Source organism: Drosophila santomea, chromosome 2R (assembly GCF_016746245.2).
Source record: "Drosophila santomea strain STO CAGO 1482 chromosome 2R, Prin_Dsan_1.1, whole genome shotgun sequence".
Taxonomy (NCBI): Eukaryota; Metazoa; Arthropoda; class Insecta; order Diptera; family Drosophilidae; genus Drosophila; species Drosophila santomea.
In genome coordinates, this window is record NC_053017.2 from 2,661,258 (window position 1) to 2,717,692 (window position 56,435).

The following is a 56,435-nucleotide window of genomic DNA, read 5'->3' on the forward strand; positions in this document are numbered from 1 at the left end:
CGAGCAGTTGGCAGTGGATTGCGTGACAAGAAATCAACATGTGCCATTTTGGCACCAGGTCTATATTCTATGTCAAAGTCGAAGGACTGCATATATGCCCACCAACGGTGTACTCTCGGCGTTAGTTCAGTCTTGTTGCGAGTAGCTTTTAGGGAATTACAGTCTGTAAAAACAACAAATCGTCGCCCATGTAAATAGTGACGAAAGTGTCTCATGGAGTTATACACAGCTAAAGTTTCAAGCTCGTACGAATGATATCGAGATTCCGTCAAGGATGTTTGTTTGCTGTAATACTCAACTACACGACGTTTATTATCTATTTTGTGGAGTAGAATTGCTCCGTAGCCATCCATACTGGCATCTGTATGCAGTTCAATGGGGTGCCGAGGATCGAAGATAACAAGGACGGGCTCATTTGTAAGCAATTTAGTGACTTTTTGACGAATTTGTTCGTGTTCAAGTTTCCATTCAAATATTTTGTTTTTGCAGGTCAGTCTATATAAGGGTTTCATGATTTCTGAAAACTTTGGCACAAACTGCCTAAAATAAGAGGCTAGGCCAATAAATTGTCTTACTTGGGTAACAGACTGCGGAGGCGGTAAAGCGACTAATGCTTTTATCTTAGATGGATTTGGTCTTATTTCGCCCTCTTTTACCACAAACCCCAGATATTCAACGCAAGATTTCAGGAATGAACATTTTCCGATATTAAAAGAAAACCCAGCCTGCGATAATATTTTCAAAACTGTCCTTAACCTTACAAAAGCTTCTTCTTTTGTTTCTGCGATAATCATTATATCGTCCATATAAACGATAACGTAAGAATGGGCAAGCTCACCCAAAGCTTTCATAACTGCACGCTGGAACACGGATGGGGCATTCTTTAACCCGAAGGGCATAGTTAGAAATTCGAATTGGCCGTCAGGTGTCACAAAAGCCGTGCGTTCAATTGAATTTGCGTGAATAGGTATCTGATGAAACCCGCTGGCCATATCCAAGCAACTAAAGAAACTTGCTCCACGCAACCTAGATATTTGGTCACTAATTAGTGGTAAGGGATATTTTTCTGCAACTGTGTTTGTATTTAGTTCGCGGTAATCCACGCAAAGACGATCAGAACCATTTTTCTTTTTAACGAGTAAAACTGGACTGGCGAACGGTGAGCTGCTAGGACGGATGATGTTAGCTAACAGCAGCTCATTAACCTTGTTTCGGACAATTTGTTTTTCCTCTATACTAAGTCGGTACGGTCGTCTGTGTACAGTTTTTATTGGATCAATTAAGCGTACTTCTAATTCGCCAGTTGTAACACGATTTTTGGGAAAACCGTCTATAAATGAGTCACAGAATTCATTCAAAAGATTTACCAAGATTTTCCTATCCTCGCCACACAATTCGGTATTAACATTTTCAAGATTAAAACTACTACTCAAAGCAGATAGGGTTTGCACAGACCTTGTTTTACATAACTCTATTTTATCTATTGTTATAGTAGCACTAAATCCCTGACTTAAAATTTCGCGTCCAATTATAATATTATAATTAATGCAATCATTAAGAATTACGTGAAAAAGCACTTCGAGACAGTAACCACTTATTGTTACGTTTGACAAAATTTGTAATGTACTAGTAACAGTATTATTTCCGATACCCTTTAAAACTACAATGTTGTTAATTCGTGTGCCCGAGAGTTGGGTGGACACAGATTCTCTTACAAGTGAGCATTCGGCTCCAGAGTCGAAATAAAATGGATACGACTCACCCGATGATATCAATGTCCCAATTGGCTCGACTACGTGACACACGTTGACACGCTTCTCGTCGGCTTTAGTTTGGTTTGACAACGATTGTCTTGCAGGGCAAGCTGACGCTATATGCCCCTGGTTTCCACATCTATAGCAAGTAATTGACCCAGGTTTAGAGTCAGATAAGCGCCCAATACTCGAACTAGATCCTTGTTGATTCTTTAAGTTGTTTTTCACGGAGCGGCAGTCAGCTATCTTGTGGCCAATTTTTCCACAAAAGTGGCACTTAACATTTGGGTGTAGGCGAGCTCTTTTGCTGGTAGAATTTTCTGGAACGGGATGGTCCTTCCTCTTGCCATACGAAAACGCTCTTAGCTCGTTCTGCAACTCGTTGCGTGTTTTGACAGTAGTTGTGAACACAGTGCGTTGCAGCCTACCATCTATATTTGCAGCATGTGCCAGGGCAACAGACACTGCAATTTCTTCTGCGGTCATAGACTTCCATTTTGCCATAAGTGTTGTTATTAATCGGCTACCATACAGCGCAAGACATTCGCCGTCGTTTGGCCGCCCGTTTAATACATTAAAGACTGTTGCTGCTGGCGTCTCATTGCCTTCATACTGCTGAAGGAACATTTCTTGGAATTGGCTCCAAGTCATTCCGGCGAAACAAATTTGTGACAGCCAATTAGAAGCACTGCCCTCCAATGATTTGGTTAAGGCCATGAGCAAAGCACTGCCATCCAGAGGATTTTCTCCTACAATAAGGTCCACTGTAGAGCACCAAGTGGCTGCACTTGAACCGGCGGACTCAGGGTTGAACTTGGGTAGTACAACTACTTGTGTAGTCTGCGAGCCCCTCACGGCATTCACAATTTCCAATAGATTACGATGCTGCATTTCCAAAATTGTGGACAGGCGATCATCAGTGATGGCTTGGGGCTGAGGCGATCCCACTTCTGATGTCGGGAAGTTAACTGTTTCGGGGTCCTCTGTTGCCGCGTTCCGCCCGCGAGTCGTACACTTCCTCGGTTGCGACATATTCACGCGTCTGCTTTCTCAGAGTTTTCAAACATAAGTGCCTCGTGTACATTTCAACATCGCTCCATCTCGCTTGATACATGCTGGTCCGAACTCACCACAGGACAAGCATTTGTCTCACTCTAACGCATCGTCGAACCGAGGCTATGTAGAACAGAGCAAAATCCGTTAAACTCGCATAACGGAACTCAGCGAACCGCGATCAAAAAGAAACGAAGACAAGAACAGCTCGATACGAATTTTATTTATTAGAGGTGACATGTTTATTAGAGATGGAACATAGAAAATAAAAATAAGACTAATAATGATGCGACATATACATATACCTTCGTGCACCAATAATTGTAACCGAACAATAATAAGATATACACAAACAAACAAAAATACACTACGTGAAGGTCATTTTTCATTAGATATATATATATGAATAGATATATTATATGAATGCATTAATGAATTGTTTTTCTGCGGCACGCTTTGGCTGCTATTCGACTCTCAGGTTATTTGGAGTAAGCACTTGTTTGGAAAGTCCACTGTGGCTTTGTTTTTGCTGATATTAACATTAACGGAAATGCACCGGATCACTTGTTCTATGTTTATTTGTTTTGCCGTTTGTGTTTATAATTATGCACTTTGTGGGAAACCGGATGCAATTCTGTCCAGTGTATGGAGATGGTCCCTCCTCCGCTGTACTGATCTCTTGTACATTTTCACTACCGTTAAAGTGCCAAGCCATCAGTCGGGTGATGGACAAGGGGACTAACGTGTAGCTTCAAGCTTTGCTAGAAGAACGCGCCATAATTATCCATACACCCGGAAGTGCGACTATGCTCTCCACGCGAGGGCGGCTGGAAACCGGTCCCTTGGCAAGGTTATGTCCCTGCCAGAGGATGCTGGTAGTCGGGAGTCCCGGGCTAAGGTATCACTCGACCCGTGCCGAGAGTCAGCCTGGCTGAGGGCCCGGGTCACAAAAAAACACAGTCTCAAACAGAGAGCTCAGGGTACCTGCCGACCCCCTGTTTTAAGAAGCCTTACCCTAGCGTCTCGGATCCCCGCCCGGGTGGACGCTCCTTTCTCCGCAACTCCTGGGAATCACATGGAGTCGATAAATAAAAACAAAAAGGAGTCAGGATCTCCCAATAATTCTACCCAAAACGGCAGTGACGACTGAGTCTGGCCGAACAACTTTCACCAATGCCTTCACCAATGGTTCGGGTTCGGATGAACCCCGCCTCAAATCTGAGGCCACTAAGTGCAAGCCGCCCAAAGCCGTCGCCATGGGAACATCTCCCGACCCCAGTGCCATGATGCCTTCTTTAGGCGCAGCCAAGGAAGAGAAGCACTCAGTGGCAACCGGTAACGGCAACAAATTTATATATGCAGAAAAGCGATCTGCTGAGCAAATCCTACGCAGCCAGGAGAAAGAGAAAGCAGCGGCTGGGCGTGGTAGACAGAAACGACCCGAGTGGGTAGAGGCAGCCCTAGCCACAAAATGCTTCGAGATTTTAGCCAAAGAACCTGGTTCCAAGGCAGCGTCAAGGTGATCGCCTGTGACGACGAGCGCTCTGCGGAGCTTTATAAAACCACAGTAAAGGAGCTGGGGAAGGTGTATAAGAGCGCTGGACTTGTTGCGTTAAGCTGGTCCGACGTACCTTACCGACCCCATGCAAGGATCTGGATCCCGGCATCCATCAAGGCGCCGGACCGATGCAATCCACACCTTCCCACCTCGGACTGGCGAGTAGTGAAGGTCGACGAGATGGAAGGGCCAGCAAATCAGGCCATCCTCATCTTAAACAAGGAGTCCCTAGCTCCCATTGAGGCCGCTCATGGGGAGCTAAACTTCGGGTTCAGTTCGGTGACCGTAAAGGTTTACAAATCGGAATCCGCCAAGGAGGACTAGGAAGGCGGTGACGGAGAGATCGCAGAAATTTTCTTTGAGATCGAGGCAGCTTCCGCTGCTCTTCAACTCCATCTTGCTGAGGATGGAGTCGACATAGTCCTGAGTCGTATTCGTTCCGAGTCCTGTCATCGTACATGGCCAACGAAAGGCAAGAACCGCCGGATGAGCTGGTAAGAAGACTGGTACAAGACAGCGAAGAGCAGAACATAGGCCTCCTAGTAGGCTGCGACGCAAACGCCCATCACACACAATGGGAAAGTACAAACACAAACGACCGCGGTGAGTCTTTCTTCAACTTTATTATACCCGTTACTCGTAGAGTAAAAGGGTATACTAGATTCGTTAAAAAGTATGTAACAGGCAGAAGAAAGCGTTTCCGACCATATAAAGTATATATATTCTTGATCAGGACCAATAGCCGAGTCGATATGACCATGTCCGTCTGTCCGTCTGTCCGTCCGTCCGTCTGTCCGTCTGTCTGTCCGTCCGTATGAACGCTGTGATCTCAGGAACTACAACAGCTAGAAAGTTGAGATTAGGCATACAGACTCCAGAGACATAGACGCAGCGCAAGTTTGTCGATTCATGTTGCCACGCCCACTCTAACGCCCACAAACCGCCCAAAACTGCCACGCCCAAACTTTTGAGAAATGTTTTGATATTTTTTCATTTTTGTATTAGTCTAATAATTTTCTATGGATTTACCAAAAAACTTTTTGCCACGACCACTCTAACGCCCACAAACCGCCCAAAGCTGCTACGCCCAAACTTTTGAAAAATGTTTTGATATTTTTTTATTTTTGTATTAGTCTTGTAAATTTCTATCGATTAGCCAAAAAACTTTCTGCCACGCCCACTATAACGCCTACAAACCGCCAAAAACTGTGTTTAAGGCTCTCCTTCTCCCTTCCACTAGCTGAGTAACGGGTATCAGATAGTCGGGGAACTCGACTATAGCGTTCTCTCTTGTTTTTAGTTCAAATCTCTTCATATGTAATAAAGGTAATGACCTTTATCATTGAGAACCGGAAAGAGGTAACAGACCTAACGTTCGTCCCTAAACCACTATTAAAGACAGTAACTCACTGGAGTGTACTAGATAAGCACTCTTTCTCGAACCACAGGTATATAGAAACGACCCTCACCACCGTCCCCACAGAACCAGCAGTTTTCTCAAACCCAAGGAAAACAGACTGGCAAAAATACAAAAATATTTTAAGGGAAAAAATCCCACCGGATCCCCCTTCATACCCCCAAACAATTTCTAGTCTAAACCAACTAGTTTCCATTTTCACAGAAATCTGCAACTATGCACTAAAAAAGGCCTGCCCCAATAGCAAGCCCTAAAGAAAAAGAAAACCTCCTGGTGGTCAGCAGAACTGTCCCCGCTCCGAATAGACTGCAGAACCCTCTTTAACAGGGCCAAGGCAGGAAATGAGGAGGCCCTGTGGACCGCCTACAAGAGAGCCCTTGCGAACTACAAAAAAGCCATCAGGAAAGTAAAGCGATCCTCGTGGCATTCCTTCTGCTCAGAAATGGAAAATAGAACTGAAGCAGCCAGACTTAGAAAAAATCCTATCCAAATCGGCCACAACCCTAGGCTACCTGAAAAGAGCAGATGGCTCCTGGACCAGCACGAGTGAGGAATCTCTGGAGATACTTCTAGACACTCACTTCCCAGGAAACAGCCAACAAACAATCGCCACACTGGCAAGTATCGAACTGTGCATAGACCCAAAGATCCTCCATTGGGCCATACACAGTTTTAAACCATACAAATCTGCAGGTCCAGAAAAAATCATACACACATACAGCACAAATTCAACATGCGGGAAATACAGCCATAAACTGGATTATAGACATTTTTAGGATAATAGCCTACGCGGACGACGTTGCTATCATCTTCACAGGCAAATACCCCCAAACGCTATGCGATCTCATGAGCGAAAAACTCTGTGTTTTGTCCAAAAATAACGGACTAGGAATTAACCCCTGAAAGACCGAGCTGGCTCTCTTCACTAGGAAGTATAATGTACTAGACTTAGTCCCACCTATCCTCAACAACCAAAGACTTTCCTTCAGTAGCAGCGCAAGATACCAAGGCGTAATACTTGACAGAAAACTAAACTGGAACTTGAACCTCACAGACAGATACAAAAAAGCATAATTAGCACTCTTCACGTGAAAGGAAGCAATCGGGCTCAAATGGGGCATGACACCCTATATAGTAAACTGGATATATACGGCCATCGTCAGACCAATACTACTATGGGGTATGGGGTCGTACTATGGTGGCCGGCCCTAAATAAGAAATCCAGCATAAAAATGCTAGCAAAGATGCAAAGAGCCGCGGCACTCTGCATCAGCAGTGCTTTACGCACCACTCCAAACGAAGCCCTAAATGCCATACACAACATCTCAAGCCCAAAACTAGCTGGCATGGAACAGGCTACAGTAGCGGCAATCAGGCTTAGAGATAACAAACAGTAGAACCCACAAGAAGCGGGTCACTCGTGATTCCTAAATCACAATCAAATAGTCCCCTCCAGGACAGACTACTGCACTCCAATGGAGTGCATACAAACACCGTTCAACACAATTATCCCACAGAGGGATGAGTGGAACTCACAGACACCTGAGCCCCAGAATGCTATATGCTTCTATACGGACGGGTCAAAACAGACTAGGAGGAGGAGTTTACTCCGAACAGCTAGGCTTACGCATCTCTTCCCGATCATTGCAGCGTCTTCCAAGCTGAAGTAGCAGCAATAAGGGAGGCCCTAAAACATTTAAAAGCACTAAAACCGGAAAGCTCACACGTAAACATATTCAGTGATAGCCAAGCAGCTATCATCTATCAAGCAGCGATCATCTTTACATGAGATGACACAACAATTTGTAATCAGCCTTATATCGGTACCCGGACACAGGGACATAGAAGGCAATTCCATCGCAGATGAACTAGCTCGAGAAGGCACTACCGCGCCACTCATACCAGAGATGGAGTGCATGAGTATGCATTTAGCCACATGTAAATTACTACTTAGGGAAAACCAAAACGGAAAACACAGACAATATAGGAAAATACCACACACTGCCGCCTAACACGTCAAATATGGCCAAAAATAAGCTTAACAAGAGAGAACGCTATAGTCGAGTTCCCCGACTATCTGATACCCATTACTCAGCTAGTGGAAGGGAGAAGGAGAGTCTTAAAAACAGTTTTTGGCGGTTTGTAGGCGTTATGGTGGGCGTGGCAAAAAGTTGTTTGGCAAATCGATAGAAATTTACAAGACCAACAATGAAAAAATATCAAAACATTTTTCAAAAGTGTGGGCGTGGCAGTTTTGGGCGGTTTGAGGGCGTTAGAGTGGGCGTGGCAACATGAATCGACAAACTTGCGCTGCGTCTATGTCTCTGGAGTCTGTATGCTTTATCTCAACTTTCTAGCTTTTGTAGTTCCTGAAATCACAGCGTTCATACGGACGGACAGACAGACGGACAGACGGACGGACGGACAGACGGACAGACGGACATGGTCATATCGACTCGGCTATTGATCCTGATCAAGAATATATATACTTTATATGGTCGGAAACGCTTCCTTCTGCCTGTTACATACTTTTTAACGAATCTAGTATACCCTTTTACTCTACGAGTAACGGGTATAAAAAGCTTAAGTTTGACCAGAGCAAACCTCAGTACTGCTATGAGGCATTGGTTGATAGGCACCCATGCCAGAAGACTAAATGGCCCGTATAACGATTTCTGCCGTAGCTGTAGGGCATCTACTATGCTACTGCCCAGCAATGCAAGCGAAAAGACTTGCTCAACTAGGAAGCAGATACCTGATAGACACGTCCGACCTGTTCGACACCGATCCACATCGATCGCCTCTGGCTGGGGAAACTGCTAGCTTTACACGAACCTCGACGAGTAAAGGAGAAAAACATACACGGTATCACAAGGGACCTTTAAGGTCTAAGTGCGTCGGTCTGATCCGACGACCGGTAAAACCTAACCTAACCTAATCTAGTAGTGCCAGCAAGATCAATAAGGCAGCGATGAATTCTAGGGTATGCTGCACCAATGCTATTTCCCCCTTGTGGTCGACCACCTCCACGGTGTTGATAACATTTGCTGTGTTGTCGGAGGCTATAGACTCCTTGCCACCCATCTTGAGACTTCTATGGAATTCGGGTTTTCTTTCAAGCGTGTTCCTTTGATTGGTCCGGTATCCTTCCGAAATTGGTCCTGTTACTCTAAGGCTTGATAGCGTCCTCGCTCCTCGAAACTTTTCCTTTGACTGAAGTTATCCCGAGTGTTGGCTTTCGGGAGTCTTCCAGGATATTCACTTTCGGGTGTTCACTTTGAGTTTTCCCGGCTATAGACTTACGGATAATCGCCGGGTATGAAGTATGGGTATTTACATCCGTGGTACAGGAAAAAAGACCGACCGGAAGCTTCTACAAGCTGCAGCAAAACAGGTAGAGTCTCTGGGAACACGTAACCTGCAATGTTCAAAAGAAAAAGGAGGAGTTAATGAGCTAAAAAAAAGTTATGGGAGATAATATTACGTCGGCATATTAGTGTCCTTGCCCTGGAAAAAGACTTGGGCCGACTGAAAGGCACCCCATTTTCAGGCACAAGGTTGCTCGCCGTATTTAGGTCGTAGGATCTTGGTAAGCCTCTCACCTCTCTAACACACCGATAATAAATATTAGAAGTGTCAGAAAAATAATTATATTGTTTGTCAGTCATCAGTCCTCACAATCCTAGCCGTGGCTTGATGGTAAAACAATCGGGCAAAGTTTTGATCACATTCCTCCCTTTCAAACGTCCGTGTGCCAAAATGATCGTCGCAGTTCAATACGATCCCCTTTACTCAAGGTGTCTGTCCAGTTACGTCATCACTTTTGACCTACTCCACTTCACGCGTGAGCACCCATTTAGAAATGGATTCAGATACTTGTTCTACAGTGTTTGATTTCCCATTATACATTTATTAAATAAAATATAATTGGCAGGGCCAAGTGTAATAACAATAAGTTCAAAATTATTGGAGCTACAGTAATTGACAATAATTTTGTAACGAAAGGTATCAAAACCGCTGCGGGGAAACGGTGCACACGTCAGCAAAACTGCAAACTATTCTCGACTACAAACGTAGTCGTGTTAAATAATAAAATGTTAATATTAATCAGTGAAAGTGCATTGCCTGGAGAGCACCAAAAATAATATATTTTTAATGCCTACAACAAAGGCATGTTGTACATGAGACGAAATTAAGTTGGCACAAGAATATAAGTATGGATACAGATGATTGAAAAATCATGGAACTGTGTTCCGTCGAACTTAACTCAATCTAATCCTATGCGATGAGATCTTGACATATATTATAGATAAGAACGTAATGCACAGAAAACAATAACAAACAAGAGAGGAGTCGTGTCCCGACTATCTAATACCCGTTACTCAGCTGGTAGAAGTGCAAAGGAGAAATTTCCATACTGACAGTTTTAGGACGGTTTGTGGTCGTTAGATTGGGCGCGACAAACTTGTTTTTTGCAAATCGATAGAAATTTACAAGACTAATCAGACATGCTCCGGCAATCGTAATTTTTTTTTCCAATTCCATCTTAGTCTTACGATTTCATTTTTAGGTGACCTGGTTTTCGCAACATTTTTGCTATTGTTTTGCTTTTGAAATGTTTCGTTTCTCATCGCTTCTTGATACTCAAACAACTGTTTTATTTTATTTGTCAAAATCAAACAACGTGAAAAATGCCTTTTATATTTGCAATAGCTTGTTTTGAAGCCAGGAAAAGGCACAAATTGGAGGGCTTGAGAAAATCTAGAGTTACCACCTTCTTCTCAATTTAAATTCCGATGTTCGCAAATACTTTTTAACAGCACTTAGACCATTTAAGTAATTAAATTAAATAGCACTTAATTAAACAACACTTTCGGCCTTTCTTTAAATTAATTAATAAATCCTTTTATATTTTATAAGTACCTGCCTGGTTCGTTTCACAAACAGTATGGCAACTTTCAAGATAACTTTTGGCGACGTACTTATCGACCCCTTTGCCAAATCGAACATTTTTGTGGCCGACGGTAACACTTTGATTGTCAAATATGAGTATGTTGTCAATTATCAATAGACCACTGAGTAAACTTGTCTTTTCCCTTAGTAAATAAGATCTGATTTGATATTAAAATGGGAATTTACTTTTCATTTCGGCTAGACAAAAGTGCCGGTTTTACAAATCGAAAAGTTCTTAGGTACACCACTAAATTATTTTTAAGCAAAAGAAATCCTTGAAGCCGATTTTGTTGACTATGAAGATTTCCATTACTGAGCTAGTAGAAGAAGTGTTACGGAGAAATTTTGTTGGCACAGCAGGGACAGACATGACCAGATCGGCTTTTGATCCTAAACAAAAATTTATACACATAATAGTGTCGGAAACGCTTCCTTTTACTTGTTACATACATACTTTTAAACGAATTAAGTATACCACTTTACTTAATAAGTAACGTGAATAAAAATATTTCAATCTCCAATACAACATTCTCTTAAATTTTGTTTTAATAGAAAACATTTATCATTTATCAACACGGCCTTTGTTTTATTACGGCTCCAAGAGCAGCTGACTTGGAATCTGAAAGATTCCAACACCAAACAGTTAACGGCTCGAATAACTTGGTTAATACAGAATCTTTAGCTCACACCCAAAACATATGCGTGCTTTAATTGCGCACTGTGGTCTAAGAAAGAAACACTACTTTGGATGCTTTGTAGGATTTCAATATCATACAAAATTTGTTGATCTGAACAAAACTAGGACCTTGAATCAAAGCAATCACTTCGAAGTGATATGTGTACGTAGATTAATGAATGAAAATAATTCCTAAGGAACAACGCAGGCAAAATTTGATTTTTTAAATCGTGTGTATTTTTTTTAACTTGCCTACTAATTTCTAACCAATTCCCGAAAAAATTATAAACATAAAAATATCTAAAATTAAATATGGGAATTTTAAGTATTCTTTAAAAAATAAAATTCGTTCACCTATATAAAACGGGCGGCGTTTTGGGTTTTTTTATGAAAGCGTTTTCTGCTTAAGTCGAAAATTAAAAAATTTTATAGAAAGCAGAATAATAATAAACATACGTCGTAGATGTAACTCAAGTCAGAAAGTAGAAAAAATATATCAGAATGTTTAAGTTTTCTACTATCTCTATCTCTATCTCTACTATTAAGTGTAAAAAGGCTCTAAGAAAACCAACAAGTTTTATTTGAATTTTGGTATATTTTCGTGGGCAAAGCGTGTTTTTGTCAGGGCATGGTCACATTTTTAAAAAGTAGAACTGCTGCTCGTCTGCTCTCTCTGCGAGCGTTGTTCTGTCTCCATCTCTCTTTAGCTATTGTAAAAAATAATGGGCTAAAAGTTAAAGTGCTGGAATTTGTTAGAAAAAGATAACACTATTTAAATATATTTCTTTTATTATTATAAACAAAAAATTGTTCATCTAGGTTGTCTATCAACGGATACAATTTTACGCGAACTAAAATCTTTAATAATTGTTTTGTGGTTTAGTAACGCAGGCAAAGCGCATTTTATGGTGTGGTCCGGTTGCATAAAAGGTAATTTTTCGTAAAAAAAAAAATAATACACATAGTGATTCATTGTATGATTGCCAAAAACGAAGATGCTAGAGCCTGTTAATGTGAAGATGTGCTGCATTCAGCGGTCGTTGTGTATGTTTTGTGTCGCATATGTACATATTTTTTGTCTCACCGTCGCCATTTTTAATCAGTCGTTTTCACTGGTTTTCTATGGCACTATATTCATCTCTTTCTCATTTTATAGAATTAGCGTCGCGTGATGCAGTGTTGAAAAGCGTGCCATAGCTGCAGTAAATAAAAGGCCAATGTATGATAAAAGTTAATTTTTGGGCATAAGAGAATTATAGGCACCATGGAAGACCTTACCAAAAACATCATCTTCACAAATGCCATTAATGGGCAACCGGCCACAATTCAGTACCAGACGGCGGATGGCACCATTCTTAAACAGCCCAAAATAGAGGGTCAAAAAACGGAGCAACAGCCAACCTTCTATTACACGACAAATGTAAGTACTATATTTACTATATATAAATGGGGGCTGACTTCTTCATATTGTTTTCATATAGGGCAATGGCGGTACCGTCAATCTTGCTCAGCTGGCCACCACAGACGACAATAAGACGTGCTACATAGCCCAGCCTGTGGGCGGCTACAACTACGCCCTGGTCAACGGTATGCCTCTCAACCAGGGTGCAGCTCTTGGCATCGCCACGGTAGACGCACAAGGCCGCATCCAGATAGTTAATCAAAACAAGCCAATTGCAGCTGTATGTAAAAATAAGTCTCATTCATCAGACCCTAATGCTTTTCTTATTTGCAGAACACCATATCCAACATCAGCTTTAAGTGTGATGTTTGCTCAGATATGTTTCCTCATTTGGCACTGCTCAATGCTCATAAGCGGATGCATACAGACGGGGAACAGCAGCAGCAACAGCAACATAACACCCAATCAGGGGGTGATTCTATTGCCGTGGTCAGCGCGCAGGGGCTTGTACAGGCACAGAACATCATTGGAAATGGCCAGATGGGTCAGATACAGATTGTGTCTTCTGACACGCTAGAGCCGGTTCAGCAATCTGTAATGCAGCAGCAACAACATGAGTCAAAGGCAAGCAAGTGTATAAATTGCGGAAGCTCTATATTGCAGCAGACGAAACGCAAAGGTCCAAAGCAGGTGCGCTGCGAGTCCTGCATGCAAGCTGAACAAACGGCACAGCAACAACAACAGCTCTTCGTGGCGCCGGATGGTAATTGTAAAAGTTTTCCTGCCAAATGGACCATAACTAACTTCCTCTTTTGCAGGTCAAATGGCGCATCCGGTGCAAATCATATCAACGACTCCTCAGGCACAAGCACAACTGCAACAAATTGTTGCTGCACAGACTGGCGGTACGACACCAAAACGGGAGGCGAGCAGTGGGTCTGGCCACCATCCTGTGAAAAAACGAAATTCCCAGCAGATGACCAAATGCCAGAAATGCAATGGTTCCGGTGTGGTGCTATTAGGGCAGCACTCCCACGCTTCGCACAGCGGTGTGGGCGGATCGGCTAAGCAATCAGTTACTGTTAAAACTGAGTGAGTATAAATAAAATTTACGACCCAATCCTATGCTAACAAAACCAAGATGTTTGTCCTGCAGAAATCCGTCAAAACCCTTCAGTTGTAATATATGCGGCGGTCTTTTTTCACGTTACTCAAGTCTGTGGTCACATAAAAAGCTGCACAGCGGTGAAAAAAACTATAAGTGCAGCATCTGTGGGTTGGCCTTTGCTAAAGCCGTTTATTTGAAAAACCACGCCCGTATCCATACGGGCGAGAAACCTTATAAGTAATACCAGCCTACTAGTTGTAATTATTTTCTTTTTACTAATTGTGTTATCTTTATACAGATGCCAAACCTGCGGCATGCAGTTCTCGCAGTCGCCACATCTCAAAAACCATGAACGTACGCATAGTGGCGAGCGACCCTATGTGTGCGGTGTTTGCGACAAAGGATTTGCCCGCCATGCTACTCTTTGGAATCATAGGCGCATTCACACGGGCGAAAAGCCATACAAGTGTGAAATTTGTGGATCTGCATTTTCTCAGGCGGCGCACCTTAAAAACCACGCAAAGGTGCACTCCGGAGAAAAGCCCTACAAGTGCGAGATTTGCTCTGCGGCGTTTGCTGATCGTTTTGCACTCAAGCGTCACCGCGGTATACACCAAAAGTACGGCCAAACAGCACCTCGTCAGACCAGTAGCGACGGGATGATAGTGCACAAGCAGGAGATTCCTGATATGGATGATGAGGCCCAACAGGAAGTGATTATTGGTGGGTTATAGGTAGCTTAAATAAGGTGACAGGCAGCTTAACGAAGTCACAAACACTGGCGCCCATCCTGTTCAGCTACAGTTTATCGAGGGTTACTATGATCAGTTGAATCCAACTTTGCAAGCCCCAGAACTGTCACCGAGGGCGTTCCATCGTTAATACTTCAGCTGCATATTTTCTTTCTAAACAATTATGAGGGGATGTCGGCGAAATGGGCGAAACCCAAAAACGCTTCTTGCGTCAAGCATACAAATAAACCTAATTTATTTGATAGTTTGTATAATATACTTAAACATCTTCAAAAATTAAACGCATATATGTATATGCATCGTATTTATAAGTGTTATAGGCTATTCTCTTATACAAATTGTAGGTGTAAAAAGTGGATTTATGAGGTGACGACACGAGCAAATCCGATAGGTATGAATATGCACAGGTAATAGCACACATATATAAGTTGAAAGTTATAAGCTTAAATATATTTTGATTAAATGTATCTAAAATAAGTTTGTATTAAATAATGCATAAAATCAAATAAATATTTGAATAAAATAAATTTTTTTTACTAATTTACTCCAATTGTAAGTGCACCTAGAATTCAGAGGGATCCCAGAAATACCAATATTTTGTTCACTGTCTTCATCGTTCTTATGCATTTTTTAAAATTTAGATAAGCAAAAAGTTTTTACTTTGAATTCATTTTGTTATTGTTTTACCAAATTCATCTTATTCTTACGCGACTAAAAGGTCAGTAAATTTGATTTTTTGTTATGTATATACATATATAATAAATAATCATATGAAACTTTAAATATTTATATACGTAAAAGAGTAAAATAAATTGTTAATAATTTATCTAGAAACAGATGATGTGAATTACTGGCTGTCTTCAAGGTTTTTTTAATTTAATTAAATTAATTAATTTCATTTATTTATGCAGTTTTGCGTATGCCTACTTTTAAATTAAATATTCTCAGATATGTATTAAAGTTATGAAGTGGCAATTTATTTTTAACAAGAAAAAACTAAATTTTTTAAAATTATAACTCATGAGCACTAAGCTTCATTTACATTATTAGAACTTAATTTAGGTAAATCAAGCGTATGGGTTTAGTTATTGATAAGTTTATAATGCATGTATCGTATATTGCGTATCGCATTAAATAGGTATTTACGAATATGTATACTGCTAAGGGTCCGTTTTTGAATTGGCAAAAAATAGCAGTAGTTATGGCAAATTTATATATGTAAGATTATTCAAAAACTAAAATAATCTAGTTATGTTTCTTTTAGTGACACTTATATATGTATATTTTAGATAATATAGGAAGATCTCTGTTTGTGGTTGGTAAACTTTTTATTTATGTAATTTGGTTTCTGTTCAAAAAAATTGTGATCATTAGGTTGCGTTTTACATTCCATATTAATTAGGGTAATTATATGACCATGGGCTTTGAAGATGGGTTAGATTATACTCGCCCCTCAACTGTCAACTGTCCTTTGTAAATGTGTAAGAGCTTCTAAAATCTAATACGGTCGTAAAGTCCTTGCCTCCCTCCTGCTGTTAAGGAGTCTTGGACAAGTCCAAAGAAGTCAAAAGACATTAAGCGGGTAAAATTAATAACAAAGAAGAATTTCCAACGTTAACCCACATTTACCCGCGTTTCGCATTTAAAAATAATGCCTTGTTTTAGTTGCTATAAGGATTTCTTTTTAATCTTATCAATTTGAAGATTTGTGTCATACTTTTTTTGTCAAACATATTAATACATATATTTGTACATAAATGTAAATGGTCTGTAGAACTTCGTTCAGAAATCGTTAGAACAGGGGCTTAGTCGACATACATATTACGTAATTTGAACAGACGCATACTCATAATTTTATAACTTCTACGGATCGTTACTTTCAACTTGTATATTTATACGCGTATATTTATACGCAATATTAAAATTTCATAAACATGCTTACATGAAAACCCTTACATTAACTTAAAGGGGCGAGTAGCGACGGTTAGATAAAAATGAAAACCCGGGTTAGGAGGCAGAAATACTATTGTCGTTTATTAAACTTAATAAATAAGTTCGTTCCCTTTATTAAAAGTAAATTCCGCTGGAAGTAATGCTTTTAGAGATTATTGTTTATAGATGATAGCCAATAAAGTTTAATACTGGATTAACCGGAAGTTTTTTGGTTTATTTTGTTTTGGTAACTTATTTTATCTTAAAAATCTGGAGTAGTTAAGCAAAATGTATTTGTTTGACAGTCTTTGTAATCAAATACTTATTATTCACACAAACTTTGAAATCCATTTACTAATTACTTTTCGAGCTAAATATCTTTTTTGACAAAGTACAAAAAAACTTAATTTTTTTTAATAATTATGGGATGTATGTATGTTAATAGTGTACGATGTAGCCTAAATCCTTTACATGGGTCCGCATTTACAGTACATTTTACACTTTTACGATAACTTTGGCGACCACGCCAGCAGACTTAGGCATTATGGACGTTAAAAGTGTGTTTTATTCGAGGTATAGAACTTTAAGTTGGCATTACTGTTCAAGATGGCGACCGATTTAACAGCTGTCAAGTTTGGTTTGGCAACAAACCTGAACAACGCTTGCAGAGAGTGCAATTTTATTTCTAAAAATGGTTGTGTGCGAAATACGTATAGCGCACTACGTCCATTTTATCGTCCATCAGAACAGTTAATTCGATTTACCATAGACAATTCTCTTATTGATAACTCGAATCTCCAAAGACGCCGTACGGTGCGTAGAGAAGAAGCTATTGCTGCTAAAGGGGGAAGATATCTATAGAACTTTCAAAACAAAATTTTCTTTTTCATTTAATCGAAAGATAGAATGTTTAAAAATATTTTCTTAGAATTTCGTTAAGCTGCGATAAATATTTTTCGAGATAATCGACACAAGAGAAGTAAAGTCCAGTTCCGCCCCCGCGGTGGCGCACATAACGGCCGTTTTCTCAAAACTATTTTCTACAATATGGGTGTGTCACGATTACAGGAGAACTATTCAACCAATTCACGTAAACTGAACGGCATTTGATAAAGAATTTGATCTTCAAGTCATATAAAATAAAGCTATTTTATAGTTTTTTAAGTATTATTATATCAAAAAACACGGGTAAAAATCACACTTTTCAAGAACTCATGGTTATATGTTTAATTTTTCGATATCATCAAAATCCCTCTACTACGCACTTCATTAAAGCTTTCTCATTATAATAAAAATTTGGCACTGTGACTAGATCGGTCATGTTTCCGGCATTTTTTTTTTTTTTTACAAAAAACTTTTTCTAGGTTCACGTAGGTATTTCCCCCCTTAAAGCGTAGCATTGAGGAAGACCTGAATGAGTCCATCCGCCATCGAGCACAGGAATTGGATTTGTGTCCACCTACTTAATGGAAGATTTTGCGGAAGGATCTCGGCTTGCGGGCTTATGAAAACAAGCAAGGCGTAGATTTGAATGGGCCCAAAATACGATTGCCGTTGTTGCCGCATTCGAGGTGAAGCTAATCCAAAAGTGTATGTCGAAACACAGTTCTATACAGAAAAGACTGTTTGGTGCGCTTTATGGGCTGGTAGAATCATTGGTCTGTCCTTCTTCAAAACCGATGATGATACAAACTTTTTCATTCCTATATTGAAAAACCATGCTGTCCAGGGGTTTTAGTTCCAACAAGACGGCGCAATATGTCACACAGCTCATGCCATAATCGATTTATTGAAAGACATGTTTTGTGACCGCATAATTTCACGTCTTGGCCTGTGATCTTATGATTTAACGCCGCTAGACTACTTTCTGTCGGGATATGTCTTCCTTGTCTTGTCTTCCACTTGGAAGACAACACTCGCCGTGTTATTGCCGATATACGGCTACAAATTCTGGAAAAAGTCATCGGAAATGGTTGAGATTGAACTACATCCGAGCCAGCCGTGGCGGTCATATGCCAAAAATCATATATCAAATTAAGATTATATAATTAAGATTAACCAGATTATAGTTCAGATAAATAGAATTCATGTCTATCAAAACTTTTATTGTTGTTTTATTGCAACTTAAAGTTCTATACCTCAAAAAAAAAACACACTTTAGACGTGGCTATATAGGAACATGCATGTTAAATCCTATCGAGTATTTATGGATTTCGCGATTCGGACGGACACACATACATATTATAAGCACTAACTGAATTTGACTGGGCCAAAGAATTTATTTAACTTTTTTAAGAATAACAAAAAAAGGAAAATTATGTATTTCCGCTCACTGGGAAAAATTTTAAAATACATTTTGTACAGTGTTATTACTACCAGGAAAATTGTATTACATGTTTAAAGCAGTTGATTTCAAGATCCTTCCTTACATGCGGGTGCTTTCTATGGGACACTCCGAGGTGTCGTTGAAAAGATCGGAATGAAAGGAGTGGTCGTTGCATGTGCTTTCTCTCCGAAGAGTATTGTTTTGATTTTTGTATGCTCTTGATCAACTATTTCTGGATGTGGTTTTTAAAATCTGATCATCGCCTAGTTCAAGTTGCACGAGAGCCGAAGGGGATCCTACATCTATGGTAGTAACTCGATTACCGCCATCCGCTGCTGATGGAAGCTTCGTAAGCTCATTGTCAGTGTGCACCGCCATAATGATGCATACAAAGTTTTGCCCAGTTTGCGTGTCCCGCGGATGCAATGTCACCGGATTGAACTTGTCACTCTGTCCCTCAGAGTACGTTTGCAGGCGCTCAAATACCTGCGGATAGTGTTTGCTCAGTATGACGCCGTGCGTTGACAAAATGTCCAGGATGTTTGAAAGGATTAGCTCTCTATTTCCATGCTGTCCGGGTTTAAAAGTTAGAATGAGGATTTCCGTCCGCTCCGGCACTGCCACAACAGACACCGGGAGGATTGCCGCCTGATGATGCTCTAGTTCAACCATAACTGACTTGCAGAGTTTCAGTTTGGCACAACGACTCACAAGTTGGCGTTCCCAGCGCACAGGTGCTTGCCCCATGCCCGGTGCCTCGGAAACCACACAAATTGCCACGTAAATAAGCATTTTGGTTTCCGGTTTGTACTCCGTGCTAAGCTTCAGAAGTTCGGAGTATAAGTCCAGGCCCATCTCAGCGGGCATAAGGTCTGGCCAGCGCACGTACGAAGCCTCTCCCATGCACTGGAACCCGTTTTTAATGAATCCTTCCGCCGCCTCAGCACTTCGAAAAAGCACACGCACAACGCCCCGTCCTTGAGACAGGCTGCCTTTGCGGGCCAAAAGACTCAGATGACGCTGTGAGTCGAGGTCATCTCTGCACGTGGCAAGAACCTGGCGACAAATGTTAGACGCACGCGAGTGCAGGCACGCCTTCCGATGCTTTTCCCAGTGCGCCCGCCGACATTCACGCGAACAGTATAAATGGGAACAATTGTGGCACGTCTTGTAAAGCTTTTTGGCATCACTGGGAGAGGTACTCCGGTCGCACTTGCTGTTGCGGCAGCGAACTTGTTGCCCCGATCCGAAACCGGCCTTTGGTTCCTCGATGAGTTGCAGCTGTCCGCCGATTCCTATGTCCGACCGCGTAGCTGTGAGGGTGGGGTCGCCCAGTGAAACCCGCCGTCTCTCTTTGGGGATATTTGGCTTAGGACTTACTACAGCTTCAACCGAATGCGAGCTGGACTGATGGGGTTGGTCCTTGGAATAATGCTTTTCCTGCGACGGGGCGTCCCCCTCACTCCGACGACGGAGCCGCTGCTGCTCGGCGGCTGATTGCACCTCCAGCTGCTGCCGAATAGCAACACCTGCTTTTTTTAAATATATGTTTTCGGATTAGTGAACCTTGGGTATTGGTAGTGTTTTAAAAATAAGAACAACAAAAGTCATTCCATGGACGGAAAGCAGGTATACATATGTATTTATAGGGCCATAAACATTTGATACAGCACTTCTCAGTTTAACGTAAAAAAATTATACCATAAAAGAATCACACGCTTTATTTTTTCTTAGAAAAGTTAAGGAATTGTAGCGCCTAGCGTTTAACTATTAAATAAGAGGACGTTATAGTAGGTGTGAGGGATTCTATTTAAATTGAATTATATTAATCAAATAATTTTAAAAATTGTAACGTTTTTGGCGGTTTAGAGTCCAAAATATTTTTGGAATATCGATAGAAATTTAAAATGTAAAATGGAAACGGAGTGTGCGTGGCAATTTTTTGTGATATTTGGGCGTTAGAGTTGGCATTGCAACGCTTTGAAACCAATTTGAGCAGTGCAGTTGTAGCTAGTTTTTGGAGACAGACAGATGAACAGACGGCAAAGTCCAGAATACATAAACAATATAGGGCCTTCAACCTGTTTCATACTTTTCAACTAATTTAGTATACCCCTTTACCCTACGAGTAACGAGTAAACTATAACTATAACATACGTTTTAAGTTCATTATGGAAATTTTTAAGTTCCGTTGACTGTTTTTTATGATTCACGATTTACCTAAATTAAACTTCATGCATTACTTAATTCGTAGGCTATAATGGACCAAAACAATTCGCATAAACTTTATATCACCAATGGTATCTTAAAAGATACATATATTTTATATAATGCGGGTTTAATAAACTTTCCATCTTCGCAATTTAACGATGCGTATATCTAAATAAATTGTAATTATATTTTTAAAATTTGTACCTATCCACTTTTACTGCTCTTTTTTCAATCAGCCAAAGTCTGCTATGGTCAGACAACCACAACATACTAACTTTTGTAGTATGTATTTACTTTTAAACACCGTCCTTTTTGGCTTCGACATACAGTCTACTACTGTACTTTTCCAGAAATAAAATATTCCTTTTTGCTCTACAAGTTACAGGTAGGAGGATGCGTTTCCGACCCTATAAAGTATATATATTCTTGATCACTAGACGAGTCCATCCGATGCTCGTCTGTCCGTATAAACGCTTCGATCTTAAGAACTATTAAAGCCAGAAAGTTGAGATAAGGCATGCAGCTTTCAGAGACGTAGTGTAAGTTTGTTCCTAAATGATGCCATGCTCAAAAACTGCCTATAACTGTCACACCTATACTTTTAAGCAATAATTTGATTTCTTTAAATTTAATATTTATTTTGCCCATTTCCACCCAAATTTGTCCCTATCTGAATAACATGTATATTATACTCCAGAAAATAGGCTATAAAGTTCACTCTTTTTAATCTGGTTTCCTATACGTAAGATAAGAATTCTTTTAATTTTAAATTATTGATAAAATTGAAAAGAACACAAATATTTGTGTTTTAATATTCAACCTCATACCTCATAAATTATTATGTTAAAAACGAAGCTATAGTTGTCACAATAAGCTCCATCAGACGTAATTAAAAATTTTTTTTTTACTGTTACACCTTGATTGCCCTTTCTATTGAACCATATAATTTTCGAATTCTTAGTATGCAATACCATTAGTTTTTATGCTGCCTTACGATTAATAATCACTTGTTAATCCGACAACTACAACCTTTGCAAAATCTTCTGATGCGTTTCGTCGCTACGTGGACTTCCGCATTAACGCCAGCAAACTGTGGGGATGTTTTATATTTAATCATAGTATAGAGACGATATTTCGCAGTGATATTTCGTAAGTTCAATGAAAAGCAAGCCATAAAATGTAATGTGTAAATCTTTCTATCTATTTCAGAATCTTGCCTACTATTGATAATTTGTAATATTAAAAGTAAACTTACAGGTTCATACCTGTTGTCGCCGAATTGGGGGTGTAGCTTATGTACGAATTGCTGATCTGGCCGGATAAGAAGGTAGGTGGCAGTCCTAATAGCGAGGCTAGGACATCTTCTAGCGAGGCGCTGCTTAACGACCGTTCGGCCGCTATATTACTTGTTGGTACTGTTAGTGGATCAAGCACGCCGGGAAATGACATTTTTGAATGTAATCAAAACAAGAGAGAACGCTATAGTCGAGTTCCCCGACTATCTGATACCCGTTACTCAGCTAGTGGAAGGGAGAAGGATAGTCTTAAACCCAGTTTTTGGCGGTTTGTAGGCGTTATAGTGAGCGTGGCAGTTTTGGGCGGTTTGTGGGCGTTAGAGTGGGCGTGGCAACATAAATCGACAAACTTGCGCTGCTTCTATGTCTTTTTAGCTTTTGCAGTTCCTGAGATCTCGACGTTCATACGGACGGACAGAAGGACGGACAGACGGACATCGCCTGATCGACTCGGCTATTGAACCTGATCAAGAATATATATACTTTATATGGACGGAAACGCTTCCTTCTGCCTGTTACATACTTTTTAACGAATCTAGTATACCCTTTTACTCTACGAGTAACGGGTATAATAAAATCAAGGATGTTTTTAATGGATGGGTATCAAAACAGAAATAAACTTATAAAGAGGAACAATCAGATAACCGTTAAACGCATTTTGTACTTTTTACCGAGTAAAAAAATAAAATAATACCAATTTGTAATATAATTCTGATTTTATTATAGAAACAAATACCAATGTATAGTTCGATTTTGTGTATAGTTATATTAAAATATAAAGTGCACATAAGTTACAATTCATATAAAGACATGTGTTCGATTTTTTTTGAGTCGGAAAAGTAATAATATATGTATGTATCTAAAGTAAAAATAAGTTCCACTTTTCTTGTACCGATGGCAAAGCACATGGAAAATAGCAATAATAAATGACAAAGAGTCGTTCAAGAACAAAATCATGAGAACAAAGAGATATTCATTGCTTGACTTGCCGTCGGTCATGAGTTTAACAGAGTTGGTCAAATTGGTCAACAAAATTGTTATTTTGATTTATAGTTTATAGTTTTATAGTTTAAATATCAAAACTCATAAATCTTAATTTATTAAAAACTTTTAAAGTAATGATGCCGGACGGCTAATAGCCTAAAAGTTGTGAAATTTGTGGGCGTTAAAATGATCTACATAGGTAAAAGTGTTCTTGCCGACAGATAAATGTAAGAAATATAAATGTCAATTTAAATATCAACAACTTTTGAGGGGTTGCCAATGGCTTGAAAGAAATTTTCACGCTTAAGCCCAATATTCTATCTTGAAGTTCATACAAAATGAATGATGGACTGACAGAAGGACATGCCATCCTTCTACCTGTTACATTCTTTTCTATGGACCCAGGTAATATTTTACTTTAAAAGTAACTAATATAATCGAAATCAATATTTGTTTAAGCCAAAGACAATTAATGCGAATTTGATAAATAAATGAAAGAGCAATTTGTAATTTAATAAATAAAATGAATAGAGCGCACTATAGAAAAAAATATATTTGTTTGGGTGCACATAAACCAATGATTTTTATATGGAATAAAAAAGTGCGTACGTACACAAATTTTAAATGTATGCAGATAGGCTACAAAAATGCCGTGCGCCAAACATAAAAGCATAATTTGCGGGTACCAGTGTTTCTACTTTGGTAAGCTTTCAAACTTGGATGGCGGACTCACCGCCACCGTTGCCAATACGATTGATTCCGTTCATGTGATGTTGCAGCTGACCAGCGGAGAATACAGGTGCCAGGCTGACATCCAGGTGCACTTGGTGCGAGTGGAGCTGCTGTTGCTTTCGTGCTAATCCGGGAGCACTGTTGTCAATAACGGGTGTCTGCGGGGAGTCTAAGGTCCGTGTGCCAACAAAGCTGCTTTCCAGCCAGCACCTGCAGTTAGAATTTACAAAAATGAGTGTTGACCAATATAACTTTCTGCATATTAAATAACATTTCATACGAAACATAATTGACAGCAAGCTACATTCGGAATTATAAAAACATTTAGTAGTATAAATAATATTTTGTTCCTCAATAATGGCATTTAAAAAGATGTAACAGAGGCGATTTAGACCGTTCGAAAAATAAGGTTTCTCTAAGAAAAAAAAGATTACATCAGAGAATTATAGAAACAGATAAAGTATTAAAACAACCAAAAAAATCTGACTTTAGATACATATAAAGATATGTCAGCAGACAATCAATACCTCAGAAAGCACAAAATTGACAAAAGGTTGCGCACGACTTTGACATTACTGATAAGTAATGATCACTTTTAATGATTTTATTGTTAACTACAAAAAGATTTTTAGAGATGCGATTTTAAAAGTTTTGCACATATGTAGGTATGGTATAAAAAAACTTGTGCTACGCTTACTCGTCACCAGAATTCGTATCCCTAGTCTAAACTTTCTAGCTGTCAAAGTTTCCGCGATATTTCGAAATGCATATGGACGTTTATACTAACTTACACACATCTACTTAGAGAATTTGTATTAAGTGGCTCCTACAGAGAAAAGAAATTTAGTTCTTTAAAAGGGGAATTCAATCACTGTTATTAAACTCACTTTCGCGCAATTATTGAAATAGTCTTTATACATACATATATGTTAGCTACACTAATCAGAATGCTCACATAAACTCAACCCAAGTTTGGGTTGTATCTTTGTACCAATAAATTGTAAAGTTATCAAATAATTCAAATAATAATGGGCATAGATATTCCCAATAGACAGGCGAAGAGTTTTACACTCGGCGAATAGATAGCTAGGAAGACCTCAGATACAGTGTGCGACTGTAAGCCTTAGTTTTTTGTAGAGGACTAGAACCCGTTCGTATACCTTGCATTTGGACTAGTAGAACGGCTGACCGGATGTTGGGACTGCTGCTGGTCGTTTACGAAGTGAACGATGGCCGATGTGACTTCCTTAATGGAGCTTTGAATCTCTGTCGATACAGTATGTAAGGTGTCGGTTTCATTGGCTGCTTGTGTGGAGGGCGGAGCTGTCCGTTGGGTTAGCAGCGAATTGGCCAGACTGCAAAAATAAAATATCACAAATTGAACGTGAACATTTTTGATTATGCTTAGTTAAGTTTTATGACAAAAAAATAATACTTAATACCGCACAATGAATTATTTAACGATAGAGAAGAGATAATCTATTTCCTCCACTATCAGATACCCGTCACCCAGCTAGTGGCTACGTATTTAAAAAGTTTTCATTTTAAAATTGAGTTTGCATTATGATAGAAATTGACAAGACAAATAATAATAAGAAGAAATGAAATGATTGTGGGCGTTAGAGTAAATGTATCCAAAATATAACAAGACAGAACGCTAAAGTCGAATTCCTCGACTATCTGATACCCATTACTTAGCTAGTTGAAGTGCAAAGGAGAAATTTCAACACTAACAGTTTGTGGGCGTTAGAGTGGGAGTGCCTAAAAGATTTTTGGCAAATCGAGAGGAATTTACAAGACTAACCAAAATGTCAAAAAATATCAAAACCGTATTCAAAAGTGTGAGCGTGGCAGCATTGGGCGGTTTGTGGACGTTAGAGTGGGCGTGGCAAAAAGTTTTTCTGCAGATCGATAGAAATTTACAAACATAAAAAAGTTTCAAAATTTTTCAAAAGTATGGGCGTGTCAGTTTTGGGCGTTAGAGTGGTCGTGGCAACACGAATCGACAAACTTGCGCTGCGTCTATGTCACCGGAGTCTACTTACTGAATTTTAAGCTTTCATAGTTCCATAGTTTTCATTATCATATTAATTATACCCTTACCAGTAGATTAAAAGTTGTAAAGTATGTTACTGGAAAAAGGAAGCGATAAAATGTATATCCATATATTCTTCATCAGGATCTGTCCGTCCGTCTGAAAATCTCTAACTCAGGAATTATAAGAGCTACAACGTTGTGATATAGCATGCAGACTCTAGAGGCATAGACGCAGCGCAAGTTTGTTGGCCCATGTCTACGCCCACACTTTTAAAAAATTTGTTTATATTTTTTTTAGTTTGTATTGATTATAGAAACAATCGTAACCGCCTAAATGAAGCTCTTCATCTTCTTCAGAATCTTAGCTGATAAATAGGTATATGTTAATCGAGAACACTATAGTGTTCCCTAGAATTGAATATGTTATAATATTAGCGGTTAGGCTATTCTAAAATGTAAATAAAACAGTATTCCATTCGTATTTGATATGACTCGACCAACTAAAATGTTTATACACTCACTAAATTTGTGAGATTATCTTGAATTATTACAAGAATTAATATTATATACAAGAAACAATATAATAAGCAAGAGTTCTGACCTCCATACCTTATGGTACTGGTTTATTGGAACCTACCGTTCGTGGGGTGTACGCTGAGAGAGCTTCTCTGTGCTGCGCCAACCCAAATACGGCTGTCGGTATGAATTGCGCAACAAGCCGCTGCCACTGGCCACAGACATAAAGCTGCTATTAATGGGCGCACCGCGCGTGAAGTTTCCGCGCTGTGAGGCACCGGGGGACATCTGAGTGGAATTTAGATGCGAGGTAGACCAGCGAGTGGCTCCCATACCTATCTGTACAGGGGCCGGACCGTGAATTGTCGTCGACCCACATGAATAAGAGCTTTGGCCGCCGTGATGGCTGTGCGCTGAAGGACTCATTAACAAAGGACTTCGGTCGGAGCGTTGAGATCCCAGCGAGCTGAGGGAAGTTGTCTTTGAATTGAGCCCTTGCCAGCGACCCGATTCCTGTCCGCGTTTGCGGGTGAAGTTGCCAGGTCGGTATCCACCACCAGTCGCACTTGTGCATACATTTTCGCCATCTGCGGCCTTTTCGGGCCCTTTGGTGTAATGACGGAACCAGTCGGGAATATTTAGCCGCTGAAGCGACGCTTGGACGCGCAGCTGGTGTGCGCTCAGTGCGACTGGATTTTGGTCATGTGATTTCTGCAGTTCGTTTTCAGGGGGCTGTATGGGATGAAAAATGTAAATAATAAATATATTTAATTTTTAGTTTATTAGCAAGATTATTGTATCTAAATTTGTTCAAAAAAAAAACTTACAAAATTATACAAAACGGAACCTTTATTTAATTACATTGATAGTTACCAATCAAAATGGTTCAATTATGATGCACACATTACTAATCTGGTCACAAAAAATACTTGAAGCAAGGTTCAGGAGATATAGAATACCATTTTCAGCGCCAACAACTGGCAAGCGAAACCCGTAGAGTAAGAGAGTATACGACATAAGTTAAAAAATATAATAGGTAGAGGAAAATATATATGCAGGGTTGGCACAAAAACCACCGGTAAAATTATAATATTTTTCACAACAATTCGCAACAAAATTTCCATCATGCCCGTAACTCCGATGATTTATTTTATAGGCTTTTTGGATCTGACTGGTAAGAGTTGTCACCTTCCAAAAAATATAAAGGGAGAGAGAGCTTTTTAAGTTTTGTTGTTTCATTTATTATTTATTGATTTATTTATAAAAAAAATTTATTGAAAGCTAGTTAAAAAAAGGACACACTTAAATGCCGGCAAAAAAACAAATGGAAATCGGAAAATGTAGATTTTGACTACCAGCTTCCTAGCAACTCTGCAAACTGGTGGCTATCAGCGATTGTAAGCATTGAATTTAAATTTATTGTCTCAAATACGATATTTTTTATTATATAACGTTCAACGTTCATACGGTCAGACAGACGGATATGGCCAGATCGATTCGGCTATTGATCCTGATTACGAATATATATACTTATATGGTCAGAACCGCTTTCTTCTAACTGTTACATACTTATCAACGAATCTAGTATACCCTTTTACCCTACGAGTAACGGGTATAAAAATGGTGCATACCTAATAAGAATAATCTATTATCAAACATTAAAAACATCGAAGAAAGAGGATTTCCCATTATATATGTGGGAGATATATTATAATAGTGGAATAGCAATAGGAAGAAGACTTTTGGAAAATAGCACGCAGAAAGCTTTTAAACCGAAAGACGGACGGAATGATTGAAAATATATTCTAATAATACTTTATACTTCACAGCGTTTCAAACTTCTCGCTGAAATCAATATATTCTCTGCCAGGTAAAAAAAAGCAAGAGAGCACGGATTTGGCAATGTTCTTAATGCGGAAAAGCAAGTCACACCCATAAAGTTACATTCGGACGCCCTGTGGTGTAAATATTTTGTGCAAATAATAATTAATTTGTATATGGGTTGACTCGAGAAATATATGTAAAACACATCCTCGAAGAATGTGTGAAAGCCAAGTCGTTTAAAACGTGTGTAATACACACACTAATAGTACAACGCAAGTGGCAAAGGAAATCGTAGCATGCGGTTTGGCTTTTGCTTTTAAAACAGCTTTTTTAGAGTTTGGCCACAAAGATACAATTATTTTAAAAAATTTGGCTTTTACTTGGTCAAACATGGCGCGAGAAAAACAACACCGACACGGTAACACACTTGCATCAGGCGCTTCACACACTAAGCACCTTTTGCCGCGCACCAGTTAATGTTTCGCGCTTGGACTTGTGGTAGATACTAGCGCGTTTTATGGCCAATTGGGCAGGAAATAGTCGACCGAAATGGGGCGACAATTTATGGCAGCTTTTGCGCATGGCAGACACAAAGAGCTTTCCGATTTTGTATTTATGGCATCGCGAAAGGATTAAAGGCTCGGCGCACGGAGCGCCCTGTATCATGTGGCCTGTCGCTTCTCATGGCAGCAACAGGCTGCCATCATAGTGCCTGATTATCGGTGGCTGGAAATATTTAGGATATGGCTAAGAATAATGTCTAAATTTTGTCTGCTTGCAATATTTAAGAGTCTTATATTTTATGGCATTAAGAAAACATTTTAAAAAATATTAAATCTCAAGGATGAAGTTTTTAAATGTTATGGTTTGGTCTGTTTGTTTGCTGATTTGGTCAGTTCCTAAATAACCTTCCCTAAAATAAGGTATGGATATGTCATCGGCATAAAATTAATTGAATTTAATACATTTATCAATCAAAAACTCCAAAATACAAAAGTTTTAAAATCCAATTTTGTGACGAACAATGCACTTGACGATTTTCATACGTTTAATGCTGCCATAGGTTCTACACCCCTCTGTGACAAAGCGCGAATTTTATATATACACAAACAAATGCAAATCTGCCGTGGTAATAATATGATTATTGACTTTTAAACCAAAATATTTAACAACAACATTATGAAGAATAAGGATAAACAACTATTTTTTATTGAAAATACATATCGATTTATGATGAATTACTATTTTTATTATTATTTCTTATAAAGCAATAAATATACACTGTATAAGAAACGCATTTTGAAAAATTCAAAAACTTAGCAGCTATAAAGTCAAGTGCACAAATGTTTATGTTGAAATTGACGGAAAATGGATTATGTGACGTTTTATTTGGGAGAAAGTATCGGAAATTGAAATCCGTGTAAATCTTTTAAAAGCCAAAAATTGAAAAAGGCCCCTATTTTCTGAAAGGCAGATTGGGATTACGTACAAAAACTTGTTTAAGATAGCAGAGATCTGGTAGGTCGCTGTTCGCGACCTAGAAATCTGTAGCTTGCCAGATGGATTCGTTTATAAGCCAATGACTTTTACCATAATTATATCACGTATTGATTGTAAAGCTTGTGTCAATTAACTTTAATAGTTTCAAATGTTTTATAAACAATCCTACAACATAATCTTTACATGGAGAAGCATTTTATAATGTGAGATATCGGATGGCTTTATCCAGAAAACTATACCCTGCCGACCTTTTTTGACTTGTAGTAAGCTGTGGGAACTGGTGACTTATGTTCTCGCTAAATAACGTGTCGCACTTTCCCTGTCGCTGCAGATGCTCAGCGAAAGTGGGCTTAGCCCTATTTCTCTTTAACACAAAGTTAATTATGCGGGATCGCGTTGAACTATATTTATTCTGCGTTATAGCCTGGGAAGTCGGATGCACAAATGGTATCCTCTTAACCTCGGACTCTCCGGAGTATGAATCCAGGATGGAGATTCCACCGCAGCTACAGTAGGTAACGCTGCTGCGCGCTGAATATGAAACACTTCCGTACGCTTCGTCGTCACACAAATGGTATTCGGAACAAGGTGTGCGGTCACTCTGTGCAACCAAATGGTCAGAAACAGCATAGGGTATGCACTTTGACTCCAGATATAAGAGCGGCTCGTCTACGGCTTCATCGGCTGTGGGTGTCGGACTGGAGCATCGGTTATGCGCCAACGCTGTCTTTCGCGCCTGATGTAGTCTTTGCTCGCGCTGAAGCTGGCATCTCTCGTATCTCTCCTTCTCCAAGCGAGATATGGTTTCTAGACTCTCAATAAATAAGTTCAAGTCGCGCCGTCCAAAGGAGGCTGCATTTAATGTCACGGTGGTGGACATTGATGAAACATCCTTTAAATTCAGGTTCAGAAACTGTGTGCAGGTGAGTGCTGACATACTGCTCAGATGTTTTACAATGCTGATTGTAGAGACGCTCTTGTCGGTAGGATAGTCTTTTAAAAACTGATAGTGGATCTCAGCGCCCATGTCTTATTTATATGTACCAGGTAGACAAGTAATTTCTCTCATTCCGCGGTTTTTATGACTGCATACCTGAAACACTAAAATGTGTTACAGGTAGCAGTTACGGGGGAGCAAATACATTAACACCTTTCATTTCTGTAATTTCTTTAATCCCGTTTTAATGATAGGTTTTCCCTAATCCATGCGAGCCCAAGTGGTTCTACCCAGAAACAAAATGCGGCACACCTGGTATTAAAGCAAATGGACACAGCTGGAGCACCTACTAAATCTAAAAGAAGAAGAAATACGAGCAAATATGATTAATTGTAGACTAATATTGGCATACCGCCAGTAATTTCATACCATTAGGGCATTTATAAATTGCTCAATGTATACAAATTTTTTAACAAGCTAAATGACATTTTTCACTACTAGAAAATAATATTATTAAGATAAATTATTTAAATATTACTAGAATCTACTATTTAGAATTCTGCAGCAACAAAATAGTCTTAAAAACCAGCATATTGGCAATACATATTTTTGCATGCACGCCCACAAAGCAGCTTACCAGCTTAAAATCGTTTATTGGAGGAACCTTGTTGATGTCTTTATAGATCTTAAAATAATTAGTGGAGTTCATTTAAGTTTAAGAGTATAAACAAAAAAATAGCATCAGCGCTCATAACTTGAAAATGTACTTCCAAACGTGGCTTTATAAAATTACACATTATACACCAGTAGTAGCAGCAAAAATGCTAAAAAAAAAAAAAAAACGCCTCTCCAATCATTTTTATACCATGTATTCGTAAGATAAAAGAGTATACCAAAGACATTTACACTGTTTCATTGATTAAAAATTAACAAACAAAATATAAGTAACAAAAACGGGGTAGAATGGATTTAAAAAGGATTAAAAAAATTCTGTGTATGACGATATCCTTCTTAAGTGTATGCGACAACACAAAGCAATTGTATTAATACAGCTGTGCTAGACTGCTGATTGTGTTATTATACAGTTGAAAACTTAGCAAAACTACCTAAGTAAGTTGACTAATACCTAAACATATTTAGAAAAACCTTTAGGCTTTTAAATACTTATGGCAGTCAGCTACTACATTGGGAAATTTGGTTCCGTTAAAACCGAACAAGCCGCCAATACAGGAAAAAATGTATGCCCGCCATAAAATTTCGTAATTTCGGAATTTGCACTAAGCCGCGCGTTTTTACGCTAAGCTGAAAGTATCTACCAAACCCAGGGAATGGTAGGGAATCGAATTATATTCTCCATCAAAGTTAAAAAATATGTGAAAAATAGTACTTCGGTAAAACCGGTATTCCCGCACTTGCAAAGAATATTATACATTTATTCTACCTTTGTTTTACCGAGATTTGAAGACCCTCTCCATAGAGACCATAACCAAAAAATCGACCGCAAAGTCATAATTTGCTACAAAAAATACCTGATATTTTTGCAACCCAAATAAGGTTTAACTTTGAACACGTGTAACCTCTAAAATACTGAACCGATTAGAATCATTTTTTGGATTCAACCCTTTTGAACTATTACCTGTCGAGTGCGATATCCCACGCATCCGTTGTCATCAAAAATTTGATTTTTGTATAGCATTTGTATCTTTTGCGCCATTGTGCGACGATACGTTTTTAAAAACTTTCCCGATAGAGTAGGTAACAACAAAGACATTAGAATATTCTAATGCCATTGGAAACACCAAATTACTGCCAAGACTATTTAAACCCATAAAACACTCCACGAAAGTGTTTTAGTGGCATACAGCGAGACTGGAACATTACATAAAAAACAAGAGAGAACACTATAGTCGAGTTCCCCGACTATCTGATACCCGTTACTCAGCTAGTGGATGTGCGAAGAAGAAATTTCAACACTGACAGTTTTTGGCGGTTTGTGGGCGTTAGAGTGGGCGTGGCAAAAAGTTTTTTGGCAAATTGATAGAAATTTACAAGACTAATACAAAAATGAAAAAATATCAAAACATTTTTCAAGTGTGGGCGTGGCAGTTTTGGGCGGTTTGTGGGCGTTAGAGTGGGCGTGGCAACATAAATCGACAAACTTGCGCTGCTTCTATGTCTTGGGAGTCTGTATGCTTAATCTCAACTTTCTAGCTTTTGTAGTTCCTGAGATCTCGACGTTCATACGGACAGACGGACGGACAGACGGACATGGCCAGATCGACTCGGCTATTGATCCTGATCAAGAATATATATACTTTATATGGTCGGAAACGCTTCCTTCTGCCTGTTACATACTTTTCAACGATTCTAGTATACCCTTTTACTCTACGAGTAACGGGTATAATTAGAATTAAATACATTGTATTCCTTCCTTTTGATTTTTCAGTTAGCCCAATAAGTCAACAACGGCGCCTCCAATTTTAGCCGTTAATCCATTAAACTATTTGTGGTACGCGACAAATAAAGAATCGCTGGCGAAAATAAGTAATTGGAAGACGGTATAAAAAAAGAGTTCTTTTGGGGACATTCGGTCAGAGATAGTTCGTTAAACCTTACCATTTCGACATAGTCCAACCGCGCGCAGGCATATCTACATGCACTACATTTTGTAGTGGATCGATTTGTATAACGCAGAATTCTTTGAAATATTCCTGACTAAAAGGAATCTAGATCAAGAATATATATATATACATGCCTACTTTCTGTTAAATTTTGGTTAACCAATCTAGTATACCCTTTTATTCTACGAGCAATAAGTAATATTTTTATCGGTTAGACAGAAGTATTTATTGGTTTCTGGAGATAGGTATTTCCCAGACGAACTGGCCTTACATCTGGTTGCTTAACAGGAAAACTCGCCACACGTATGTACATATGTACATATAGCTTTACGCAATTAAGTAAAGTACTCAAATATCTAACACAAAGGTCAATTATCCGCCGGCAACGCATGTATATTGTACATATTGTATATACCGTAGTTCGCAGCTTTTTCCGTGCAGTAAAATATAAATAAATATTTTAATATTCACTCGCGGTACTTTTGAAGATTTAAAAAAAATTTAAATGCTAAGTTGCTTCAATATTTATATGCCGTATCTTATGTAATCTTTATATGTACATATATCTCATATATTCCACAAATGGTCAATTTCGTCCAAAAAATTTGGGTTTTTATTTTGTGAAATTACCATTTTATATACTATGAGTTTCATTTTAAATAAAAGAACTCTTCCTTTTACATCCGAACTAGTTTTTGTTAAAGAGTTTGTTGGGTAAAACATGCAATATCAAACCACCACAAACATTTAGCAATAATTGTATCTAGGCATGGGTCCAAGGATATGGGTCTGTTGAATTTAGCTTCTACTAGGGGAATTTGAGATTTTAATATACATATGTACGTAGGACTACTGTGCAGGTTTTAGGGATGTGGGAAATGAATTAAGATTAATATTGAAATGTCTCAGGACTCTGAGTTAAAAGTTCTACGTGAGTGTTATGATATTTTCTTTTTGACAGGCTGATTGTGTAGTTTATCGATGTGTTTATATTATAAACTTTATAAGCAGCTTGTGTGTTTTGAATTTACTGAAAAGTTATTGTCATATTTTTTGTATATTGCCGGGATAAAGACTACACGTTTTAATTTTTGATGGGTCAGATTTAGGGCGTATTTGATAATTTTATTTGGAATAGCCGTTTTCTTGTCTTCTTTAATTGCCCTTTGAGACCTTGGGTTGACTTTTATGAACTCTAAAATACTTTCGGTGCTTATATGTATTTCTTTTAAGCTTTTACATTTAACTGTAACACGCAAGTGTATGGCTTAAGGGAAAAGTTGAGTTTTTTGTTTGTGTATTAAAATTGTTTAGGGCAGCTTCATTGTTGACGTTACTATTGCAGAGTTAGGTATTTGAGTTGAAATGAATAAATAAAGAATTGATATTATTAAATTAAAATTGGTAAGATTCCTAAGGTCGCATGCGAACATCTTAAATTGTATAATCTATGTATGTACATATATTTAAGAAAGAATATTTGTGGTTGTGGGTATAGTAAACACATACATATGTATGTATGTAGGGATTACCAAAATAAAACGTAAATAATGCGCAAAGAGAAAGATAATAATGCCATAAGATGCCATAAGAGCAGCCATCTTTAAGAAAACGAATTGCATAGAAGAGAAGCTCTCTTTGGTCTTACTCAACTTTCCATTTTGCTTTCAATTCATTACAAAAGCTGAGAGAGAATGTGTAAAACCTGAAGATATATATACGAACATATATCTACATATGTACATACCTACCTACATATATATATATGCATGTACTAAAAATTTATTTTATACGGACGCGGCTTTTTGCATATGCATGTGTGTGTACCAATGTATTTTGTGAAATGAACAATTTTCCATAGTAAATGGCAATCAAATGAGGTCATTGTTGGTTGGGCTACAAAGGGTGGAAGTGGACTACTTGTGTACAATGTACATATTAAACAAGAGAGAACGCTATAGTCGAGTTCCCCGACTATCTGATACCCGTTACTCAGCTGGTGGAAGTGCGAAGGAGAGTCTTAAACACTGACAGTTTTTGGCAATTTGTGGGCGTTATGGTGGGCGTGGCAAAAAGTTTTTTTGCAAATCGATAGAAATTTACAAGACTAATACAAAAATGAAAAAATATCAAAACATTTTTCAAAAGTGTGGGCGTGGCAGCTTTGGGCGGTTTGTGGGCGTTAGAGTGGGCGTGGCAAAAAATTTTTTGGCAAATCGATAGAAAATTAGAAGACCAATAAAAAAATTAAAAAATATTAAAACATTTTTCAAGTGTGGGCGTGGCAGTTTTGGGCGGTTTGTGGGCGTTAGAGTGGGCGTGGCAACATGAATCGACAAACTTGCGCTGCTTCTATGTCTTGGGAGTCTGTATGCTTAATCTCAACTTTCTAGCTTTTGTAGTTCCTGAGATCTCGACGTTCATACGGACAGACAGACAGACAGACGGACGGACAGACGGACATGGCCAGATCGACTCGGCTATTGATCCTGATCAAGAATATATATACTTTATATGGTCGCAAACGCTTCCTTCTGCCTGTTACATACTTTTCAACGAATCTAGTATACCCTTTTACTCTACGAGTAACGGGTATAAATATGTATAATTTTGAAAATATTTTGGCGTTTGCAGCACATAAATATCAAGATAAACTGATACAATATTTATGTACTTATGTACATATGCATCGAAATATGTATGAATTACATAAATCCACTGTTTATTATACATATATGCATGTTCAATGCTATATATCAAAATATTAAATTAAAAAAATTAAATCATTTTCAAAAGTTTCAGAAAAAATATCTAAACATTATTCAAAAGTGTGCGCGTGGCAGCTTTGGGCGGTTTGTGGGCGTTAGAGTGGGCGTGGCAAAAAGTGTTTTGGCAAATCAATAGAAATTTACAAGACTAATACAAAAATGAAAAAATATCTAAACATTTTTCAAAAGTGTGGGTGTGGCAGTTTTGGGCGGTTTGTGGGCGTGGCAACATAAATCGACAAACTTGCGCTGCGTCTATGTCTCTGGAGTCTGGAGACTCTAATCTCGTAGAGTAAAAGGGTATACTAGATTCGTTGAAAAGTATGTAACAGGCAGAAGGAAGCGTTTCCGACCATATAAAGTATATATATTCTTGATCAGGGTCAATAGCCGAGTCGATATGGCCATGTCCGTCTGTCCGTCCGTATGAACGTCGAGATCTGAGGAACTACAAAAGCTAGAAAGTTGAGATTAAGCATACAGACTCCAGAGACATAGACGCAGCGCAAGTTAGTTGATTCATGTTGCCGCGCCCCCAACCACCCAAAGCTGCCACGCCCACACTTTTGAAAAATGTTTTGATGTTTTTTCATTTTTGTATTAGTCTTGTAAATTTCTATCGATTTGCCAAAAAACTTTTTGCCACGCCCACTCTAACGCCCACAAACCACTAAAAGCTGTCAGTGTGGAAGGCTCTCCTTCGCACTTCCACCAGCTGAGTAACGGGTATATAGCGTTCTCTCTTGTTTTTCTGTCAAGTTGTAGAGCTAAGGAATATATATATATGTAAGACCCCACGAAAAAATGAAACTTACCAAAACATTTTTCTGGTTCTCCTTGTCCAGCAGAAATTCCATACTCTTGTGCGGTCTGCGTACGGATGCCATTCCACCTGATGAGGGTTTAACCTCTCCGCCCGGTTCATCCACGTCATACGCAACGCTGTTTACATTTAGACGCTTTATAATGTATCGCTTGTGCGGCATGCTAAGCGGGTTGCAAGTTATATCCATAAGGGAACGTGTCTTTCCCGAAATAACCGTTTCATGAGTATCTAAATTGGTCTCGATCAAACCCATTTTGCCGACATCTTCGACGGGAGCAACAGAAACCGGAACAGCGGTAACTACTGTGGGCCTATTAGCGTTGCAGTTTCCGGCCAGTCGATTAACTGTATGTGCCTCTTCAGCGACTACTGCCTGCGAGCTGAGCCCGGTGTCCCTCATTTTTGTTGCTTTGACATTAGCCATCAACTGTCCGGTAAAATGATTGTACTGTTCACTTTCGACGCTCGGCAACGCCATGGCGCGATGGAAATTGACGGCTTCACCAGTCGTTTCCGGAGGCGCATGCGCCAGGATGCCACTACGTGGTGGCATCTTGGGCAGTGGCGGCTTGCCAGTCACCCTTTGCAGGGTTGAGGTCTTGACCAGCTGTTCCTGAGGCTGCCAGCTGTGCACGTTGCCACTCCTAGCCTCGGACGCGACAGAATCGAGCAGTCGGTCACATTGCGAACTTCTTGGCGGCTTTAAAGGGATGTCCACAAAGGCGACCGATTGGACGTCCTCGGGACTCTGCCTCAACTCCTTTCCGGGCGACGCTTTGACGCGCGATGGGTCTTGTTGTTGCTGCTTCTTTTTGCGACGTAAAGAAAATCGAAGTCCGTGGGCAAACTTGGAGAAGAGGCTTTTGGAGGTTGGGTGTTTTTCATACGTCCTGTCGACAGCCGTGGCCTGCGAGCTTAGTTTGCTGGTCGGCGGCATCTTGTTAATCGGAGACGCCCTCGATTCGTAGCGCTTTAGCTGCTGGGATGAGTGCAGGATGTGGTGCGCGCGGTTGGTGGGCGGCTCGCTGAGGATTGGCAGGCTGAGAGGTCGTGCTGTCGCAGAAGGAGGTTCCTTAGTGGCATCGCTCGGAATTTCTTCTTGAAAAGATGAGCACGCAACGGCACAAGGTTTTAGACTGACTGTGCTGCTTAAAGCGGGCTCAGGTTCCAGGGCGGTCTTAGCTTCGGTTCTTTGATCGCGGCAATTGGGTGTGGCTAAAATTGCTTTGTTTTTGCCGTTGACGCTCTCTTCAAATAATGAGTGTGTGAAAGCGGATAAGAGCGGATTGGTATGGAAAGCGGTAAGCTGGAAAAAAGAGAATTTGTTGAATTACATATCGTGTAGAAAGAGAATTTCAATCGGTTAAATAAACCAAACAAAAAACTGATCATTACATACATATGTATGTACTTGCGTTTATGTTTCTTTTGAAGCATTGTAGGATAATAAAGAATTTGGCATTTGTCAATGCAACGATCTTCCAGGAAGAATCGAGTAGTCGGTAAACCGATTTATTATATGCTGCACAGTTTGAGTTTTAAGCTATTGTTCGTTTCCAAGTTTTACTTAAAAATGATCCCATTAAACGTGGAGTAGGTACTACCTTTTCATTCAAAGTATGTAACAGGTATAAAAAAAAGTTTCCGAGTAAATATATTCATTGTCACGATCAGTTAAGTACTATTCGGCTGTTCGTAAGAATGTCGAGATCCTAGAAACTGGAAAACTTAGATTACGTCCATCCGTTTCTATTCAAACTAATCTTTCTGCATGAAAATGTCAAAAAATTCTTCTTTTTCTTGCATGTAGTATATTATTAAGTCGGAATGGGCCTTATTGGACTACTATATTAACTATCGCTGCTATAAGATTAATACGCTTCTAATTTGATATACACAATTATTGGATACCATATGTCTGGCATAGAAACAGTCGGATTATGACTAGCTAAATAATGAAAAATAAACAGATGCTTGTTTTTTAACCATTAAACGTTCTAGTTATATTATATATCTATTTATATTATATTATATTATTATATTATTATTATAAAAAGATTGCAAAATAAATGAATATACATCAGGCTTTTTTTAATATGCAATTTGATCAAAATCGGACGATGTATCATGTATCTACCTCCGGAACAGACTTATAAATATAGTTTCGCTGCTTTTAGCATTATACTATAATTATCTCATATACATAAGATTTTTTTAACTGTATAATTACTTAAGGGGTGTATAAACTTCGTATTATCGAAACTAGTTATTTTATTGCTTAATGTAAAATTTGTAATAGCCTTGTTTGTGGTCTTTATATTTAGTCTTTGCAAACTCTATCTTGCTCTATTACTTGCAAGAAATTCTCAATACTAAATTAATTTAATTTTAAAATTAGTCGAGTTTCCCTACAGTCGAGTTCCCCGACTATCAGATACCCGCTATACCCGTGGCAAAACGTTTTACTACAAATCGATAGAAATTCACAAGACTAAAATTAAAATGAAAAATATCAAAATATTTTTAAACGTTTTGGGCGTGATAATTTTGGCCGGTTTGTGGGCGTTAGAGTGGAAACATGAATCCACAAACCTGCACTGCGTCCTGTATCTTTAGCTTTTATAGTTCCTAAGATCTCGACGGACGGAAGGACAGACGGACATGATTATTGATCCTGATCAAGAATATATGTATATACTTCATATGATCGACAACGCTTTCTTTTATAGTCTGGAATAGTCTGGAAAGTCTAGAAAGTCAACTTATTAATTTTTCAAAATTATTCCTTTGCAAACCTAACAGCATTTTATGCATGTATTTTTAACGGGCACAATGTGTTTAAATTGGTTCAGGGTGTATATAATCCCAATTCCTCAATCACTATATTTTACTCCACATTTGGTCGATTGTTTTTTAAAGCGTACAAAGATTTGTCAAGCAACAGCAAACTATTTTTTCCAACATTTCATTTAAGGGTCTGGAATGCTTTTTTACAAACAACCCCTATTGTATACATTGTTGAACATACATACGCTACAAGGTACCTATGTATATATATTGAATGCATTTACTTATGTAGGCAGCTATGTACACACATCTTGAAACCAACGCCTATTTATATGTATGTATATTTGATAGATACCTTTTGTGCGATCGCCGACTCTCTTAGACGATGCGCCTGCTCTGGTTTGAAAAGCGTAACGATGTTTTCGTTCTCTCTGGTGTTGTCCACCAAAGTGGGGTCCATAAGTTCGTCGTCGCTCGGGCCCTGCTCGCCCTCGCTGGAATGGAAGTGGTCCTCGGTCGGCTCCTCAGAGGACTGCTCCTGCCAACAGTACTTGCTTACCACTGGGCAAAAGCTTACCTCCTTGCCGAAAGAATGACGCGATCCAGCTTGTAGCAGAATTCCCAGTGGCTTCTGTTGCGTTGGTGTCTGCGGCAACTGGTGCATCGAGGCGTGAGCACTGCTTACGTAGATATCGTATTCGGACTCCTGTAGCCCGACGTTGCAGGCAGCGAGATTAGGCGTGCTGCTTACGAGATTTCGCTGCTTAGCGGCCGACGATTGCGTTTGGAATCGCCGCTTGGACAGGAATCTTTTTGAGATGGCTGGCGGCGGGCACGAAGCAGTTTTTGCCATTTCTTGCTCGTCATGGTGGCACTGCTCTAGGCTCTGGGTGTAAGACGTTCGCAAATTAGTGGGATCCTGGTCAAATGTTTTCACAAGGCCATTAAAAGTCATGGCGACTGGCAGCTGTTGATTTGAATGTTTCTGGCGCTGTGGCGGCTTTATGTTTAGCTGAACGTGCTGCACCATCGAAAGCCCATTGGAGGCATTTGAATCATATTCCTCTGGCGCATCGAGTTTGGTCTCCAGCACTGGCTTATCCGTCAGTATAGACACATTTTTGTCATATACCTTGCTGATCTCATCCAGCAAAAAATTTCCCTTACAAATCATGTGCTCGTAGCTTTCGCAGGCAATGTTGCTCTTTTTCGACATTTCTTCTGCTTTGCTCCTCTTTAGGTTGTTTTGAAGGGGCTCTGCCGGCAGCCGGTTATCCGTGTAGTTTAATAGAGTTAGGTTTAGGTAACTGGCGTTCAAATATCCGGTACTTGCCACACCCCCTACTATTTTAACGCGTTCGTTCCAACTGGAGCTGCGTCGAATTCTTGGCAGGCTAGGGCAAGCAACAAATAAGTTGTCCAGGCCCTCCAGTTCCTCACTGGAGCTATTGCTGTGATAGTTTCTCTGGCTAGGTTGAATGTGACGTCGGCGTCGCCTCCGTTCAAGATGATGGAGCTCGTTAAGTGAATGGGTGGGGCCTAGAAGTGATAAACCGTCACAGCTATCGACGGAACTGCTGCTCCGGGTGCTGCTACTGTTTTGGCTGGTGGTGGCCAGAGTTCTGCCGTTTCCCTTGGGTTTGGAATTGTTAATTTCTACAGAGAGTGGACTTCGTGGCTCGCGGATATCGGGCAAACTGTTGTGCAGCCAAGTGAACGAGGCAGACGACGTTGATGCCGATCCGGTCGGAGACGGCAACGGCGATTCGGAGCTGGCCCTCTCCGGGGAACTATTTATAGACGACGGAGAGCATGCTAATGCAGTCGCGTCCACAGTCTGTTCTATTTCGGTCTGACAGAAATCTTTTAAGTCGCGAGAATGCGGGGCGCCCTCCTCCAGCAGCAGCAGCTCCTCGTCCTCTTCGCAAAGCTTGTCGAAATTCTGTAGTATTGATTTAGACTTTTCCCGCTTTAGCGTTCTTGGCTCGCAATAGCCCGAGTCTTCGGACAGGCTCTCAGCTGAGTTGAGGGGAACTTGCCGGGAGGAAGCCCCGTCCTTTTTTTCCTTTTCTGTTGTAACAGCTTCTACGGGAACAAGACATGAGCTTAGAAGGCTGTGACCACTACTATCGCTGGAGGAGCTTGAGCAGTTCTCTAAATCAGATTTAAGCTCCGCCTCTGGGAGTCTTTTGGAGAGAAAATCCTCTTTTTGCTTATATTCAAAATTAAGATTGTTTAGCTCATAGTATGTCTGATGCAGACGACTATACTCGCTGGATTCATAACGTTTTAACAGGGACAGCGTTGGGGCCGATCCCTTCCTACTATCTGGACTGTTGTCCCTGGTCCTGGCTCGCGTTGACGCACCAGACTCGCTGTTGAGCGAGGGCGAACTGTTACGCAGACTGCTCATATTGTGATGCTGCTCCTGGAGCGTGAGCTGCCGTTCCAATGACTCAAACTGTACCAGGGAGGAACTGCGAGATAGCGAGTGGGAGGAGTCCTTGTCGGAATAAAAATCTTCGAAAGTTCCCCCTCGCCTACTGCCTATGCTGCTTCGTTGGCCCTGGCTTCCGTAGCTATCGCGTCCACATGCCTCTAAAGCCAGAAAGCGTTCAAAGCTATTGTGATGCTCGGAATCGTAAGACATGGGGCGGCGCAGTTGGACGCTATCTTCTGAAATCTGGATAGAATTTAAGTCAAGGCTGCGCCTTGGTCGCTTGGGTGGGCAGAAAAAGTCCCTTTCAGAAACAGCATCGACATCTGCTTTAAAAGTGCTGGTATAGGCAAATGTGCAGAATGACAGAACCAAAAGTCTATTAGCTTACCCTTAATTATTTCTATGCGTAGTACGGATCCAGTTTCAGACTCCGTAGAACTCCAGAGCGTGGAGCGGTTTTCTAGGCTTACAATCAAGCTACTTCGGGCACGTTCCTCATCCTCGCTGGTCTCCTCCAAGATGGGTTCCAACATTTGTCGAGAGCTTGACAAGTACACAGCATCTGCCAAAGGTTAAGAATATAGTCAAAGGGAAACGATAAGTAATTAAACCGTTACACTGGTCGTGACATATAGATTTTTATAAAAACTAGTTTATTACAAATACATTTTGTAATACATACATGGACGACTTGACGTATCAATTATTTGTATTCTTATAAAAAAAATATATATATGTATATTCATATATATAATTATATACGTACGTATATATAAATAAATATACCCGTTACTCGTGGAGTAAAATTAAAATTAATAGTTAAAGAAAGCGTTTCAGACCATACAAAGTACAACATATACAAAGACCATACAAAGTACATATATATATTCTTGGTCAGGATAAATAGCAGAGTCAATCTGGCCACCCACACTTTTGGAAAATTGATTTTTTAAATATACATATGTATATTTTTTTTTTTGCCAATCTCTGATATCTGATAGTCGAAAAACTGAGGTATAGCGTTCTCTTTTGTTTTTGTATGATATTGGTAATTTGAAACAGTGGCCAATTGGGATTTCGGGAATGCATTGACGAGTCAAAGCAGTGAGTACTACTAATTTAAATCATTTATAACAATTTGTACTTTTGCTTTTTTATTATTATTGTTTTTGTTATTTAGTTGTTTATGTTCTTATAGTATTGAATTTATTTTTTTTCATATAACAAAAAAAGAATTGTAACAAGTTAAAGTGTCTTTAATATTTTCTTGATTTTGAATGCTACCAAATACAAATCTTGTATATCAGATCTTATCAATATCAAATCTTGTTTATAAAGTAAAGGTGCCTTCGCAAATTTTATCTCACTCCATTGAAAGATTTTTGTTTAATATAAATTTAGACTTATACTATATTATATTCTGTGACGAACAAAAAGAATTAGCTTAACATGACATTAAAACATTCAAACCTACAATTTTTTTTTTTAACTTTTAAAAATTTTTTTTTTTTAAATGAACTTACAATATCGTCACACTTACCTTCCTCTGGAAATGCTCCCAGACTGTTCCAGCATTGAGGCGTGTGGTCAAGATAGCCAGCAAGATCTAAATGCTCCATTTCATAGATAGGAAATCTATTAGCAATGTTGACAATCGCAAGGAAAAAGTTGTAACCATATATCATGGTCAAGACAATGCTTATTGGCACTATCCTCTTTCGCTTTAGTATGTAATTGGCAAATGCATTTTGATTTTATATTTTATATAAAATAGTATTTTTATTTTAAAGCCTTGCTATTGGCAAAACAATCATCTGCAATAAAAAATATAGATTAAATGTACACTAGCGTTATATTATTAATTATTGGGAGCTAAATTTAAGCTCAATTTTTGTAAACGTAAAGTATAACAAAGCCATTCATAAGTGTTATTTTTTAGTGCCAACATACATATGTTAACGAATGGTCCGCTGCGCCCAATTGAGTTTAACCATGAAAGAAAAGCCTAATATCTTACGTAGTTATCGTACGTTATTGCTATCCATATTTTAATGCTACTACTTTCTGAGATTTTAACCTAAACCAAAAGCTTTTGGTGTTTATACAACACGACCTACATATGTATGTACATCTGTAGTTAAGATATTAGCACTGCCCACAGAAGTTAATTAATCAAATTTTTTTTTAATATTAATAAAACTAATTCATTTTAAATAATACATTTGATTTTTCCGAAAAAGATAAAAATATAATATGGGACCTAAAATTACTCGGTCAAAATAATTGTAATGAATCAAAAAGGATCACAGCCAAAAAGATTTGTTTAAGAATTGAATGATTAAAACTAAAAACTTAAAACGTTTGGCTGCATTTTTATTTTATTAGCTATTTTTGGGCTTCTTGAAATGAGATTATTATATTTAAGCCGTCTTCTAATTAGTAATTAACTTACATTTAAGTTACAAGTTTTTTTTTGCAGAAGGGCCGAAAGCCTGAACTTTGACTGTCCTCCTAAGTAATGAACTAATCTTTTAACCAATAAACCACGTGTTACAATTGCAAGCTCATATTTAATTGCGTAAATAACTATAGTAGAAAAACAAGAGAGAACGCTATAGTCGAGATCCCCGACTATCTGATACCCGTTACTCAGCCAGTGGAAGTGCGAAGGAGAGTCTTCAACACTGACAGTTTTTGGCGGTTTGTGGGCGTTAGAGTGGGCGTGGCCAAATGTTTTTTGGCAAATAGATAGAAATTTACAAGACTAATACAAAAATAAAAAAACATCAAAACATTATTCAAAAGTGTGGGCAATCAACAAACTTGCGCTGCGTCTATGTCTCTGGAGTCTGTATGCTTAATCTCAACTTTCTAGCTTTTGTTGTTCCTCAGATCTCGACGTTCATACGGACGGACAGACGGACATGGCCAGATCGACTCGGCTATTGATCCTGATCAAGAATATATATACTTGATAGGGTCGGAAACGCTTCCTTCTGCCTGTTACATACTTTTCAACGAATCTAGTATACCCTTTTACTCTACGAGTAACGGGTATAATGATAGGAACTATTTGAAAGCACCGAAGAGCACTGTAAAATCCCACAAACCATTTTTGAAAGTGATTAAATTGAAATATTATTGCGGATTTATCTGGCACTACTATTATTTTGACTCGGTCAAACATCCTTGCATCCTTTCAATTAAGAGCAAAAAAGAATATAACTAAAGACAAAAAGAAAACATACCTTCACATTCTAACATTCTTATAGTAAAAAATTTGATTAAATATGTTAAGGAATGGAGAAAATAATGAGAAATACCTTTTTGCTTGACAGGCAATACTATTATTTTGACCGCAACTGTAACAACACAGAATTTTGAAAACGCACTACAAAATTTTATGTTCAGCAATGATAAGCGTTATCAAACTCACTAGTGACACGTCGTGAAATGACAAAAAACAGGGAGCTGTTCTTATAAGAAATTTTAAAACAATACTTGGTGAAGTTTGCAAATATTATTAGGAACATATAGAGAATAGAGTATGCACACACAGCTCAACGGTACCTGAAACCCCTTTAACCTTCACATGCCAAAAAAGCCGAAGTATTGGTGATCAGAGTCATCGAATCGAAACCCTGCGCTTGAGGTACGCTTTGGTACTAACGAACGATATGCCCTTGCTCATAGCATGCATGCTCATCGTTCCTGTTTCTCGTATAGTCAAAGCGTATACTAGAATCGTTACCAAAGTAAGATAAATGTGACGATGACACCTTTAACAACAAATAATTTTTGATTGACGATTGATTCTGACGATTAACAGTAAGACATACAAATTTTAACTGGTATCTACACGCTGTAGTCTTTTGAAAATTCGTCTCAAAAGTCTCAAATCAAGATATAAAATGTTTATCAAGAGTTAGAGAATCTGAAGAGCTAAGAAGTTTGAAGGCCTATACAGTTTTTTAATTTTAATCGAAATCGTTAGACTAGTTTTTGAAAAGTCATCAAAAAAAATTAAGTTTTATATTTGTTGTATTTAGACAACTTAAAAAAATGAAAATAATTTGAAATGTATTTTCAGAAATTAGGGGCTTAGAAAATGTAGCTATTTATCGTTATTTTTCCGCCAAACTGGGGATTTTTTCAAAAGTGATAAAACTAAAGTTTCTATATTGAGGACGTTGAGCGCAGTTTAAATTATTTGTGGATTTTAAAATAACATTTTGTTGCATACAAACAAACCGCCAGAAACGTAAATTTTAAATTTCCTCAAAATGTTATTGTAGGTGTTAGGTGTCAAACCTTGCGTATTTCAAACAATTTGGGTTAATGTTTTTTGGGTACACTACACGCACCCATATAATTTTCTCGTGAACCATGTAACAAAGTCTGGGTATAAAGTCCAGTTGAGCCACCTATCAATTGACCATTTTAATTTTTATATTTAAGATAGGTTAGTTTTGTATTATAATAAATAAATAAATAAATTTTATATAAATAAAAAATTTTATTATAATAAATAAATAAATAAATTTTATATAGAAATTGTCCTGGTGCGCTTCATCACTACGTGGACTCCTGTCAACAGTGGGATATGTGCAGTACAAACTGTAAGACCGCAGGTAAATAATAAGTGTATACGGATAAGATACTATTCAGAGATAAGATATTTTGCTTGACATTATCGAACGCGTTTATTCATTGATAAAACATAGACAATCTTCCTTTATAAAAACTTTGTTTTTAAGACATAAAAAGACAGATTTCTATTTTATCGATAAATATTCGGTAGTCAAATGAGAAAATCAAACAAGGTTATCTTCGGCAAGACGAAGATTATATACCCTAGCAGTACATATATGTAATAATATCAATATGTAATTAAAATAACAAAAGAGAACGCTTGGTCGAGTTCACCGAGTGTTGGTGTGGCAGTTTTTGGCGGTTTGTAAGCGTTAGAGTGGAAACATGAACCAACAAACTTGCGTTGCGTCTATGTCTCTGTAGTCTACATGCTTCATCTCAACTTTCTAGCTTTTATAGTTCCTGAGATCTCGACGTTTATACGGACGGACAGACGGACATGGCCAAAAACGCTTTCTACCAAACAAAAAAAATTACATTAATTTAAATTCTAATTTTAACATTTAATTTTTGTTCTTCTGGTTATTTATCGATAGGCCAACACATTTTTTTATTTATTTTAATATTTTTCAAAAAATTTATAAATTGCTCTTTTATAGACTGTTCTTATGGCAGCTGCTTTATAAAATTGATTTTCATGTCAAAAACAGATGTATACCAAATTTTCTTTTCCTTTATTTTCAATTCACTTTTCGAATGTGCCTACCGCAAGTACATGTACATATGTATGTAGTCGTCCGAACCATCCCGAAGTCTTTTGGATAAGTTTCTTTCGGAGCTTTAAACCTGAGAGATTGAATTGTGTAGAAATGGACGGACATACCGATAAATTTTGCTCTATCGGATAGGCGCTTAATAATGATGAATTATATATAGACTTTATATAGCTGCAAATTTCTGTTTCACTGCGCTGATAAGTTCAGACTGAAACCACAATGTCTTGTGCAAGGGTATAAAAAAATTAACACATTTTTTAAAAGTGTGGACGGGAAAGTAAAAATTCTCTGCACAGCACTGGATGAGCACCAACAATTTAGCGATTAATTTTACAGTTCATGGCATTCGAGTAGATTTTAATTGTATTTTTTACACTACCTAATCTGTGACTCCAAGTCAAAAACCTTTCATGTGAAGCTATCATCTACAAGCAATTGTTTGATTGCTACAATTGCACATCTTGGGTATGACTATCACATACATATCTATAAGTGTAGGTACACTTTACATTGTACCGAGATTAAAGAGCTTTTTTTTTAAGTTCGGTCAGTCTAGCACTATCAGTCTGTCCGTCAGTGTAAACGCTCCGTGTAAAAGCTGGAAGATTGAGATTAAGCATACAGATTCTAAAGACATTGACGCAGCGCAAGATTTTTCACCCATGTTACCATGCCCACTCTAACGCCCACAAACCGCCCAAAACTGGCACGCCCACACTTTTGAGAAAGGTTTTGATTTTATTAAGTTTTTTTTTGTCAGATTTGTAAATTTCTATCGATTTCTAAAATTATCAGCATGTTTATATAATTACAATTCAAAGATCTCGACGTTCACACGGACAGATGGACTCGGCTTGTTCAAAATACTAACACTTTTTAGGGTTGCAAACGCTTCCTTCTTCATATTTTTCAACACATCTAGTAAACCTATATAAACTGTACAAGTTCTGTTATAATTTTATAATACACGTAAAACGTATAGTAAAAGGGATACTATATTCGTTAAAAAGTATGTAACAGATAAATGTAAGCGTTGCCGACCCTATTACGTTTGTATATTCTTCATCAGAATCATTAGCCGAATCGATGTCCATATGAACGCCTCGTGTCAGGAACTATTAAAGTCAGAAAGTTTCGATTTTCCATGCAGATTCCAGAGACATAAACGCAGACAAATTGCTCAACGCTATCACGGTCACCCTTTTAAAACCATTGTTATACCCGTTACTAGTAGAGTAAAAGGGTATACTAGATTCGTTTAAAAGAATGTAACAGGCAGAAGGAAGCGTTTCCGACCATATAAAGTATATATATTCTTAATCAGGATCAATAGCCGAGTCGATCTGGCCATTTTCGTCTGTCCGTCCGTATGAATGTCGAGATCTCAGGAGCTACAAAAACAAGCAAGTTGAGATTAAGCATACAGACTCGAAAGACATAGAAGCCGCGCAAGTTTGTCGATTCATATTGCCACGCCCACTCTAACGTCCATAAACCGCCCAAAGCTGCCACGCCCACACTTTTGAAAAATGTTTTGATATTTTTTCATTTTTGTATTAGTCTTGTAAATTTCTATTGATGTGCAAAAAAACTTTTTGGCACGCCCACTCTAATGCCCACAAACCGCCCAAAGCTGCCACGCCCACACTTTTGAAAAAAGTTTTAATATTTTTTCATTTTTGTATTAGTCTTGTAAATTTCTATCGATTTGCCAATAACCTTTTTGCCACGCCCACAAACCGCTAAAACTGTCAGTGCTAAAGACTCTCTTTCGCACTTCAAATAGCTGAGTAACGGGTATGAGATAGTCGGGGAACTCGACTATAGCGTTCTCTCTTGTTTTTTTCTGATAGCAGAACGAATATAAACGAACAGAAATGAAATGGGAAAACAATTGAAAACGCCTATAGAGAACGCTCATTCAAGTATGTCGACTACTAGATTCCCCTTCCTCTGCAAAATAATTCTATGAAGATGGAATTTGGCGCTCAGCAAAGAAACTGTTTGTTACAATTCTCAATAATTCTCAAGAAACACGCTTGCACTGCGTCAACAGTCGGACATGGCCAGATCAAAATATATATACTTTATATAGTCAAAAACGCTTCATTACGTGTACAATACTTTTCCACGAATCTAGTATACCCTATTACTCTTAAGGAAATGAGTATAATAATACTGAACAGAGACCTTAATACCTTTTTGCTACGTTAACCTAAAATTAGTAACACAGCTACAGCTAAGACAGATGTTGGAAGAGTGTTTTCTTGAACAAGACATGGTTAACATAATTTGTTTTGCGAAATAATGGATTTTTAAATTTTTTATAGAATTTAAAAAAAAAAAATGTGAAGAAATAAATAGTTAGTTAAATTATTTATTAGATTTTATTTATATTATTGATTATTTTTATTTTAATTTCAGGCTTTGAATAGAAATGCAATGCAAATTACGGCACTGTCAGTGGTAAATACATTTGCATATACATATGTATGTATGTATGTAGCATTCCGCCTGGCAATACCCTGCAGTTCCACAATTCATCGCTACGAAGAAAACATCACAATATCATTGACTACGCCAGCCGATCAGCTTTCCCGACTCTCTCACTTTTGATCTCTCTCCTAAAATACCACAAGAAATATCCCTAAATTTTCTATGAAAGGGTGATATAAGTTTGTTCTAGAAAAAGCAGTGAAAATTGATGAATAGAGCGATGATTTACCCGTTAAAATGCACTGTTGTGATATTTTTCATAATGATGATTTCCTAGGACAAACCAATGTAAAAATCTTTGCATTCATACAAATTAAGCGGTGATTAAGCGCTCGAAATTTTTATAAGTTGATGATTCATCACTTAAAGGTTAATGAATGGAAATGCACGGTAACTAAATTTATTGTTGCTACCACGTTTTTGTCCGATAATATTTTTCCCTTTAGTCCCAAATTAGTCCTGAATTTCGGATAGCCGAAGTATGCTTTCACTTTTTTATTGTTGATATAACATGGATAAAAGAAACTACGAATGGATTTTGGTAACAGTCTTATTTTAGCTTCTTTTGTGGAACTGATTAAATTCATGCGCAACAGATGGAAATGTTACAATTATTTTAAAACACGTAGATACTTTAATATGTTTTTCAAAATGGAAAGCGGAGAGGCCTATGAGTTTTTTAGTTGCAAATGTGATGAATAAGTTTACTTGTATGCATACATCTGTATACATTACATGGATTGTGATGTTGATATGTCGAAAATATATGTATATACATATATACGAATTCATATTTTGGTGTAATAGAAAACGTACATATGTATGTATAAGAGCAATAGATTATTGAACAGAAAGAGTTCTGACCGGTTGTGCAATATGAAAAGCGCGACAATGAAATCTTCACGATCTTATGCTTTCTTTTTATAATTTTTTGCAAGGCATTGGCTTCTTTTAAATAAGCTTTTTATTACTTTACTCTACAGTTTTGTTTTGTGCCCTCGATATTCAAGTAAACTCTCTGATACGTTTTTTGGCAAAACTATTGTAAACGAAACGCCATTTCGCTGGAGACATAGGCATTGGTGGAAGTATTATATATACATTTTTGTGTATCCTATATACATTTGTATTCCACAGCCTAAATACATATGTACTTGTGGTGGCCACGAACACATTGAATAAGACCGCACGATTGCAATTGGTTAACTTGCAAAGACAACGTTCAGATAGAGACTGAATCGAGCGGAGCTGAGCTGTAAACGTGTCTTAGACCAAACGTGGCCGAGAGAACCGAGATACAGTCGGAGACACAGAAGAGATATCCGTTTAAAGCCATGAGCAAGGCGAACAAAAAACAGGCTAGAATTCTTGCAGACATGTTTTAAGACATCGGAAATCCAAGAAGTATCTCGGCTAGATAGGGCGCAAAAAAATGACATGGACACTTTACATTACAGACATGCATGTATGCTCATGTATGTATGTAAGCATTTTTGTAAATTTAACCAAATTTAGGGTTATTAAATGAAATATGCATTTTATAGGGGTGTACATTGTACACCTATAATTATATGTATATATACAAATTATTTAAAATTTAACTAAATTGTCTCTTTTTTATCAGGAATGTTTCTATTGACTAAATATACTGCGGTGCAATGTGCAAAAATACTCCTGAAATGGAGAGTCAATTAAAAATATTTACTTCTTCCATTTTACAAAACATTAAAGCTCCTGTAAAAGTTGTTGTCGACCTATGAATCTATGTAGTTGACGGCGTGAAATTACATATATAGATAATAACTATGATATTATTAGCTATCGGAGTTAAATCATTTTCCTCTATATCAACTAGATATTTTAATACCCGTTACTCATAGAGTAAAATGGTTCGTTAAAAAGTATGTAACAGGCAGAAGGAAGCGTTTTCGACCATAAGCCGTCACGATCATAAGCCGTCTGTGGGGGAACTCGACTATAGCATTCTCTCTTGTTTTATAGTGCCTAGGGTACTATTAATAACTGTGGCCGGTATTCAGAGAAAAAACGGTATAAGGGTAAAAGTCAAAATTATAAAAATTGGAGCTAATAGTACTGGCGGGGGTAACATCACCCATAAAAAATATTACAAAATTGTTGTTAAAAGTACGTATGCGGACATCGCGGACATGACCTCATTTTTAAATTGGCGACAAACAGAAATTGAGAAAGGGAAGGCCAAAAAAAGTACACAAATTTAATATTTGATTATTGAAAATAATAAAACGAATAATATTAAATTAATATGGGGAAAGTGTAATATGGGGCCCTTAGAGTAGGCCCGGCGGAAGGTGTTGGGTAGTACTACCCACCCGACATCGGACCCAGGGAATCACCCTATTTCGTGGACATTGCATTATACTCAAAAAATGAATTGCTTACCCCCTATAAATTCGACAAAGTATATAATTTTATATACTTTTTTGTACATTTTTTGCATTATGAAAATGTTATGAAATATTTTCGTACGGACCTACCCACCCAGTTGTTTCACGTTATATTTTCGTACAGACCTACCCACCCACTTTTTTTAACTTTTCGCCGGGCCTGCCTTAGAGTCTTTCAAAGCAATCGTTGTTCCCTCGAAATCATTAGCAAAACGCTGGTCCAAAAGTGCAAGCGCGTAGGTGCAACAGAGAGGCGAGCTTAACAAGAGTATCCCGCAGATCTGCGTACATATTCACTATGGGGCGAACGACCACCTTATGTGGAAAAAACCCATTTTTTAAGAAGTCATTAAAAATTTTTTTTTAAATTGAAATGTATTCAAAAAACATCAATCTATCAGGTTACGTACTTGAAATTTTAAAAGAGGGCGCCACTGTTCAGTGAACAGCTGTTTAGTCAGCTGTTTCGTTTGCGCTGGCACGCCGATAACCGAATTTTTGTTAATCGATGAAAAATCTTACAAGTTTGAAGTGACAAAAAGTGCATAAACAATTATCAAAAGTGTTACTTATAACATGCAGTCGAATCCTTGTGGTTTTTAATATGTGTTTGTGATCTTCGAATGTTAAAATTAACTGTGGTGTCCCAATAATCTTTAGTAAGTTCTAACCCTAATAAAACACAACTTTTGTAGTGTATTCTAATTTTTAAATAGAGCTACAAAGTGAGTCCGGCTCACTCCGTCTCTAAAACCTGTTATATGTTGTAGAGTTATCAATTCTTAGTATATGCTATTAGTATAAATGCACACTTTTGCACACTTTCTCCAAAATTTAACTTTTAAGGGTCTAACCTCAAAGTGAAAAACAGCAAATTGTTCGAGAAATGGATAACAGAGACGACGAGTAATGCAAAAAATAACGCCATTTTTAATGGTTTTAAAGCTTTAATTCGTGTATGACGAATAGGTGTGAAACATAAATATATTTATTACAATAAAATTCTAGTTCCTTGAATTTTATGTTTAAAATTAGTTTTTAAACATATTTATGCTATTTTTAAGAATAAAAGCTGTGAAGCAAGAAGTAAAACTTCGATATTTTTTAAAAACAAGGTAAGCAACCCCCATTTCTTACTTTATTGGTTTAATTTAAAATTATATTTTACATTTTTTCGATCAAAAAATTTTTTTTTGTACACTGAAAAAAATGTGGGTTGTCTTTTTTTTGCTTGAAGGCAAGACCACGCCCATTTTTCCTCTAATATATTACTATTTTTATCATGAACATAAATCAAAAAACAGAACTTAAATATGTTGCTTTGTTCTCGAGTTATTAATTAATTCCACAAAAAGTGTTCGTTCGCCCCATAGTGATATGGTAGGTAAGCAAGGAACGATATAATTGCACAGGAGGTTTGTGTTTTTTAACTCTACAACTTTTTATTCTATAAACTTAATTATATGTTGTCCCCTATATAGTAACACAGTGGGTAAGTAAGAAAGGTTTGAGTCATCAAATGCTTTACAGTTGGGATTTGCAATACTATTTTTAACGTTATTAATACAATAAGTACTAAACAATTTTTATAAAAGTGTACTTCCGTTCAAGTAAAAGCTGATTAAAATTATTATTAAACATTTAAATTATTTTTAAAATACTTTATAGGTACTGGAACTTTAATAGTTCCGTGTTAAAAATTGTATTTAATAGGAATAATAATACCTATAATAACTAAATTTGGATTCTAAGATAAAAATTTAAAACTAACATTCGGTAGATCCCAGATGTTATGGGATTAAAAAATATTTACTGTATGCTAGGAAAAGCTGTTTTTAGTAGTTATACCCGTTACTCGTAGAGTAAAAGCAAAGACATTATAATAACAAGATGCATAACGGCCATATTGGTTTTGCACTATGCAGCCCCTTTTTTGGTGATGACCAAAATTGCTCTCTTTTCGCTCGCCAGATCGACTCGGCTATTGATCCTGATCAAGAAGTTCCCCGACTATCTGATACCCGTTACTCAGCTAGTGAAAGTGCAAAGGAGAGTCTTCAACACTGACAGTTTTTGGTGGTTTCTGGGCGTTAGAGTGGGCGTTGCAAAAAGTTTTTTGGCATATCGATAGAAATTTACAAGACTAATACAAAAATAAAAAATATCAAATAATTTTTCAAAAGTGTGGGCGTGGCAGCATTGGGCGGTTTGTGGGCGTTAGAGTGGGCGTAGCAAAAAATTTTTTGGCAAATCGATAGAAATTTACAAGACCAATACAAAAATTAAAAATATCAAAACATTTTTCAAAAGTGTGGGCGTGGCAGTTTTAGGCGGTTTTTGGGCGTTAGAGTGTGCGTGGCTACATGAATCGACAAACTTGCGCGCTTCTATGTCTCTGGAGTCTGTATGCTTAATCTCAACATTCTAGCTTCTCAACATTCTGCCACGCCCACACTTTTGAAAAATGTTTTGATATTTTTAATTTTTGTATTGGTCTTCTAAATTTCTATCGATTTGCCAAAAAACTTTTTGCCACGCCCACTCTAACGCCCACAAACCGCCCAAAGCTGCCACGCCCACACTTTTGAAAAAAATTTTAATATTTTTTCATTTTTGTATTAGTCTTGTAAATTTCTATCGATCTGCAAAAAACATTTTTGCCACGCCCACTCTAAAGCCCACAAACCGCTAAAACTGTCAGTGCTAAAGACTCTCTTCCGCACTTCAAATAACTGAGTAACGGGTATCAGATAGTCGGGGAACTCGACTATAGCGTTCTCTCTTGTTTTTATTTAAAGGTTAATTAAACATGTAGTCCCATTTCCATAAGCAGAAGGAACCGTTTCCGACCATATAAAGTATATATATTCTTGATCGCAAGTTTGTCGATTCAAACCGCACAAAGCTGCCACGCCAACACTTTTGAAAAATGTTTTGATATTTTCTAATTTTTGTATTCGTCTTGTAAATTTCTATCTATTTGCCAAAAAACTTTTGGCCACGCCCACTCTAACGCCCACAAACCGCCAAAAACTGTCAGGGTTGAATCGAGCGGAGCTGAGCTGTAAACGTGTCTTAGACCAAACGTGGCCGAGAGAACCGAGATACAGTCGGAGACACAGAAGAGATATCCGTTTAAAGCCATGAGCAAGGCGAACAAAAAACAGGCTAGAATTCTTGCAGACATGTTTTAAGACATCGGAAATCCAAGAAGTATCTCGGCTAGATAGGGCGCAAAAAAATGACATGGACACTTTACATTACAGACATGCATGTATGCTCATGTATGTATGTAAGCATTTTTGTAAATTTAACCAAATTTAGGGTTATTAAATGAAATATGCATTTTATAGGGGTGTACATTGTACACCTATAATTATATGTATATATACAAATTATTTAAAATTTAACTAAATTGTCTCTTTTTTATCAGGAATGTTTCTATTGACTAAATATACTGCGGTGCAATGTGCAAAAATACTCCTGAAATGGAGAGTCAATTAAAAATATTTACTTCTTCCATTTTACAAAACATTAAAGCTCCTGTAAAAGTTGTTGTCGACCTATGAATCTATGTAGTTGACGGCGTGAAATTACATATATAGATAATAACTATGATATTATTAGCTATCGGAGTTAAATCATTTTCCTCTATATCAACTAGATATTTTAATACCCGTTACTCATAGAGTAAAATGGTTCGTTAAAAAGTATGTAACAGGCAGAAGGAAGCGT

General features: G+C 38.1%; 4 protein-coding genes across 18 annotated transcripts in view; 1 reads left to right on the forward strand and 3 right to left on the reverse strand.

The window, feature by feature from the left end:
* Window positions 1–3,084, reverse strand: part of LOC120446550 — a 5,275-nt gene extending 2,191 nt beyond the window's left edge. The window contains exon 1 of the mRNA XM_039627566.1: window positions 1,763–3,084. Coding sequence (XP_039483500.1) covers window positions 1,763–2,786 — 1,024 coding nt within the window. The 5' untranslated portion in view covers window positions 2,787–3,084. The remainder of the gene's footprint in view (window positions 1–1,762) is intronic.
* A 5,982-nt stretch (window positions 3,085–9,066) lies between these two features.
* Window positions 9,067–51,745, reverse strand: LOC120446002. 13 transcript variants are annotated; one of them, XM_039626735.1, is made up of 10 exons: window positions 51,376–51,745; window positions 43,950–44,223; window positions 42,798–42,971; window positions 40,325–42,735; window positions 37,172–38,488; window positions 26,828–27,438; window positions 25,314–25,508; window positions 24,155–24,363; window positions 22,408–22,557; window positions 16,681–20,463 (listed from the first exon to the last, which is right to left on the reverse strand). In XM_039626735.1, the coding sequence occupies exons 2-10, from the start codon at window positions 44,092–44,094 to the stop codon at window positions 19,154–19,156; spliced, it is 6,522 nt and encodes a 2,173-aa protein (XP_039482669.1). In that variant the 5' UTR covers window positions 44,095–44,223; window positions 51,376–51,745; the 3' UTR covers window positions 16,681–19,153. The 13 variants fall into 13 exon arrangements, with proteins under 13 accessions (XP_039482677.1, XP_039482669.1, XP_039482670.1 ...); XM_039626736.2 differs by lacking the exon at window positions 51,376–51,745 and adding an exon at window positions 45,980–46,067; XM_039626737.2 differs by lacking the exon at window positions 51,376–51,745 and having other exon boundaries at window positions 40,325–42,732; window positions 43,950–44,195.
* On the forward strand, window positions 12,077–15,200 carry LOC120446003 (zinc finger protein 93). Of its 3 annotated transcripts, none has more exons than XM_039626751.1 (7): window positions 12,077–12,341; window positions 12,515–12,831; window positions 12,893–13,093; window positions 13,147–13,576; window positions 13,632–13,905; window positions 13,955–14,158; window positions 14,220–15,200. In XM_039626751.1, the coding sequence occupies exons 2-7, from the start codon at window positions 12,676–12,678 to the stop codon at window positions 14,653–14,655; spliced, it is 1,701 nt and encodes a 566-aa protein (XP_039482685.1). In that variant the 5' UTR covers window positions 12,077–12,341; window positions 12,515–12,675; the 3' UTR covers window positions 14,656–15,200. The 3 variants fall into 3 exon arrangements, with proteins under 3 accessions (XP_039482685.1, XP_039482683.1, XP_039482686.1); XM_039626749.1 differs by having other exon boundaries at window positions 12,568–12,831; XM_039626752.1 differs by having other exon boundaries at window positions 12,078–12,341; window positions 12,568–12,831; window positions 13,970–14,158.
* LOC120446004 lies at window positions 29,842–31,057 on the reverse strand. The gene has a single exon (XM_039626753.2). It carries the CDS (start codon window positions 31,055–31,057, stop codon window positions 30,227–30,229), a length of 831 nt encoding a protein of 276 aa, XP_039482687.1. The 3' UTR covers window positions 29,842–30,226.
* Window positions 51,746–56,435: the final 4,690 nt, after the last annotated feature.

Bases quoted from the DNA above. Each gene is read 5' to 3' on its own strand.
- LOC120446004 (XM_039626753.2), bottom strand. From the start codon at position 31,057: ATGGGCGCTGAGATCCACTATCAGTTTTTAAAAGACTATCCTACCGAC.
- LOC120446003 (XM_039626751.1), top strand. From the start codon at position 12,676: ATGGAAGACCTTACCAAAAACATCATCTTCACAAATGCCATTAATGGG. The intron at 12,832-12,892 runs GTAAGTACTATA...GTTTTCATATAG, and splicing joins CCTTCTATTACACGACAAAT to GGCAATGGCGGTACCGTCAA. The intron at 13,906-13,954 runs GTGAGTATAAAT...AACAAAACCAAG, and splicing joins TCAGTTACTGTTAAAACTGA to ATGTTTGTCCTGCAGAAATC.
- LOC120446002 (XM_039626735.1), bottom strand. From the start codon at position 44,094: ATGATATATGGTTACAACTTTTTCCTTGCGATTGTCAACATTGCTAAT. The intron at 42,736-42,797 runs GTAAGCTAATAG...GCACTTTTAAAG, and splicing joins ACGCATAGAAATAATTAAGG to CAGATGTCGATGCTGTTTCT. The intron at 38,489-40,324 runs GTATCTATCAAA...TCTTTTTTCCAG, and splicing joins AGTCGGCGATCGCACAAAAG to CTTACCGCTTTCCATACCAA.